The sequence below is a fragment of the Strongylocentrotus purpuratus genome, unplaced genomic scaffold (assembly GCF_000002235.5).
Source record: "Strongylocentrotus purpuratus isolate Spur 01 unplaced genomic scaffold, Spur_5.0 spur5_scaffold_20, whole genome shotgun sequence".
Taxonomy (NCBI): Eukaryota; Metazoa; Echinodermata; class Echinoidea; order Camarodonta; family Strongylocentrotidae; genus Strongylocentrotus; species Strongylocentrotus purpuratus.
In genome coordinates this window covers 15134622-15205005 of record NW_022145606.1, presented here as the reverse complement: position 1 = coordinate 15205005, position 70384 = coordinate 15134622, and the positions used below count along the sequence as shown (strand labels likewise).

The 70384-nt window shown below is 37.0% G+C and overlaps 5 protein-coding genes and 1 long non-coding RNA gene across 7 annotated transcripts in view; 3 read left to right on the top strand and 3 right to left on the bottom strand.

Moving 5' to 3' along the window:
- LOC590866 (zinc finger protein 696) overlaps window positions 1-573 on the bottom strand; it is a 5304-nt gene extending 4731 nt beyond the window's left edge. For both annotated transcript variants that reach the window (XM_030992834.1, XM_030992835.1), the window contains exon 1: window positions 498-573. The gene's annotated coding sequence lies outside the window, so the exon portion shown is untranslated. The remainder of the gene's footprint in view (window positions 1-497) is intronic.
- A 67-nt stretch (window positions 574-640) lies between these two features.
- On the top strand, window positions 641-5900 carry LOC115918868 (zinc finger protein 2-like). Its single transcript, XM_030992833.1, has 3 exons — window positions 641-701; window positions 1122-1246; window positions 1716-5900. The coding sequence occupies exon 3, from the start codon at window positions 1729-1731 to the stop codon at window positions 3502-3504; it is 1776 nt and encodes a 591-aa protein (XP_030848693.1). The 5' UTR covers window positions 641-701; window positions 1122-1246; window positions 1716-1728; the 3' UTR covers window positions 3505-5900.
- Window positions 5901-23528: 17628 nt separating this feature from the next.
- On the bottom strand, window positions 23529-27225 carry LOC753580. The gene is made up of 2 exons (XR_970432.2): window positions 26752-27225; window positions 23529-23881 (listed from the first exon to the last, which is right to left on the bottom strand). It is a non-coding gene; the product is annotated as an uncharacterized LOC753580 (long non-coding RNA).
- Window positions 27226-30888: 3663 nt separating this feature from the next.
- Window positions 30889-43944, bottom strand: LOC589091. Its single transcript, XM_030992831.1, has 14 exons — window positions 43854-43944; window positions 42544-42690; window positions 39518-39585; window positions 38727-38934; window positions 38034-38231; window positions 36723-37070; window positions 36246-36349; window positions 35566-35608; window positions 34938-35023; window positions 34437-34613; window positions 33421-33637; window positions 31982-32215; window positions 31392-31501; window positions 30889-31061 (listed from the first exon to the last, which is right to left on the bottom strand). Exons 1-14 carry the CDS (start codon window positions 43924-43926, stop codon window positions 30909-30911), a joined length of 2166 nt encoding a protein of 721 aa, XP_030848691.1. The 5' UTR covers window positions 43927-43944; the 3' UTR covers window positions 30889-30908.
- A 10277-nt stretch (window positions 43945-54221) lies between these two features.
- Window positions 54222-60738, top strand: LOC115927246 (monocarboxylate transporter 12-B-like). Its single transcript, XM_030992830.1, has 3 exons — window positions 54222-54353; window positions 58817-59770; window positions 60413-60738. Exons 1-3 carry the CDS (start codon window positions 54233-54235, stop codon window positions 60544-60546), a joined length of 1209 nt encoding a protein of 402 aa, XP_030848690.1. The 5' UTR covers window positions 54222-54232; the 3' UTR covers window positions 60547-60738.
- Window positions 60739-63926: 3188 nt separating this feature from the next.
- LOC105439692 overlaps window positions 63927-70384 on the top strand; it is a 15802-nt gene continuing 9344 nt past the window's right edge. Inside the window, exons 1-4 of the mRNA XM_030993696.1 lie at window positions 63927-64213; window positions 66574-66717; window positions 67783-67850; window positions 69258-69465. Of these exons, the coding sequence (XP_030849556.1) occupies window positions 64150-64213; window positions 66574-66717; window positions 67783-67850; window positions 69258-69465 (484 nt within the window). The 5' untranslated portion in view covers window positions 63927-64149. The remainder of the gene's footprint in view (window positions 64214-66573; window positions 66718-67782; window positions 67851-69257; window positions 69466-70384) is intronic.

Genomic DNA, 70384 nt, shown 5'->3' with positions numbered 1-70384 from the left:
GATAGAAACATCGGTGAGACTTGAAATTTGAAATGTATTATTCTGATAACATTTTTTATTCAAATTTCAAACAAAAATGGTGAAAAACGATCCCAAATTGAAAATTGAAAAATCGTTCAGACACCCTATTTAAATAATTCTTTTTCCATTGATTCTTTAATAATGAAAAACAAAGGAAATCACAAATTAAGATCCCTCAAGCCCCTAGCTAGCTCTTCTCATTTGAGAATCAGACTTCATTTAGACTGGGGTCTAGTTATTCTGCACACGCACAGCCCGCGAGCTCTCGATCTGGTCACTGATCTGCAGCTCTGTCCTACCCGACAGCTACGGGAGGACCGTTCTAAACTGTCCGTAGATCTCGATCTAACCAAACTTGCTGACAAGATACGACTCAAATTTTACTCTTTTATCTACGTTTCTATCTTTCTCTTTTACTGCACACTCTTGCACCTGAATTCAAGTATCGCTCTTTTTATTTCAAACCTTCTACTTACCCTATTTTGTGGTTATTTTAGACTTGGTTCATTTCTTCTTCGAAGATTTTTGGGCCAACCTACAAATTTAATAGTAGTCTTCTTCTCAGGCTATATAAATATGTAGACGTCTACGTAGCGTCTACATATTTATATAGTCTGAGAACAAGACTACTATTAAATATCTTCGAAGAAGAAATGAACCAAGTCTAACCCCGAAATAGGGTAAGTAGAAAGTTTGCAATAAAAAGAGCGATACTTGAATTCAATTGCAAGAGTGTGCAGTAAAAGAGATCGATATAAACGTAGGAAAAGAGTACAATTTAAGTCGTAACTTGTCGGCAAGTGGCATGCAGCGCAGTTTGGGTTGATCTACGGACAGGTTAGAATGGCCCTCCCGTAGCTGTCGGGTAGGACAGGGTGCGGTGACCAGATAGAACGCGGGCCGTGCAGTGGAGAATATTGTCTGAATGAAGTCTGACTCTGAAGTAAACAGCTAGAAGTGGAACCTAAAAGCCTCGAGGGATCTTAGTTAATTTGTGATTTCCTTTGTTTTTCATTATTAATCTATCTCCATAATATTTCACACCTGTAATTAGACTAGTTTAGTTACTCATTGTCCTGTTGTTTATGATTTTATTACAGGTCTCCAATCCAGTAGTGCTTCAAGTTCAAGTACGGGCTGGTGGATGTGAGTTAGACGATGGAGAGCTCGGCAGGTATCACTGTCACTGTCAAACAAGAACCAGTGGAACCTCACAACCAGCAGGGTAAGACAAGATCTTGATCTAAGTCGGTCAAAACTACGAGGAAAATTCTATGTCACTTATTCCAATGAGGTTTGCTAACTTAGTTGTGACCTCAACCCTACAACCTACAACCCTAAATATGCCATTGGGGACTCGTGTCAAAACATACACATGTACATGTACATGCAGATTTAAAGTTAACAAATGAATTATTGATTCTTCTTCTAAATTTGATGTTTTTTTCTTTGTAACTCAAGGATGAACGGTAGACTGGTTTAGTTAGATCCTTTGTTAAATAATTTTCGATGTTAGCTTACTACAATGTCGACATCGTCTACTACATGTATGTTACATTCTCCAGAAACATAAATCAGGCTAAATAAAATATTTCACATACTTGAACATTACTAAAGCCTTGTAAGGGTATGATTTAAAATTGAGTTGTTAACTGTTCATGTATGTTTATCTGTTTCCCTCTTAATTGCAGAAAAAAATGAGAGAGGATGTCCGGTATTACTGCCAATCAACCTGTGTCATGTTCACCACCAGGTCAATTAGACACCCAGACAGGAAGGACCAGTGTTGGAGATGGTCATGGCTTTGGTTCTTCAACAGAGGAACAGAACTCACAGGATTCCTGTGCAGGTGTCCAGCTTCATGCACCAGCTCTGAACTCTAGGAGGACTCCTCCAGATTGGATCCCTTGTGAGCCACCATATGGGGAACGGGAAGCACCAGGTGCAAGCACTACAATGATGCAAGAATCACAGGTTGCTCTTCAGGACCTTGATGGTCCTTCGACCCAAGAGACTGAAGAGAACATGGTTTCAAATACCTGTGAAAGGACGCCTGACCAAAAGCCATGGATAATTGAAAATAAAGGAAAACATATGTTAATGCCACAGCGGGAAAAGCATTCTGGTGGAATCAAGTCGATTTCCCACAAATCCAGGGTTTCCATTTTTCATCCAGAAGATCTTTTGAGCAGAGATGGGAAAAAGGCAAGTGCTCTGGAAAGAAGATATTTCTATGGATCACAGGCTTCTGATACTAATCACCTGATGAAAGATGGTCTGGGTGCAAGACAGTTTCAAAGCCAACATGTATCTGATGCAAATCCAAGATCTCCAGCCAATGACATGGTTCAAGTAAATGGCAGGGAGAGTTTGGATGTAAAACCCTCTACTAAGGGTGTGACTATGATTCGTGAATCAGGAATTGCTGTTCACTGTCAAGTAGATCTTGTATCCAAAGAGAACAAAGAGACAAATGCGTTGGAAGGAACATCTTGCCAACAGCCACAGAACCATTGCGCATCAGCAATGGCGTCACTGAATGAAGAAGAACAACTCTCGCAGTGCAAGATATGCCTCAAATCTTCCATACATTTAAAATCACACATGAAGGTTCACACGTCAGAGCGGCCATTCAAATGCAGTGTCTGCGACAAGGGCTTTATCGAAAGACGCCACCTTAAAAGCCACATGCGTAGCCGTACGGGTGAGAAGCCATTCGCATGCTCCGTCTGCCAGAAAGCGTTCAGCCAAGCGACCCACCTGACTTATCACCTCCGCACCCACACCGGGATCAAGCCTTTTTCTTGCGAGACCTGCGGGAGGAGCTTCGGTCGTAAAGGAGACCTGACAGTTCACATGCGAATCCATACAGGTGAACGTCCATTCGCCTGCAAGCTGTGCGACAAAACCTGCAGTACACAAAGAAGCCTCACCCTCCACATGCGTGGTCATACCGGGGAGAGACCCTACAGCTGCACTGTATGTCCCAAGACTTACACATCCAAGAGTAACCTCATCAAGCATGTACGCATGCATACAGGCGAGAAGCCGTACCAATGCTGGGTATGTCACAAGGAGTTCCGCGCAGGCTCGGATCTGACTTATCACCTCCGCACCCACACCGGGATCAGGCCTTTTTCTTGCGAGACCTGCGGGAGAAGCTTCAGTCGAAAAGGAGACCTGACAGTTCACATGCGAATCCATACAGGTGAACGTCCATTCGCCTGCAAGCTGTGCGACAAAACCTGCCGTACTCGAAGAAACCTCACTGTCCACATGCGTGTCCATACCAGGGAGCGACCTTACAGCTGCACGGTATGTTGCAAGACGTACAGATGGAAGAGCGACCTCACCAAGCATGTACGCATGCATACAGGCGAGAAGCCGTACAAGTGTGGGGTATGTCTGAAAGAATTCAGCTCAGACAGATATCTTCCTAAACATGTCTGTGCTCCAAAGACTACCAATATGACTACTGCTTAGCAAGGACACGATCATCAATGTTGAGAGCCGAAAGAGTGTACATAACTCTTTAATTTAAAACAGATTCCATGCACTCTCTGTTCTCAACAGGCAATATCCCTGATTAGGGGCGAAACAAAATACATCTACAATTCTACATGTACATGTATGTTTGTAGAAGTTCTTTCTTGGCGTGCTGTATTCAAATTAGTTTCTCTTTTGCCTATTTATTGTTTTCTTTTTTGTTTGTTTGATTGTTTGTAACTTTGTTCTTTATATCAGGGCTCCTTTTTGGAATTACCAGAGCTATTTCGGAGCTTCCCAAAGTTGAATTGGTCATTGATCGTATATATTTGTTTCGTTTCCTGAGCAGTTTTAATATGTTGCCTATTGTAGAGCCAGAAGGGCATTAACTAAAAACACAAACAGTGTCATATGCCCTTCCGTTGCTCAATATGTGATATTTATGTTTCCTATGAACTCATATTATCAGGTAAAGTGCAATATTGTGCTTTGAGTAATGTTTAATAGAAGGAAATTCACAACATTTGTATTGCTTTTTTTCAGTACTGGTGTATAGTTTTTCTTCTGAACATGCACACTGTACATGTGCCGGTTTATCAGACAGAAATTTTTGAATTCAAGAAACTTGTAGGAGTAATTTTATTTTTGTAGTAGATCATGGTACAGTGTCATTCTTAATTCATGTCCCTCTCTGGAAAATCTGTGATCATTAGACTAATTATAAAGATAAAGTTGAGTTGCGGTCATGAGATTGCATTGTAACCTACTTAATTACCGCTTGATGAACAATCTTTGAAGCCAATTACTCAGCCTCTATACATTTTCTACCAAAATCGTTTGGCACATATCATTTACTTGTAATCTTGAACATTCAGTGCGAGTTTTGTTGGATTCTGTGAGAATTTATTTTGTATCATTACCTTATGCAGAACTCAAGCTAATCTTTAAATTGCAGTGGCGATTTAATGATGATAATTATTAATCAATCATGATATTACAAGGTATATAATATGTGTAAAAACAGTTCTATTTTTGGGTCAATGAGACCTTCAAGGGTAGCCCCTTGGAGATATGGTCCCTATCATGAATATGCATGATGGCTCATGGTAATTCTATTCCAGGAACTACATGTATGTACACTGTATAACCTCTGTATGCCTCCAAATAGCCTTAGTCTTAGAGCACAGAAACTATTGGACGCTTCACAATTGGACACTTAGATTAACCTTGCGCCTTTCCTGAATTTGAATTTGACAGTCTCTACTCTGGCCAGGGTTAGTTTGCAGGCAGAGTAATGCATTACAGAGGTTCTAAGCTAGGAGACTATACAGAGACTGCAGTCCATATGCCCTTCACTGTGGCTGATCTTACTGGTATATGACACAGCCAGAGACCGACAGAGTTAGACTCTGCAAGAATCTTTAAAGATAAATTTGAGTTCTGGTAAAACAAAAGAAAATGAATTCTCACAGAATCAAATGAAATTTACACTGAAGGTTCAAGATTACAAATAAATGTCATTTTCCAAACAATTTTGGTAGAAAATGTATACTGGCTGAGTAATGAGCATAGAGAGATAAGGAAATCTAGGTTGGTAGCCCCTGACACCATTTGTGTAGTCCCATACATCTTTTCCAACATTCTACCAGGGATATGAGAAATTCTACATAGCAAGACTACCACTGCATGTAATTGACATAGAAATGTGCAATCTCAATGTAACAGTAAAAACTGTGGGGTCATGAGGGGTATTTATTAGGTGCTTAAAGTAGGCTGGAAATAATGTTTGGGCTGTTTAACAGAAGGGCGAGTTTTCAGCACTACAGGTGTGATTTTGTGCATGCTGTTTGTGTGTGTACTTTTGCACCGTTTAGGTGCAAAAGTGTTATACTAGTAGTGCCGTTTTGGGGGCTCTAAAAGGGGTTATTTAATGCACTAGAAGTGTAGTTTTTAGCACCAGAAGTGTAAACAGGCTTACACTTAAAGTGTTTAAAGTAGCACTTGGACTGGTGTTGAATTATAGCACGTGCACAAGTGCTACTTTAGCACAATTGGGCAGTCCCTTTGCGTGCCCTTACAGGTGCCTCCAAATCTTGAGGTGCTAAAATTATCTCTTGATTTTTTTAGAGTGTAATAAAGTAAATGTTAAACCACAAAGACCGGTAATAGTAAATTAACATTCAGAAATAAACATTATTACATCTACCTTTATCAATTTTACACATGTCTAAGTGTGGCGCAATTAACATTATATCATAAATGTAAAATTTAAAAAGGATACAAGACACATTTTGATATTTTGTATGTGGTTCCATGAAGTATACCACAACATTTTCTTCTTTGAGGAGAAATTCAAATATCATCTTAATTAAAGACATAGGCTATATACTGAGTATAATGCCGTTCTTCTTTGTTCTTTTTTCTGTGTGTGTTTTATTAAAGCAAACCATAAGAATCACATAATTACAAGATTTGATAAAGTGAAGAAATGTTTATTAAAAATACAAATACAAAAATAAATATAAAAATATTTTTAAAAGGCAGACAAATGGTATAAACAGAAATGCATGTACAAGGCAGTTTACATAAAAGTAACACTTTCTTTGCATGAGTACAGTATTCGAGAGGTTGCAAAAATAAACAAAATTAATACAAAAAGAGGGAGGGGTATTAACAAAGAAAGGAAAGAAAACCAAAAACCAAAACGCCATTTTTTAAAGTATTCTTGGCTTAGTGATATTCAATTTCCTTCTGTTTCTTCACAAAGGATTTAAAGGACACAAAATCAGGAACATTGTCATCAAATTTACAACAGTATATATGATATTTCAACATGCAGTAAAAATAAAAATGAGATGAATCTATCACCACAAACTCCAAATACTTTTTCCAAATTAGAAATATTGAAATTGGATTCACATTTTTGGCGAATCACTGTGAGGAGATTTTGCTAAATTGGGACAACTTTGTCACAATCACAAAATAAGTGAACCATTGTTTCCTCTTTTTGGTCACATAGAGCACAATTGGGTGATTCCTTAGAAAATCATTCAAAGCAATTGCTCTGTGGGAAAATTTTAAATAAAAGATCTAATTTTAGTATCAATAGAGCAGAAAACATTGTATTATGGACCTTTTCCCAGTTAGTGTTAGGAGGTACTGGTAAACTGTTATTCCAATAGGCATATCTCTTATCAGGGCTATAGGACCAAGTAATAAGCTATAAACATTCTTAGGAACTTGTTTAAAACTCAATAATTTAAAAACTATTGTATCATGAACCCCAACAATAAGAAGAGGTGGGTTGAATAAGTCAGAAATAAAAAAACATTTTTATCATACCAGGATGGGAAATAAAAATATTGCTTAGATTTTGAACGAATAGATCTGTTGAACCAAAGAAGCTGACATCCACTCAGTTCAGAGTATTTTGAATCATAACATTCTATAGTAGCCTTTTCTCTAAATAAATACCAAGAACGTAGTCATTCACTTAACTATAATACTATATGTTACCCAGCGATCTCAAAACTGAGCTTTCCATAGGAGTAAGACATCTTCATTTATATTTTTCAAAAAAGATAATTCATTAACCTTCCAAAGAGCATCAAGTAAATTTCTCACCCACACCATCTTGTGAGCTATAGAGAAGGTGAAAGGGTCAATCATACTAAGACCAGCCTGATTGTAATCATTGCACATGACCTTTCTCTGAACTATGTCTCTGCCTCCATTCCAAATGAACTTGAAAATATTTGATTCAACTCTTTGAAAAAGGGGGTAGGAGATTTTAATACAAAGAGCAGAGAAAAGGTATATCAATGGGGCAGTACAAGAGTCTTAATCACACAAACTTTACCTATTAAAGAAAGCTTTTTCGCATTCGCCAACAATAATGGTTTGTTTAATTCGTTTCAACTTATCTTTGTAGTTTATTTAAAAAATTGAGTCAACATTAATTTTAAAGATAGATTCACCCCTACAAATTTAAATAGATTTCTTTTCCAAGAAATACCAAGATTAATGGGAGGGAATTGTTGACATCCCTTTTTGGATCCAATCCAAACTGCTTCAGTTTTATTGATATTGATTTTACAACCAGAATACTGACCAAATTTAGACAAAGTATCCAAAAGCTGAGTAAAAGAGTTATTTGATCCATCTAAAAATCACACACCGAATCATCTGCAAATAAAGAAATCTTTGCCTCTTGATCTTCAATAGGAATACCTTTAATTTGATCATTTTGACGTATAGAAAGAGCCATTATCTCAATATCAAACAAAAACAATTACGGAGAAATAGGGCACCCTTGAAATATACCTCTCTTCATAATACCTTCTGTTAAAAAACCATTATCCATTACATAGCTTTGCCGTTCTTGTGATATAACGTCTCTACTCACTTCCAAAGGAGTTCTCCATTGGAGCTCTCCTTCCTCCTCTTTGCATCTATTTTCCAACCCTAAAATTCTACCCTTTATAATGGCACGCTTCGAGCGAGCCCCTCTAGCTATACTAAGAACCATGACAATATCTCAGAGTCGTAATAGAATTACCTCTGCTTATATTAAACGCTGTACACAGATTATAATAACTTTCTCCATATAGGAAGCTGTACTTGGTGAGTTTCCCTTAACATCAGGGCTGGGTATATAGCCCTGCATATAGAGTCTTCGCGTTATCTCTGATTTTCTAATCAGGTTTTAAAGGTATTATATTCTGTAGAACTTTACAGGAATTATAAATATGTCACGTATATCTCCTATATCTGTGAAATTTAAACGTTAGCAGTGGCCGACTCCTATAGTATTCAAATTATGCAAGGAAACCCGTTTACTTTCTGGACTTCATATTGTCATACACTATTAAGTGACTAGTTGACTTCTGTTTCTTTTGGTAATAACATACATAAAAAGCTGTAACAAGTACATGTACATGATCATTTGTCTACATCAATTACCCTCTAATTACTAAATGGATTGCAATCACTAAAGTTAATTCAACAACTAACTGTTGTTATTTTTCCTCAAAAAGACATTTTCAAGCCCTTTCGTTTTGAGGGAAGTTCTAAATTAGTTTCATCTGTTAAATGCCGGCGGAATTTCATTTTTCATTTTTTGGCTTGCAAATGGGACATGGTACCTTTAAGGCTTAATGACAAACCAGCTAAATTATGTAGCTGTTTTAGATTATTGTACACGTGAAGTTGGTTGAACTCTCATACTTTTCTATCGTCTCGACAGTGCGGGTTTCCACATTGTTTTTGCTGGATACTGTTATCACCACTCTTCGATCTTTCTTTACCCTTCTTTGCATGGTCACATTCGCCTCCAGTGCCAGTTCGCAGATGCCTCCAGGTGCTGTCAATTGTGTGGACTAGGATTGGAAAATAAATTATTGTAAATATGATACAAATAATGATAATAATAATGATAATAATAATAATGATAATAGTAATGATAATAATAATTATGATAATAGTAAAAATCATGATAATAATAATAGCAATAATAATAACAATACTAATAACAACAATACTAATACTACTAATAATACAAATGCTACTAATAATAATAACAATAATACTGAGAACAATAATAACTACACTATACTACTACTATACTACTTCTAATAATAATAATGATGATTACAATAATGATAATGAAAGATGAATATTATTTGCCAAGCTTCCAAAAAACAAGAATAGCAGATCAAAATTAGGTCAGCTTGAACAGGATAACCCACGAAAGCTCGAGAGCTTGCAGTGGGGTCCCTTACAGAGTAATATTTACAGACAGATAAGAAAGGGAAACAAAATTAATTAAAGATAATAATAATAACAACATTAAACTGATGATAGAAATGATAGTAAGTACAAGAAGAAGGAGAAAAAGAAAAAGAGGAGGAAGAAGAGGAAAATAATGATGAATTTGTAGAATTATACAAAATGAAAAAGTATATAAACCGGCAAAAGAATACAAATTTCAATCTTAATAACATGTCATTCGCTTCCTCTCTCTGACTCTCAAATATTAGGTATTACTTGAAATTGCTCTTAAAATGTTTACTTGATTATTGTGTGTCACTTTGAATTTATATGACTTTTTAGAAATACTTTCAGAACAAAACAAAATGCTTTCTGTTTTTCCCAAGTGTAAAGAAAGCTTAGTATCAATCATCCAATCGACACACAGCCGTTCACTGAGCTTTTCCTCAATATATTTAGGATTATAATTTGAATAGAGTAGTACGCTGTCATCTGCGTATAGTAATAGTTTAATGTCTTTTATACAAATACACATATCATTGATATAACTTGAAAATAGAATTGGGCCTAAAATGCTTCCCTGAGGAACACCGCATGTTATATGCATTAGTTTAGAACGAATATCATGAATGGCCACTACTTGTTGTCGATTACATAAGTAGGATCTGAACCAATCTAAACTTGCCTTATAAAACCCATTAGTTTTAACTTCTTCAATAAGACGCAATGATTCACTGTTTCATAATGATAATCATAATGATAATCATAATTATAACAATCTGTTCAAACAGGCCGGAGTTATTCTGGAAAATAGTAACCCAGCTTTAAATCTGGAAACCAATATCAGCGAAAAGTACATTCCAATAACCTACTATAGGTTAATTCTGTCCGAAGGTGTTAATTGCATTACACTGTCAGTGGCAGGGATGTAAACATTTACCTTGTGACTCACTGTCTATTCAATTCAATTTCATTTCAAGCCTGTCTGCACTGAGTCTGTTTAGAGTGATGGCCAGTATATGCAGTGCGCATCAATTCAAATATTAGAATCTTCTTGTAGAACCTGTCGATTTAGGAGGACCACCGTTCTATACTGTGTCCACTTTCACTGTATTGCTTGGAGTGGCTTCAATAGAAATGTTTGACTGTATAATAATAATTTTCTTTACCACAATTTCAACAACAACAACATATTGAATACATGTATAATGATTATAATCACTACTTGCACACAGTACTCTTGCATATAAAAATGTAATTTTTCAATATTTCAGAAGGCTCTATGGCAAAATATTAGTCGAATGATTTAACATCCCCCCCCCCCCCCCCAAGAAAAAGGTACCTACCAAACCGGCTCTATCTTCAGGAAGGTACACTTCTTTGCCTTGTAAGCAGTCACTCATGATGAGATGCTGTATTTGGAATCAGCAGCAATTGTCTAAATTCTGTATGGATATAATGAACAGGAAAGTGTCTGAAGATTTTCTTTACAACCGTAAGAACTAAGAAGCAACATAAAAGAATGATGAAAAATAGGGTGGATCCACAATTAACAGCATCCCCACCGGCAAGACGGTACAGGCCAACTTTTCGGCTCACGGGTCCACATCTTTCAACCAGCGCAGCACAGCATAACGCTAGCTACCGATGTAAATGACCAAAGTGGTCCGAACTGTGTAAAGTTATTCAATGAGATTGACTGTTCTAATTATGATATCAGCACGAATTTTTGCCCTGGATAACTTATTCCAACCTTCCCCGTCGAAACTGTTGATTAAATGCCCTAATCTTCAGGGTATATAAAATAATGCCACAATGGCAGCTGATATTAGTTGTTGATATTTTCCCATAATGCATCACATGAAATCGACTAAATATTAACACAGATGTTGCTGGATAACGCTGTGGACTTATGGCCACCCTATTATTAGTAATAATAACGATAATGAACCATTATTTTATAATGCATAACACATTATATAAGTAGGTCCCAAATGCGCTTGGAAAGAACAGGAAAGCAAAGAGAAAAACGGAAACAAATTACCTACTATCTGTTTAACATTCGGAATATGTGCGTTTTAAAGTGACTCGGTAACATTGTTGAAGGTTGATGAAAAAAATGCTTAATTTTTGTATTAAATGTTACTTATTATATTACTTCTACTGTACTAACCCTCTGGCATGCAAAAAATCCTGAAAAAATTCTCACACCACGAATATATCTATGGTTTTCTTTGAAGGCGTCACTGTGCACCCTCTAACAGTGATTAACAGTAATTCTCCCAACCATTTTTGAATTTTCCCAGCCGTTTTTCCATGAAAAAAAACATAAAACAGGCTATTAAAAATCTATCAACACTTAAAAGTCTGGAATGGTATGTAAAGGCAATTTATTGCTTTGTGACGGTTTACATTCACCTGAAATGTAATTAAATTGCAATAATATAGTTGGGAGAATTAAGGAATCGATCAGATCAGTTTTTCTCAATTTGTATCATTAATAATGGTCCGTTTTCATTCAAATGTTCAGATTATCTTTAATTGTACATCTAGCAATAAAGTCACTACCGTTAATAGCACCATCTCTAATCTGAACAATGTTACCAAGTCCCTTTAAGGGCACAACAGAATTAAACGTATCTTTAAAAATGTTCCTAAATGTGTTGGGGAAGCTATTCCATTACACTGGGACGGGACAGCATGGTCAAATGAACGTTCACCATATGTTTTTTTTTTTGGTCAGAATAGGAGGAACAATGAACGCGTAAATGTAGAAAGAAAGAAAGATTGGTCAAAGTCAAGAAAATAGAACAAGTAAAAAAAAATGAAGGAAAAGAAAAGGAGGCAAGGAGTGAGCGGAAATGGAAGGGAAAAAAGTTGGAATAATGAAGATACAATTAGATGTACAACAGATTTAATCAGTATTGTGGAGTTATATAAAGATTTTTTTTTAATTCATGCAGAAAACAAAAGGCAATAAAGAGTTTACAAAGTAGAAATGAAAGGGGAAAAAACAAAAAATAATTATCTACATACATTCAAGAAAACAAAGGGGAATAAAGAGTTTAGAAAAACAAAGTAAAAAGGAAACTGGGGAAGAAAAAAAAATCAAAAAATAATTATCTACATAATTACATTCAAGGTCATATCCATACAAAAGAGACAAAATAACCAAAAAAAAAGAAAAAAGATTAAGACAAATCTAAAGAAATTTTCAACAGTATGAATTATAACTAAAATTACAACTAGTATGAATGATAATTATGAAACTTCAATTAATCCTTCATACAGATTTTTTTTCTCCCTTTTTTTTAATCAATCTTCTTCCACTACTCCTCATTTTATATTTTTTTCTTTTTAATAATAATATTTATTTTCCTAATTTCGTTCTCATGCATACGTCAATTAGTTCCAATTCCTTCTTTTCCTACTCCTAGACACAAGCTAGCTCCCCCTTCTTTTCTTCTTTTTCATAAATTTCTGCTTTGTCTTCTTCCTTTTCTTTTTCTTATACTTTATCTTGCAGAAATATGGCAAATCATAAACAATCTAATCGGTAATAAAAGAAAGTCAGACTTTCATTGGTTTTGTTAATGAAAAACGGGATTACTGAAGAGAGGAAAAAGATGAATAAATCGTAAAAGGCCCACTGTACTCCTTGTAGCAACTTGCTCCATATATATAGAAACAATGCCTAATCGGTGACCATTGGTCCCCCAATTTTGGTCACATTGCAACTCAGTTTTGCAAATTGTGTTTTCTATTTTGTATTCTTGGTTTACCTTATTGTAAAGGCTATATTTGTTTCCACTCGACTATACCATACAGAGCTACGTGCACTTCCACTATTCGTTACAAACACACACAAACACGCACGCTCGCGTGCACACGCACACACACACACACACACACACGCTCACACAAATTCTAACAGAGATATACTTGTGTGTTTCTTTGCTTCTGTGACTTTGGCTTGTGTGCCTTTTGTGTAGTGTAGATCTTTTTGTGTCTTTTGTCGTGTACGAATTATTCTTGTGTGTCACAACACAACCTTTCTATTCGCAAACTGACTGCAGATGCCTTGTGTTTTTTCAAGTGCATGTTGTGTATTGCAGATCCTTATGTGTCTTTCGTGTACCAACCATGCATGTGTGTCACAATTACTCTTATACTCGTACACACACACGCACGCACACACACGCACACGCACACACACTATACACTTACACAACACTCACCAACTCATACTCAAAGATCGTTTAAACACTTTTTTCATTTTAAGTTTTAATTACCTTAAATTTTTTTTTTTTTTTGAGGCCGTCATCCTTGTCAAGCTTTGCTTATGATTGCGGTCTCCTGCGCTTTTCCAACAGAATAGTTCGGATAATACCTTTAAATTTATGATAATATGTTATTGAAATACTCAGTTTCGTTATTATATGTACATTTTATGTAAAAAAAAATTTTGACATGTAGAAATTATTGTTTGTTTATGTTGTATTATACCTTACATTTATATGTTCTTTGTTTATATTCAGTTATATTATGTTTGGAAAACAAATCAAATCCTCTTTTTCTTATGTTAATTGAGAGCTGAGTTAATGAGATCAGTACATCTTCATTTACATCGTACTTAAGGAATCATTGTGATAAATCGGTGTTTTTATATCCAACAAATGCAAATGAAATTATTAATATTGTTAAAAAAAAAGCTTAAAAGTACTAATATTACAGGTTTTGATAATATTAGCTAAAACTTAATGAAGAAGGTTATTCATGTAATAGCTAAAATGGAAATGGGTAAGATAACCCCTGTGTATAAACAAGGTGACAAACATTTATTTTCAAATTATAGGCCCATTACTTTATTACTTTGTTCTTCGAAAATATTGGAAAAAATTGTATAATAGAACATTTTCTCATTTAAATAAACATGAATTATTAAATGATGCTCAATATGGTTTTAGACCAGGTCAGTGGTCACTCCTATTATCAGGCCCTTATTGATTTACACAGTGTACTACTAAATTCCTTTTAAAGTAATTTTCATTCTTTTTGGCATTTTTCTTGATTTAACTAAAGCTTTCAATGTTATTGACCATAAAATTATCTTGCATAAATTATCATATTTTGGAATTCGGGGCATAGGATTGTTTTTTTTAATAGTTTTTCTTTAATGATCGATATCAATTTACTCTTTATAACAATTGTCAATCTCATATTCCAAGGTCCAGTGTGGAGTACCTCAAGGCTCAATATTGGGCCCTCTCTTATTCACTCCTATGTTAATGACTTAATGTAATGCGTCATCCTTTCTTCCATTTTGTACTTTTTGCAGACAACACCAATATTATTTTCTCACAGTCATAGTAACTTTGATGAACTATTGTATGAAACTAATAAAGAGTTATGTAAGATGGCAGCCTGGATTGAAGCTGGATTTTAAAACCAAACATTTCTCATAACATATCTAATGTTAAATTAGAAATTGGTAGGACAGTCTTGAATACAACTAAAACAGTGAAATTTCTTGGTGTAATTTTAGATGACAAACTAACTTTTGTTAATCATCCTTTACATATATTATGTAGCAAAATATCAATAGAACAGTTTTTAATAGACAGCCAGGATAGTAATGCAGCTATGTGTGGGCGACCATAATTAGCATTTGAAATTGCTATTACTTATTATTTGATCAACTTGTGTTGCCTATTGTGCTCTATGGAAGTGAGGTATGGGGATTTGAAGTACTATATGATCTTCAAATTTTCCCAAGAAATCGTGTAAGCAAGCCCTTTCTGTGAGCAAAACAACTGCAAATTGTATGGTACTTTGTGAATTGGGGAGGCTTAAACTTGAGAATTATATCGAAAGCAGAATGATAAACTTCTGTTATAGGACTAGACATAGTGGACAAGATAAATTTTCTGGTAAGGTGTATACTATCTTAAAATTACTCTCTGAGCAGATATCTACCAGACACGTTGGTTTAAAAAAATCGAGCTGACTCTGAACAATTATGGGGGTGTCTAATTTACGGGAAATGTGTGAAAATACTAGCTATGAGTGGGTCAAACAAACTGTGGAACGTCGATTGAAAGATTCTTATGCTCAGTATTGGTCTGCTTGTATGTATGATAATTCGCATTGTGTTAACTATCGAATCTTCAAACATTCTTTATGTTTAGAAAGATACTTAATCGATCTCATAAAAGAGATCGGACAATTTTAAGTCGTTTCGGCTGTGGCAATCATTATCTGCCGATTGTAGCTAGTAGATATTCAAATACTCCCAGGGAAATGAGGTTATGTTAGCTCTGCAATTTGCAATCGCTTGGGGATGAGTTTTATTACTTGTTTGTATGCTCTGTCTTTCATTCAGACAGAAAATTGTTCATCGATAAATATTTAAAGACCAAATACACTAAAAAATGGATCAGCTTTTTAACTCCAATAATGTACAAACACGTTTAAACTTAGTAAAATTCTATCTAAAAATAATGCTTCGTTTTCATTCATTTAAAGATAAAGTTGAGTTCTGGTCATGCGATTGCAATGTGAAAGAAAAGGTGTGGAATGGACCAGAAATGTTGATCATGTAGCATGTAAGTATTGGCGTGTACTGCAAGCTTCTGGAGTAATCAAAATCATAATAAATTTGGCCCAGTCTTGGTAAAGTAACAATTCCCAGGTCGAAAAACCAGTTGCAACCAGTAGGCAACTGGTCAACTGGTACCAGTTAAAACCAGTTGTCAGCTGGTACCAGCTGAAACCAGTACATTCAACTGGTTTTTAATATCGAAATTGAAACAACGCTAACTGGGACCAGATGAAAAACCAGTTGACATCTGAAACCAGTTGATATTTCCAATTGATTTACCAGTAGATTAACCCGTTGATTTACCAGTTGAAATTTCCAGTTGATTTTCCATTTGAGACCAGTAATCAACTAATATTGTGATAATCAATAATCAATATTGGCATGATCTGGTCACCAACGAGACCATTATTTACATGTTGCTTCCTGGTTAGTAATTACAAATATCAATATATCTATTTTTACGTCTTAAATTAGATGAAAACATGATCAGACATATAATATAATATAATTGTCAATGATTGACTAAGAAAATATAAATAACAAAATGTATGTGCATTGTCACATTTGCTTGACAGATCATGATATTTATATTTTTCTGTGAAAACATGAAAATTGATCAAAATTATATGCATAAGATACATTGAACTGATTTTCAATTGATAAATCAACTGTGATTCCACTGGTTTTCAACTGGTAATAAGCAACTGGTAATCATCTACTGGTTTTCAACTGGTAAAGCAACTGGTAATCATCTACTGGTTTTTAACTGGTATTCATCTACTGGTTTTCAACTGGTAAAGCAACTGGTAATCATCTACTGGTTTTTAACTGGTAATCATCTACTGGTTTTCAACTGGTAAATCAACTGGTAATATCAACGGGTCTCAGATGTCAACTGGTATTTCGACTGGTTTCCAAATTGTATCAACTGGTATCAACTGGTACCAGTTGAGACCAGTTCAAACCAGTAGATACCAGTTGAAAATCCTTACTGGTTTCAAATGGTATCAACTGAAATTTCGACCTGGGAAGCACGGTACACTATACACAAAATGTGTCGGCCTATATACCTCAATTTCCTTATCTATCTATGCTCATTACTCAGCCAGTATACATTTTTTACCAAAATTGTTTGGCAAATGACATTTATATGTAATCTTGAACATTCAGTGAGATTCTGTGAAAATTCATTTTCTTTTTCAGTTTTTAACAGAACTCAAGTTTATCTTTAAGTATGCATGTGCACAGAACATGTTAAGAGTTCCACATTAGCTTCATGTTTCTCTTTTTTTGCCTTAATATATCAAATTATTTAATTGATATCAAGAATATTTTCAGTAATTCATTAATTCAAATATCAATTTACTGGTGCCAGCAATTTTCTTTTTCAATTGCTCCCATTAATTTTGTCATTAATTATTGTTGTAATTATTATTATCGTTTTGTTTTTTGATTATTTTTTATCAATATTGTTATCATTATTATTATTATTAATATTGTTATCATTTTTTCCTCACTATTGTCGATAGTGTCATTTTGTATTGATTAACAACAATTCGATTTGAATTATATACAGTACGTGTTAAATTGACAAATTCAAACTGATTGTAAACTTCTACAATACCCTAAAGTGGGTGACATGAGAATAAATTGTCATTGTCATTGTCACTCGCATTAAATTATGGCGGCCTTAATCGTGAAAGGGTGCATTGATGCCTCTCAGGAGGTATATGCAGCGCTAGAGCTCAATACGCATTAGCATTGCATCTGTGCTTTGCTGGAGTGATTACCATGCTGGTATATAGTAATCTGATTCCAACCTATTCTAGCTCTCATTAAACTGAATAATATCCACGTGCTAGCTGTACCCTCATCTTTAATCACAATAAAGGTAAATAATAACCAAATATTGACGGACTCTTGCGAAAAATCAGAATTTTCTTACCGTCCAATTTTGTGGTGCCTGATGGGCGAGGCCGTGTCGCATATTTTGTATAAGTATTTATTTACACGGGTGCTATATAAGCCGCGCCGGTATATAGCTAGCACTCGCGAGGGGTATTTTTCGATTAATTATTGTATTGCAACAAATACTTTATTCCTTGCGTCATACACGTGCGTCGATAACATGTCATATAGCGTGCTTTCGGTTCGCAACCGAAGCCAAAGTGCTCGCTGACATGGGATGGGGGTCACATAGGCGACGGATGCGGGGGGGGGGAGCAGCCGAAAAACTGGGAGAATTTTCGCCTCCAAAACGCCCACCCCCCCCCCCCGCCCCCCGAGAAAAATCAGCAATAAAGTAATAAAATGGTTTGTATTTTTAACCAAAAAGAAAAAGTGAATCACATCAAAATTATATTCCATTAAAAGAAAAGGAGAGTAAATAGGAATTTAATTTCTTAAACATTCTGCATCCCCCTATATTTATCAAAGGAAGATTTTATAATAGCGAAACGTGGATATCGTGGAAATATTGTGAGATATTCCAATTCTAGTTCTGACCAGGCGCGTACGCAGGGGGGGGGGGGGGTAAACCCCTCTCCCCCTTTTTTTATGTGTGTATTTTTTTAGCAAAATCCCCCCCCCCCCTTTTGCGAATTATTATTATTTTTTTTTTTATTAAAAGAAACAAAATGATGAAAATGGATGACCTAAAAAAGTAACCTTACCCCCCCCCCCCCTACGGAGCAAAATTTCAAATTTTTCAAATATCGAGACCCCAAAAAAGTGGCCTCCTACCCCCCCCCCCCCACCCACCTAAAAAAGTGACCTAACCCCCCCCCCCCCCCCCTACGGAGCAAAATTTCAAATGTTCAAATATCGAGACCAAAAAAAAGGGAAAAAAGTGACCTCCTACCCCCCCCCCCCCCCCCCCCGGCTGAGTCGTTGCGAAATTTTCGGCCCAATTTCAAAATGTTAAACCCCCCCCCCCCCCCCTTGAAAAAATCCTGCGTACGCCACTGGTTCTGAACATATTAGGGCAGGAGCCCCTTGCATAAATATTTATAATGTGTGATTGGGGGCCACGTGGCGTTTGTACAACAACAACAAAATCAATGTAATATTACCTTATAAATTATGTGTGGGCTACGAGGCGACGTCCCCGCCCCACACCCTTTTGTGATAGTTTTGCCGGGGGCTCCTACCTAAGACCTACTGAACGATATTAGGGTAGGAGCCCCCGGCAAGAATATCATATTAGGGTGTGGGGCGGGGGCATCGCCTCGTAGCCCCAAATAATTTAAAGCATAATACAACATCGATTTGATGTTGTACAAATGCGATTTTGGTACAGGGCTTCCTTAGGACCTACTGAACGATATTAGCCCTTTGAGAGCGAGCCCGCGCACGGCGATTAAGCCCTAGGTTTTTAGGTATCCCTGTACCAAAAATGGCAACAACAAATCAATGTTATTAGATTGTTTGGGGGCTCCAAAAAGACGCCCCGCCCCCACAACCTAATATTGAAATTTTAGCCGGGGGCTTCTAGCCATATATCGCTTAGTAGATCCTAAGGAAGCCTTGTATCAAAAATGGTGCTCTTATCCGGCAAGACGGCAAGTAACGATAATCGATAAATTTGACGCTAAGCCACCCAACTACTAATAGTATCCCCTCCCTTTCTCTCCCCATTCCCTCTCTCTCTCTCTCTCTTTCTATCTATCTCTCTCTCTCTCTCTTTCTATCTCTCTCTCTCTTTCTCTCTTTTTCTATCTCTCTCTCTTGCTCTCTCTCTCTCTCTTCACCCTCTCCCCTTTCTTCCTATGACTATGCCTATCTCATTACACATCCCCCTTCTAACCTCGCTGATTCGCAATCTCTTCCAGCCAGTTATTCAATAAAATAATTGTGATATTTTTTCTTTAATAGATTCATTTTATTCTGTGTTAAGGCTACATCATATTCAAGAACAGTCTAAGAGAAAGAAAAGGAATACATTTAAAATGTATCTAATTAACATAAGCGTCTTAGCTAAATCTAAATGATGAAAACCTTTGGTACATCTAAATGAACTGAATCTGCAGAATCTCTAAAGGTACAAGAACTATTAAATCCTTTACTTATTGATCAATTATAACTTTACACTTAATACTATAGCATTTTAAACAAATTTGCCAAAGTGCTGTCACTGCCATTCCCAGAAACAATGGCCAAACTACAGAAGGAACCCCCTCCCCCCCCCCCCCCCCCCCCCGCCAGAATGGCAAAAAAAAAGCTATGCCACTGTCCTGAATCAGAGTGTAATAATCTAAATGAGCAATTTTAGCCATAGATTGACACACAATATAGGAGAAAATCCATGGCTCAATTTTCTTCCCAACCCCAACCAGTTACAGTATGTGTAGTTGTGACCATACATTGTATTTCTGTTTTTATATTGATTAACAAATTACAAAGATTAATTTTCATACTCCCTATATTAATCAGTTCTGAAATCAACTTCTACAAGTAGCCGGTATTATGTAAATCTAAGAAAACTGCATGATACTTAGTACACAATAAAAGTAACATTTAGACCACAAATCCTGGTAATAGTAAATTAACATTCAGAAGTAAACATTATTACATCTACCTTTACCAATATTACACACGTCTAGTGAGGCACAAATAACATTACATCATTAATGTCAAATTTAAAGAGGACCAATCAGTTAAAAATATATTTGGATTTATAGGTGGTTCCATAGAGTATACTGACAAATGTATGAAGAATAGCAGCTCCATTAATTATATTTAATTTCTACAAGGAGAAAATACAAGTTCCAATATAATCTCAAAGAAGGCGAGTATTGAGTATATCACTACTTTAAATGATATAATATGCCCTTCATGTTATGACGTCTTTAAGCACTTCCAAAGGAGTTTGGATAATATTTTCCAGGGACTACATATGGCAACCTTAGTGCTCAGTGTATTCAAGGGATACATCCTCCCAGGTACCCACTTACGACAGCTGGGGTCGAGTGAGGCATATGTAGAATAATGTCTTGCCAAATTTTAATTCAAGTGCTGAGGCAGAGATTTGAACCCTGGATCTTGCGGTTCCCACAGTCCAAAGACTTGTCCACTAGACCATGACACCTCTCTGTATTAAAGTTCATGCAATAACCCAAGTCTGACTTGAATTCCCTGCAAAAAATTCATTATTTCTTTTGTTTTTACTTCATAATAATTCCTAACCATACATCATTAGAATGCTGGGTAAAGTTCATTGTTTATTATTTTGTATACATTTTCTTTAATACATAATCAAATTATTTTTTCATATGATTGGTCCCCTGTTAACACATTGCAAGTATTCAAAATACAAAGATTAAATTGCTGCATTGGATGCAGTCATATTCTACACAGGTTTGTATTTCGTCATTTACAATTCTGTTCAAGACCAAATTTTAAAAAATATTTCTGAAATAATTCACTATCACATAGTATGTATATATTTCAAATGAAGATAGACTATAATTGCAGTTGAGCATTGATTCTCATAGTCATTTGTGACTTTGTGTTATGTTAAATTTTCATAAAATGTCTATTATTGAGAATTTTTATGAGACCTTCACTGCAATGATTAATGCAGAAACCTACTACAAATACATATTGCAAAAAATGGCATTAAAATACCATGTAAAGGAAATATTAGAAAACTTAAACGTTGTTCAACGACTATACTATTAATTTGTATCGGTTTCTTACAGTTTATTCTATGAAAAAATCAGTATTCTGACAAGAAATTGGGATGAGACTAAAATATGATGTTTTATTATGCAAGTGATGCAACCTATGAATACTGTACATATATAGGTAATGTATTTCACGCCAGCTTACATGTTTAATAGGTGTGCTACAGCATGATTTGCCCACATGCCTGATGGGGTAGCAAATTAGAATACCATTTTCCTGGTTTGGACTTTTCAATCCAATTTTGCAAAACTTGAAGCCATTTGAGATTTTGAATATATTTGTTTGTGTTTGTGGTGTGCCTTTGACACTTCAGACAAGTGAAATTTGAGGCTGGCATGTCATGTACATGTACATGTAAGTACTCTGACCCCAACATTATAATTATTTTTCTTGTGACACCCAGTAGGTTGCATGTACTATGTACATGTACATGTATTATACTTCATGGGGAAAAGTGTGATATTGCCTACATGTAAATACTATTCCATTGCAAAGGTTGACTTCATGAGCAAGAATGATGATGAAAAAAAGTTTTGAGTTGCTGTAAACAAGATTGATGATGCTGAAAATCGGTTTTGAGTTGCCGTAAATTAGAATGACGATGAATATCAGTTGTGAGTTGCCGTAAACACGAATGACGATGAAAATCAGTTTTGAGTTGCCGTAAATTAGAATGACGATGAATATTAGTTGTGAGTTGCCGTAAACAAGAATGACGCTGAAAACAAATTGAGGGATACTGTATACATACATGTATGGAAGTTATTGGGTCAATGAACATTGCACAAAGTAAAAACTGCTAGGCAGTTGAATAAGTACCGGGTAAGTAACCGGATTATGATGCCAAATCAAAAAAGCAAACACATATGGTGGCATAGCATAAGTGTGTTTGTTTTAAATGTCCTTTTCAAGGTAATCTTCTCAGTTCTTGATTAATACACCAACATAAATGTTTGAATCTCCTACATGAATAATTTGTCTACTCATGGACATGTCGATTATTTACTACATGGCTCTATGACGATACTATCATGTCAGGTTGTTATTTAGTGACTACTTAATTACAGGAAAATTTGATGAAGGCTATTAGATGTATATCAGGGATGCCAATAGATAGACAAATCAGTCTATTTCATGCGGGTATACTTGTATGTGTTGTCGAGTCTACATACAGTATGCATACATGCCAACATTTGAAAATCAGAAATCTGTACAAATTATGCTATTTTAAAAAAAAAAGAGGAACAATCCTAACTCTCCTATTCAATACTACAGACAAATTTGTACAGGAAGAGGAACACCTGCATTAAAATGATAATTATCTTCTCCCAAAAAGAGGAATGTTCCTCTTTAATCTGAACAGTTGGCATGTATGAGTATGTATGTCTGGCTTTATCAAAGTTAAAGGACGAAGTATCTTTAAGCAGACATGTTTTTCTGTCTGGGATACCAGGGCAGTGTTTCATGAAACCGTTGTAAGTACAAGTTCACCAACATCCCATTGAAACGCGTGTTTAACTTAATACACGCATTTCAATGGGATGTCGGTGAACTTGTACTTATGACAGTTTCGTGAGACCCTGCCCAATTGCTTTTACTCGATTAGCTTCAACTAAGACTATGACATGTGGGAGCCCCATACATTCTGTACAGTGTACACTATTAAGCCTACAACGAAGCCAGCCTACCGGTAGAGAGGTAAATAGGACGCGAATTCAAGAAAAACACTGAAAACTGGCATCCCCGATAAATGAATACTTAATATATTTAAATCAAGGCTTTTTTTCTTCAATTTGGAATGAGAATGAGTACCGGTAGACCTCTCTAAAATCTTTTAACCTTTTATTAATCTCTTGTCAAACTGCTCTCAGCTTCAACCCAAAATCAATCCTTTGCTTCAAACAGTTGAATTATAGAATGTTTCCAAACTTTCCACACAAGGGCATCAACAAATTATTTTTAAAACAAACATACAGGCTTGTATAAAAGTGAGTTGATTTTCAAAATTTCAGTGATTTCTGTAGGAACTCCATCTCGACTGCATTGAGTAATTGACCCATGATCAGAGACATCAACTAATTATTTTCAAAAAAACATGCAGACTTAATTGTATAAAAGTGAGTTGATTTTCACTATTTCTGTAGAAATTCCATCTCGACTGCATTGAGTAATTCACCCATGATCAGAGACAGACTATAGAGGCCGCTATCAAATTCTCTTTGATTCCTTCAATGTGATTCATGATTGGCATCCTCTTTGTCCATGTTCCGGTCCCCGACATAGCGACACTGTATCCGATCTTCTGTGGCAAATCCAAACCTAAGCGAGGAAGAAAGAAACAAAAGATTCGTTGATTTCACAAATGTCATCATGAAAAGTGCTGATATAAAAACTTAAAGGTAAAGACCAGTATTGGAAATGCCCCTATTTCAAAAAATGAAATGGAAGCTCTTATTACCAATCATGTGAAAGAGTATGTTTTGACTAATACATGATGATAACAATTTTGCCAGGAAACCGCCTACTAATTGATATATTTGGTAAATTAGTTTATCTATTGGTGTGTATTTCTGTGTACAGTGCTTGTAACTTTACGAAGACTGGGCCAAATTTCTTATCATTTTGATGATTCCAGAACCTTGCAGTACACACAGTGGCGTACCTGGGGTACTCCGTCAGGGGTGGCAAGCGACCGAAACAAACAAAAAAGGCGATGCTAATTTTCACTTCTGGCGAGCGAGCGAGCGAGCAAAAAAAAATCTTTAAGTAACGTTTGGTATATAAACTGGTATTGTTGCAAGTTGGGGTGGGAACATTCACTTGTTAGCGACGTTAATTTCATTTTTTTGCAAACTAGTGTAGCGAGCAAGAAAAAAAATCACTTCTTTTTTAATAATTGCCACTTAAACTTGGTTCAATTGTCCCATGCAGGGCGCGGGAACAATATTGTGTTTAGGGTGATTTTATACCCATTTTAGCTAGCGAGCGAAAATACATCTTTCTCTCAATGAATTGCTATATAAAATTTGTTTCATTGTTCCATGTCAGGGACGTGATTATTAAAAGCAGTGTTAATTCTATTTTGGCGAGCGAGCGTAGCGAGCGAGCAAAGAAAATTACTTCTCTTTATAGGGAAAATATGGTATATAAACTTGGTTTAATTGTTTCATGTCAGGGACGTGATTATTAAAAGCGGTGTTATTTCTATTTTGGCGAGCGAGCGTAGCGAGCGAGCAAAATTTTTGTAATGATAATTGGTTCATAAATTTCAGATTTTTTTGTTGCAGGGCAGGGCTTACACAATTATGTCTAAGGTGATGTTAATTCCGTTTTGGCGAGCACGAGCACACCAAAACTTCTATGAATAACGTTTCGTACATAATTATTAACTGGTTGTTGCAGGTTGGGGCGGGCACGTTAGCGGTGTCAATTCCATTTTGGCGAGCGAGCATAGCGAGCAAGCAAAAAAAAATAATTCTCTTTTAATAGAAATTAATAAATAAACTTGTTTTTATTGGTGCAGGTCAGGATGGACGCAATCGCGTTTAACGCGATTCAATTCCTTTTTGGCGAGAGGGCGAAAAAACTCTTCCATTTTTAATGATATTGTTGCAGGTCAAGGGTGGGCACAAAATTGTTTCCAAAGCAATGTCTATTCATTTTATTCGCGAGCGAGTGTAGCGAGCGAGAAAATTGAATTAGTCTCTTTTAGTAACATTTGGTACATATATTGTGTGTTATTGTTGCCATGGTTGCAGGTCGGGGCCCGTCGGGGCAGGCACAATTGTATTCTAGGTAATACTAATCCTTTTCTTTTTTCAGGGGGACGAGGAAGTGAAAACATTTAATACAAAATAGGCTAGCAAGCAGTTCGCGCCAGCGAAGAGTTTCAAATTTGTTATATCACTTATATTTTCCTATTTTCATTTGTTTTAATTTTTCAGGGCCGTATGCGGAATATTTTTCTGATGGGGGAAGGGGGAAAATGCGTTAAAAGTTTTCGAAGAATCTCAAAAGCAAAAGGAGTGAAGGGAGTTCGAGCGACCGAACTGGTCATGAGGGTACTTTTGCATTTTCAAAAGTAGAATTGAAGGATTTGGTATAGGCCTGCACTACATTTTCAGGAAAAAAACTGTATGATTTCAAAATATCTGGGGTCAACTGCCCCCCCCCCTGGTGCTTACGGCCATGTTCTTTATTTTTTTTCCCCATTTTTATTCCTTTCCTTTTCTTTTCCCTTTTTCTTCCTTTTCTCTTCTTCTTCGTTTTTTTCTTTCCTTTTTTTCCTTTTTTCTCTTTCTTTCCTTTTTTCTTTCCTTTCCCTTTCTTTTCTTTTCTTTCCCCTTTTTCTTTTTTTCCCCTGGAGCCCGTCAGGGGGGGCACTCTGCCCCCCCTGCCCCCCCCCCCCCATAGGTACGCCAGTGAGTACACACCAATACTTATATGCTAGATGATCAACCTTTTCTGATCGATTCCACAACCTTTCTTTCACAATGCAATCGCATGACCATAACTGGTCTTTATTTTTAAGAATAGCATAATCATGCTTCATTACTTATCATTAGTCATATAATGTATGTAGCAGGACTACATCTTGTTCAGAAGATTTTTTTCTATTTACAGTGTTGAGTTGAAAATAAAATAATCTTCCAAACAGACTTGCTGCATTTATGAATATGATGTTAACTAAAAGAAAAAGTTGAGTGCTGGTCATGCGATTGCATTGTGAAAGAAACAGTGCGGAATCGATCAGAAAAGGTTGATCGTCTGGCATATTGGTGTGTACTGCAAGGTTCTGGAAAGACTGGAATCATCAAAATGATAAGAAATTTGGCCCAGTCTATGTTAAGTTACAAGCACTGTACACAGAAAGATGTATATGGGACTACACGAACATGTGGCGTAAAAATACGTCCCGATTTGTATGCCATTACATGGCGTAGGGTCTATAGACTAGAGGTCTAGATCTATATCAAGGCATTTGAAGAGCCATGCTTTTCAGTGAACATTTTTTATCTGTTGTTCTTCCGCACTTGCATATTATTATTAACAATGATATCACTCGCGTCACAAATTATGTTTCACCTCTTCCCAGAAGTCAGAATTGAATCTTCTCTTTAACTAAAAGTAAAATTAAGATTAAATAAATAAGAATTAGGTTAAGAATGCAGACTGCAACTGAGTCTCACCTTAAAAGTTACAATTCATGTCGTTATTCAACAAACACCCAATGTTTCTGTCCTCAAATCTATTCTTTGCTGCTCTGTTTCTTGATCTTATCCTTCTTCTTCTGTTCTGAATTCGTAATCTGATCTTCGACAAGGCGGGCCTCTTTCGTTGTGTGTGGATTATTGTGTTCTTTCGTCGCCTTCTCCTTCTTCGACAGCCCCTTGCCGCTCGCCCCGCTGTGAATGGGATCGTAGTTGTAATGCTCCAGATCGTCAAAATGGTCTTCCGACATTGTTATTTGTTGGACGTCTCGAGACGTAAAAATGGTTCAGAAATGATGCAAAATGTGAGTTGCAAATGTCAGAATAGTAACAACAGCTGTTACAAATTACAGTCGCAGTATAAACAAGCTTTGATACGCTGGCTGGCCCGGGTAAAGGAGTTTGGACCAACATACAATGTACTGTGCATGCAGTGAATAAACGCAATGTAGATCATAACAATACAGCCTTGCACACGTAGTCTAAATTCAGAACATTTTTGTTATATAAGCTCTGTTAACATTTATATTTAGCATAATAAACATGTCACATTGTTTAATAGATACTAGTTTTTCAGTTGGTCAATTTTTTGATTATTTCCTGAGGGAGGTGCATGTATTTTAATCATGCAACTATTGCACTCACAACAAAATATGTTGATAAATTTCATAATAAATTATGATAAACTTATAAAATTAGACTAGTTAATATGACCTCTGACAAGGTCTTTCCGATCCAGTTTTCTCGACTCGCGTGCCACGTATTATTAATGGCTAGTTGAACTATAATCCGGGGGGGGGGGGGGGGGCTGCTGAGAAGAGCTCGAACTTGAGAGAGAGATGCCCGGATGGGAGATAACATGTAATGTTCTGCATTTTCCACCAATCGCCTCTTATGGAAAAGTCACTATCTTACTACACTCTGAAGAGTCTCCGAGAGGGAAAGACTGAGACGGGGCCGCTGGGAGGGGGGGGGGGGGGTACGTCTCTCTCCCCTTCTCTCTCCCCCCCCCCTCCCACACCCTTCTACATAAGCCACATATTAGTTGGCCAAACAACATAACTCGTATGGTTCGTGGACTGAGTGATTGTTTTTCTAAAATCAATTATCAACCTAAATATCCCAACTATTAATTATTGGACTAATCGAAATTAAACATCAAGCCACTGTAGAACTACATATATCTATGTATATAGCGCAGAAATGTAAAATTATTAAGGCCATATATTAATATTCGAAACATAGTAATACATCCTTGTTTTAGAGAAAACAAATTGCCGAACTATAACTTTATTGCCGTGAGCCTATATATGCCTAGTCTAAAAATGATCACGGCGGAGGGCGATAAAAGCTATGCCCCCCACCCCCTTCCGAAAAAGACACCCACTTAATTTTTGTTTTAATTGTTTAAAGAGCTTTCTAATTGATGTTCCCATTCGTTGGTCATTCCCCGCCCCCTCTCTCTCTTCCTCCCCCCCCCCTCTCTCTCTCTCTCTCTCTCTCTCTCTCTCTCTATCCTCCCTCTCTCACTCTCTAGCTCACTCTCTCCGAACCTCTCTCTCTCTCTCTCTAGACTATATATCTATCAATTCTACACCCCCTTTTCCTCCATCTTCACTTTCTCTCTCTCTCTCTCTCTCTCTCTCTTAATAAATCAGTTACACAGTCTTCTTTTCATCAACTATAAAGACTAAAGACAACTATGTAGACTTGTGTGCTATGGTATTTGATTTCAAGACATAGTCATGTATTACTACATGTTACGATATCTTCACAGAATACAGTTATGTAGATACAAACAAATTTGATTGTAATAAAAAGCAACAATGTCTTCGAAAGACGATGCATTATTTTATTGGAGTATAGGAGCCTATACAATGATAATCGATGACTCAATAACAAATGACTCCAACATCAAATTAAGTTACGTTTAAGTATGTATGCACTATGCAATTCGCATCTGACTATTGTAATAGAATTATTCATAAATATATGAATGAAGAAATTTGTAACATGACATAAAGAAATATGCATTACATGTGATTGCATTACGTAAATGGTATATTACAATACAATGTAGTTCTATTCGTAAATCGCTGAAGAGGCTCATCTGTTTAATGGTGAAAATGGATTCTTCTGCACAATAAGTAAGACAACTTTTTTTTCAACGTATTTACAAACTTCAAAAGAAAGACATTTGTATTTTGGTTCAGAAATGACCGCGATCAGCAGTAACGTCGCAGGAGCATGCGTTGTATATAACCATCTTAGAACAATAACCAACCTATTATAATACACCACTGGTAACATAATCTAACTTTTAAATTAATATGCTACGACCAGTCGACCCTTGCATTTATCACTACCTATAAGAATTAAGAACTTGAGTTCTGGTAAATATAGAAAATAAATTCTCACAGAATCCAACGAAACTTGCACCGAATATTCAATATTACTAATAAATGACATGTATATTGGTAGACAATTTATAGTGGCTGAGTAATGAGCATAAAAGGATAAGAAAATCACGAGGCCGCTATGTGCAAATTGGAGTTGTGGTCTTTATCGAAGATGGTGCCCTGTACAGTTTTGTGCGTATATTTTTATTTCACTGGTTCAAAAAACCAATCTACTGCAGGATAAACACGCCAAAATATACCGTAGCAATTTTTTCTCAAAATAGGATTCCCATACCAGCAGCGTCTTCAAGTTCAAAGTGGGGGGGGGGGACCAACAAAACAGGGGCGCTTTCTGGAGAAAAAATGGGGCACCTACAAAAGAAAACCTCAAAGCGATAATATACAAATTTTAGACATTGGTAGGCCCTTATACCCCTATATTGTGATTAGATTATCAGCGATGATTTCATTTTTTGCTGCTCTCTTTACATGGTCCAAGATAATGCTTAAGCATCATACTTTGCCGTTGGGAGTGATTGTCTATATATTAAATTGCGAGCGAGAGAAGCGAGTACGCAAAATTTAAAGATTTGTGAGGCTGCTAAAAATTACATCTTTTAAAAAGGAAAAAACAAACCTAATCATGAGAGATAGAAAAAAAATCATTAATACGAAATAAAATCATATTAATTTAAAATGCGAATGTGCGTAGCAAGCAAGATTTGGGTGAAATTGAAGAAAAAAGTTGCTCTTAGTCGCTTTAAATTACTGAGGAGCACATTTTATGGTTAAAACGGAAAAGGAGACACATATCCAAAGTTAAAAAGACAATTAGGCCTACTGTAAAAGAAAAGGAGCTCGTGTCAAACTTGTAAAAATCTGAATTATCAGATGTGAAAATGGGACACTAATTGCACCTGATAAGGTGAGAGATGAAAAAGGAGAGGGGGCGATTATCAAAAGGAAAATGGCACTAATAAGAAAGGATAGAGGCATATGTCAAAATAAAAAGGGGCCCTTATCAGAGATGAAAAGGGGCACTTATTACAAATTTAAAGGGGGCACCTCTCACTTTTCAATAAGTGCACTCACTGGAGATGAACAGAGGCACTTTAAGCTGTCAAAATAAAAGGGACATCTCTCAGATTTGAAAAGAGGCAATTAAAAGATGTGAAGGGACACTTGTGAAAATGGAAAGGTATACCCATTGCACAGGGTAATGGGCACCTATGAGATTTTTAATATAAGCATTTATCACACGTGTGAGAAGGGGCATTGAGAAAGGGAAGTGGCTCTTATTAAACAAATAAAAGGGGCATATAATTAATTATAAAGACAAGGGGCACGTTTCAAAATAAAAAGGCACTTATGAGAGGTGAGAAGGGGCAATCATTAAAGATGGAAAGGGACACTTATCAGAAGGGGAAGAGGCACTTATTACAAAAGAAAAGGGTACTTGTAAAATTAAAATGGGCACCTTAATAAGATCTTGATAGAGGCCGCTTATCATCGGTGAAAGGGGCACTTATCAGAAGTGGTAAGAGGCACTTATAAGAATGTGGAACGGGCCCTTATAAAAAGGGGCACTTATCTGGAGAAAAGGGGGACAACTTTCATATGTTGAAAACACATTTTAGGGGTACTTGAAAAAAAAGGGGGCACTGTGCACCCCCCCCCCCCGACTCCACCGCCTCTGCATTCCAGAGATCAAGATTAGATTTATAGATGCCTCTTAATTTATTGACTTCCCGCTGGCGGAGGGTATTTTGGTAAGAAGAAGATCTTCTTTCCTATCCCTTGTTTGATAATCTGCGGGGTCTGCATGGTTAGCTGTCGTTCGTCGTCGCTGATGCGTATCCTTGTCTCCTGTCGCTTCACTCTGTCTGTAACCTAATTGCATGAAAACATTATGAGAAAAAAAATATATACATCAATTAGCTCTTACAGATACAAAGGTGTGATTGGCTGTCGTATCACAAGTCAAAGCGAAATTTGGAACGAAGGCCGCATCGGGGATATTCGGAAAATGAGATGTGAATTATTTATTTATTGATTGATTGATTGATTCATTCATTTGTTTTTTCATTTTTTTCTCCCTCTTTGTTTTCCTTTTTTTTTAATACTCGATGGGGAATGTACCCCCTGTGCCCCCTGTAGCTATGCCACGTACTGTTCGTCTAAAATCTCTAGAAGAAAATGATATACTAAAAGAAGTGTAACCTTTGTCATGATGTCATCGAGATGGTGGTCGTGGGCACTGGCGATCAGCTCTTCACAGAGAGCCTGGATGAACCAAGATCCTTTTTGTGTATTACGTAGTGAGAAATAGCCTGTCAATCAACAACGGAAATGTGAAATTTATACTAGGACAACAATAATATTTCTTCATTTTGCTGCTCTCTCCCACTTCCCCTGCACCCCCCCCTCTCTCTCTCTCTCTTTTTGTCTTCCTCTCTCTCTCTCCCCGATTCTCTCTCGTTCTCTCTCTTCTCCATTCTCTTTCTCTCTCTCTTTCTCTCTCTCTCTCTCTCTCTCTCTCTCTTCCTCGCTTCCCTCGCCCCTATCTCTATCTCTCTCTCTCTCTCTCTCTCTGTCACTTCCTCCTCTCTGTCTCTCTGTGTCTGTCTCTCTCTGTATATATATATATATATATATATATATATATATATATATATATATATATATATCCCTATCGCGCTCTCTCTGTCTCTCTCTCTCTCTCTCTCTCTATAATGTATATATATATCCCTATCGCGCTCTCTCTCTCTCTTTCTCTCCCTCCCCCCCCCCCTCATTATTCTTCCTCATACCTTCCGACGTGGATTGAGCAATGTACATATCAGCATTGTCCGGTACACCGCAGTCAATTTCCACTTCTCCTCCTCCTCCTCCAGCTCTACCACGTGATGTGGAACATGCTTCATCTTCTGTTACCATGGTAACCCCTCCATCCCTTGCTACCCCGTCAGTCCCGACGAAGTCTGTACATATTCCATTATCCACTACGGAGGTGGCGAGAGATGGAGCACTCGGCGTTACTTTCCCTGAAAACAATAAGAAGAAAAGAATTCCGAACTCTTTTTCAAATAACTCTCTGCATTTTTCATTAGAGAACTTTGTATTCGAGTGGTGCAGTCATGCGCTCATAAAAGTTATGTAACATTATTCATTTATGCACCAACGGTACATTCTATGATACGCAGGTGGAAGTATTCTTTCCAAGAGGACAAACAAAAGGTATTCATGAAGCACATCTAGGACTTTGGCACTTATTATTCTAAGATGCTCAAAGTGGAACTTCTCCATGTGATTTGTGGATATTTGGGGTCATTTGTACCATGTGCTATCTGTAAACTCCCTTATTACCCGTTACCAGTCTTGAATTGCCATATGACAAGCCATTTAACACCGGTGAAACAGTTAAATAATCTTGAAGTCTGTGGTAAATCTATCCCATGATAAAAACAATGTGGCACGAGGTGGTTCTTATTTTTTGTGGCATACAATTATTATAAAGAGTTAAATAATGAAGAAATCACAATCAAGAGATGTGTCCGACATAGCACTGATGTTTGCAAAGTGAATTCCATCTATAGAGCTGGTATTTTTTGCATAACAGGTGATTCAAATAGATGGTAAACAAGAGTTTGTATAGAAACGTTCATAAATCGAGATATGTTAGTCATATTCGTAAACATTCATTTGAATGGCAATCCACCCTTGTGATGAGTTAAGTTCATTTGAATAAAAGCAGACATATTTGTCAAAACAGAATGGTGAAAGTTTGAAATAAATTCGACAATAATAAGAAAGTTATGAATGTTTGAAATGCAGTGATATATCACAAGGTCTTGCCAATCTCAAATTGGCAGTATGGTGAATGGATTGTGACGTACTTGCGAATTACTCTCCCGTTTGTTTCTCCCTTGGGGCACTACTCTATAGATAGCATATTGTTATATGTCCTCTAAAACGAAAAAAAATCTCATGTGTCATACATTCATCATTTTAGTCATTTGCTTATTAGAACAAGACAGCTGTCCGCCATTACATCACAGAGACATTACCGATTCAGCCAATTCGAAGAGCCCATACATTCATTACGTTTCCATTTATGTCCGATTTTATTTATTCTTTTACCAGTCTACTTCTCTGATTTTCATTCTTTTTCTCTAGAGTTGGATGTCCCTTTAATAGGTTGTTTTTTGTGTGTGTTTTTTTCTCGAGAGTATTTCCAGTCGTGTTTTACCTCCACGGCAAGCCTGGAAGATCATGATCTTTGGTTTTCCAATCAGGGCTGGGCAGTTGTTCCCAGAGAACATATCCTTGATTTCCTTAACGGTCACAATCTCCTCGTCGGTACCTTGAATACCTGCCTCCTTTCCGTGACTCATTAAGACTAGGACCACCGAAGTATGAGAGGGCAAGATCTTCCGGGTTAAGTTCTTCAGCTCCAGTCTAATATCCTATAGAGTGTTAGAAGTGGATAAGGGTGAACAATATAAGTGCTTTGAGAATGCCGCGGAGATGGATCTGTGTGTGTGTGTGCGTGAAGTGTGCGCGCGTGTCGGTGTGTGTATTTGCACGGGGATATCAGGTACAGCCTCCGAGACTGAGAGTCCGGGAGGCCGACAACTTTCTAGCTATACCGACAATGTCGGTTTCTTAATTGTGCCTTCAGACAATTTTAACAGCACGTGAGACCTCCAACCCACTAGTAAGACTCGGACAACCGACATTATCCGTTTAACCACTTTTCAGATAGTTCACGAAACCAGCCCACGAGACCGACATTTTTCTTCCCTTATTTCCCCTTATGTATTTTGTTTTGTTTCGTTAGTTCTTCAAGCCCCAAAACACATGGTGTAGATATGTTGAGGTCTAGCTAGTGCGTAAGTCATCCGACTGTAGATCACAAGGAACGGGGTTCAAATCCCAATCCGGCACTAACGTGCTTTGGCAGGACGTTAATCTACATTTGCAACTTTCCACCCAGGTGTGAGATGGGTACTTCTTAGGATGCGAATGTTAATGGCTCGATCTAGCTGCATTGTGAGCGTTTGTAAAATGGAGCTGGCGAGATCACTCCCCAGAGAGTGGAGAATGTGCATAAGTTGTGTGCGGGCAAGCCTGGATCTGATGAATGTGGTAAAAATTATGTCTGTAAAGCGCTCGAAAACATCGTCGGTGTATCAAGCTCTATAATAAGCACGGATTGTTATTATATATTATTATTATTCTGTATACGTATACAAAATATCCTACCTCAGCACTGAGATCTTGAGCTTCGTCTGCCGTATAGCCAATCTCGGTGAAGACTTGTTTTACGTTGGCTACGTCAATATCAGAGCCTGTTCTTTCGCTCGCACGATCAGGACCGTGGAAGTGGTAGTTGTTCAAAATGAAGACCAGACCCTTATTGCGTTGATCCATCGTGTAACACTGAAATAAATAATAGTTATAATATTCGTTACAATATATTATATCTCTTTGTCGGAAATCTATCAGGAGGGGTAAACGTTTCCCCATTATTTATTTATTTTTAAATAAATTTATTAATATATTATACATTTTGTTTTCTTTTTCGGGGGGGGGGGGGGGTGATCCTTCGGCCAACTCAACATATTCGTGGGACTAGTTTATAAAATGAATGCATAAACACCCAACCCTCCCCTCCAAGGGATCGGACTCCTCCTCCTCCTCCTCCCCCCCCCCCCCCCCCGCCAAGGAAAGAAATATCTAGAACTAATTCTGTAATGGACTAACCTCTTCTCGGTTGAGTTCTTGATCGGTTGGAAGGGCTGGAGAGATGTGCATGTCTTTATACAACCCATCAACATCAGGAGGAATATCTGTATGAAGAGAGAGAGAGAGAGAGAGAGAGAAAGAGAGAGAGAAAAAAAAAGGGAAAGAGAGAGAGAGAGAGAGACAGAGATTGTATATTTTTTAATGTCAGTAAAAGAGGAAATTTTTTTAATAGGTGGACACTATAATGTTGGACCTGTGGTTTCAGACCGATGACATAATTATGGCAAATAAATAGATCAAATACGAATGGTGTGTAAGAAATTAAAGAACATTACTCAAATCTGGAAAACAAGATGCAAGTTTCACAGTACGAATTCGACTTAATTTATCTCATACCATTAGGCATTTGTTTTTAAATACGTAAATACCACATAATATCATTATGATGTCATATTAATACCATTAAGAAAGCAATGCAAATAAGGGCCCCGTCTTATAAAGAGTAGCGATTGATCCGAATCGATTGCAAGTCCTTCAATCAATCGCAAGTTTGCAGTCTCCTATCTGTTATGTACTTAGTTAATAATAAGGTGCGATTAATCGCAACTGTTTATAAGACGGGGCCCCGGAAGAAACAGCTACATACCAACAATATCGTCTTCCACTGTGTTTTCATCAAGAACACGGTACTGTAAGAAATTGAAAAGTGTATTAATTGAGAAACTTTTACGTATACCTCTTAGAAATGCAAATTTAACATTGACAAAATCGTAAGTCGAACAAGAATGATTGAAATGAATTAATACTCATTTTTTTTAGAAAGTCAATCAAACCAGAAGTCCCAAACGTAAAGTTATGAGAAAATACTTCAATTCATTGAGTATTTCTTGGCAATTTCTAAAGGGAAAAAATGAGACTGATTCCCATTTTTTATGTCAGTATTTTTGATCTTTACAGAAAAGAAATCCAACTAATGGTATTGGATGAACAGAAGCACCCGGCTAAATTGCTTCAAAGTATATTGGTTAGGGTTGGGATTACAATTGGGTCTGTGGTGAGGTTTGGGGTTAGAGTTAGGTATACATGTAGTTAGGTATAGTGTATATGGTCCAGGGCTGAAGTTAAGAATTCGATTAGTGTATGGTTATTTTTGACGCTATGCAAGTTTTGTAGAATAAAACAAAACAAAACAAATGCAAACATGAACAGAAATTCTCTCTGTCTCTATCTCTCTCTGTCTGTCTGTGTGTCTCTCTCTCTCTCTCTCTCTCTCTCTTTATATATATATATATATATATATATATATAAAGGCCTTTATACTAATACCTGTTGTTTGTCATGTCTGTGACGTAATTTATAGATGATGTAAATTACTGGCAGAAGGAGTAGGGGAACGCCTAAAAAGCCAATAAATCCAAACTTCCTGAATGCTGTAACATAACAAAATAACAATTATTATCTAATAACTGATATTGTACTATTGATACTGATGTTAAAGACAGTATATTCTCCTGACCCTAGTTCAGATTTATGTATACAGCATCGAAGCGGTATATATTACATAAAATCAAGTAATTAAATAAGGAATTTGGCCTTAATACGAAAAACCTTTAAAGAGCTCCTGTTTGGAGTTGTGACACGCTCACGCAGTTAATCATGAAGCTAACAAAATCCCTCTCGTGTGCCATCTCTATGGGAGGGAGTCATTTGGAGCTCAGCGAAATGAATGACCAATCAGGAGCGACTTCCGCTGTCTCGACTCCTTCCATGCGCAAACTATGATTTAGCTGTGTGATGACTTACTACGTGATGTCTGAGGAAGAGCGGAAGTAGAAGGCACTGTCTTCGAAGTGGAATGACTCGGTGGTGTAGGTCTCCTTGGTGTGGTAGGACCTATCTCTGTGGTAGGACCTATCTCTGTGGTAGGATTCTCCTTGGTGGCAGGACCCTTCTTTGTCGATGAACCCTCCGGTGTCAAAGGATTCTTTGTCTTTGGTGGATCTTGCGCTGTCGTCGGATTTCCCGTTGTGAGAGCATTCTCCGTTGTGGAAGAATTCATCCTCTTTGTGGACGGACTTTTCTTTGTTGTCGAGGGTGGTGGAGTAGTCGTAGTATGAGGCACATGGTTGTGTGTGATTGGTTGTTCATTTGCTGTGTAATAAGATGATCGAAGACAATAATCAGTTAAAACCCATCAAAATGGAACGAATCAATTTGACCTTCGGCGGATCGCGTCGTTTATTTTTATACAAACAAAGTCTAGAAATTAAAAAAAAATTATTAGCCGTGAACTAGCAAGTAATCCATCACTGACAATGTAAAATATCAGAATTTCATTCCCAGCGATGGTTTAACTAAAAAAATATAATTTGCAGAAAACAATAATGATAAAGATAATAACTTCAGATTTGTAAGGCGCTAAATTCAATTGAAATCAAAATAATTATTATGTCGAAAGGCACAATGCTGCGTAAGAAGATATCACATAAAAGCACTTTTCCACAAGAGTACAACATGACTAGGATAATTATGAAATTCTCTTGTGGTGAAGTTCATTGGTCAGCTTTGTAAATCAACAACATCAAGAAACCAAATATTTTCGTATTTCATCAGAAGACATTGGTTGAAACATAGACTGCGTGAATTAAAGTATGCTGTTTGGTTTGATGGTATATTCCACCTGGCTGCTATAGATCTTGTGCATGCTTGTAACAATTCCAGGAGACCAACGGTTTCAGGTCCTCTAAAAGGGACTTGGCAATAGATCATTCTCTTGGTTTCGAATCTGGATCCTCCAAGCTACTAGACCATTGCTCTACCACAGAGCCATCTTGTCTCATTCAAGACAGGCATATATACTAGGCCCTGTATCTTTCGGCTTACTTCGAATCATCAGGTCATCGCGTAGGGTCGGGTGGTTGCGTTACCCTCCCTTTTGTTAATAAATGCCCCTTTGTATTCATGAAATGGCGAACGGGGGGGGGGGGGAGGGTGTGGCTAATGTGTGTGAAATTAACCCCTCTCATCTCATCGGGTAGCCCGACCACCCGACCGAACGCGATGATCCGACGTTACGGAGTAAGCCGTATCATCATGGCGAGCTTGTAAACTTACCTTGGCAACGAGGAAAAACATCGGAGAGAGTCGTATTTGGCTCGCATCTAATGGTAGGATTTCCAACCAGGGTATAGGTAGCACCACTGCAGGCAAACTCACATACGGTATCACACTTGATGCCCTTTCCTGGTGGACAACTACCTTGGATGAGCACGAGTGGTGATGAATAAGCTGGCACATAACATGAAGTGGAATCTGAAGAGGATGATCAGGAAAAAAAGAACTAGAGCTTATTAAATTATACGTTCTTTGTCGTTAATATAATGGGGGTTTGATATCCGGACACTTAAAGGCATTGTATAACAATGTTTCCAGTTGAGATGTATGGCCCTACGTGTTATCAGTTTCTGTGATCTGGTGTAATTTAGAAGCCCTAAAAAAAAAGTTGAAAATGATCATGAAGTGCCTCAAAAAAGTATACATCTTTGAGTGACCGGTTTTACCATACTCATTTTTCCCAATAGACTGTAGAAATTTCGAATTCCAATCATAAATATCTTGATAATCATGCAGACAGGCGATCGGCTTGTAAAAGTCATGGGATTCTTGACCGACCTAAAGGTTAATACTTATGATTGCAACATAAAGCCAGGATTGCTCGGATAGGGCGCTGTAAGCCACCGATAATAAATTGAACTTGATAAAAACATCTGCGATTTTTTTTTAAATCAAGAAAGAAGGGATTTTTACCTTTCATCTGCCCTGTAGATATGAGTCTTTCAAGCAATGCTTTGGTGGCTTCCCGTACAGCATCTTCCCTGGTATAACTATCTTCAACTAGGATTATCGTCCCACTCTCTACATCAGTCACAAGAGCATCATAACAATAGGGCTGCAAAAACACTTTAAAGATCCGCTTGTGTGTTCTATTCGTGAGACTGCGACACGATACTCGGGCCTGAAGATTGAGAAAAACAAACGCCTCTATAATTCAAGCATTGATATCATATAGGACTGACCTACAGATAGCATCAAACTTTTGTTACAAATAATCGCAACTGCACTCAGCAATAACAACGAGACACTCTTTTTTTGTTCAGAATTTTCATATTGAAACCGTTAATGGAATATAATAGAATATGTATCAAATTAAAGGAAAAGTTAAACTACCCCCACGACAACTAATCTATACGACAACTACCCCCGGTCAACTACCCTAGGAGGAATAGTTGTGTGGGGAAGTTGTCCAGGGGTATTTGTCCTAGGGGCTAGTTGACCTAGGGGTAGTTGTCAGGGGGTAGTCGTCCGGGGAGGGTTGTCCTAGGGGGTAGTCGTTCTGGAGAGTGGTTGCCCTATGAGGTAGTTGTTCTAGGGGGTAGTTGTTCTAGGGGTAGTTATCCGGGGGTGGATGTCCAGGGGGTACGTGTCTTGATACGCCTCCCTTCATATAGCAACCAAAATGACACATGGTGGCAGCGGTGAACCATTAAATAGGATTTTGTCATTAGATATAAGAATATAGTGATTAAATATAACATTACCGAACCCGTCTCTTCATCAAGAGCAACGAATGGAAGCTTCTGAAGGGTATAATATCTGCTCACTGCCTCTGTGTATGACGTAGAAGTGATAAAGATAAAATAGAAAGGGCATTGCTTTGATGTCATTACTTTGCGATCACTTAGATCTCCATCCATCTCCTTGTACAATTTATGTGGTCCATACTATAGTAAAAACATAAAACGACGGTTTATTGCCGTTTGTTCTACAACCAGGGAGTGTTTCACAAAGATCCTAAGTCGAATTTAACTCTAAGTTGGACTCAAATATTATGGACAGCCATTTGTAGCCTTAAAATGAAATATATTCAAAGGCAAAAATTCAAGTATTTTAGTCTTTTCATACATTCCACATCAAGAACATGAAATCTCCCATGATAATAGAAAATATGAATGATTTGAATCAACATTTTATGCCTTCTAAACAAAAATTACAAAATATTTTCAAGGATGCTAATGGCTTCCCATAATTTTTAAGTCCAACTTAGAGATAAGTTCAACTTAGGATCTTTGTGAAACACCCCTCAGTTCATCTACTACCCCATTCTATATGGTCAAATAATGATTTCATCAATCACTTGAGCTAATAGTCATTAGGTCTAATTTCCATCTGGTCTAATCTCCAAAGAATCTACTACCCGTTTGGTTTATTTCTCATTTAGTCTTATTGTCAGTCGATCTAAATCTCAATTTGTCTAATTCCTATTTTGTCTATTATCCATGAAGTCTAATAATCATTTAATCATAAAGAATAATAATTGTCAAACCGTGAATTGGACTAACTAATTATTAGTCAAAATAAACAATAGACAAAATGAGTATTGTAATAATTAATCTCTACATTGTAAAGGAAATAGCAGATCAAATGACCTTTATTTTGCAAATTGTTTAACATTTTTTACGGTCCACTTGCTTGCATTCCAACATGTCGTACCCTGATACGAATCCAATTGTTCAACTTACGTCTCTTTTTTTTCTTCTCTTTATCTTATTACATGCTGTGCGTGTTTCATTGTAATTTACATTTGCTGACTCTATCAAGAAATATGTATGTTAGTTGCTTTTCACTTAGAGTAAACTATGTATCACTAATTGTTTTATCTTTTTGCTATTATGGCGAGTAATGAGTTGATTAATGTTTCACCTACGCGTGGCAATTTCGAAAGTCCTGAAAAGAATATGCTGAATCCTGATTTACATATTATAAATACTTATAATGCACGGATGCCTGATCTAAATCTTATTCATGAGATTAATGATTTATCTTAACAGAACATGTCTTCTTGTTATGTATTACCTCAGGATCTACCTAAATTTAAAAGTTTCGAGTCAAATAATTTCTCAGACTTACACTCTAATATATAATATAATGTTTCTGAATTCGCTAAATGTAGACATTTCTGTTATAGGATTATGTGAAACTTCGTTATCAGATTCACTCACTTCTCTTGTTTATTTGCTTGATTACTCTCTCCGTAGTAAACGGCAGAGTTGTTAAAAATTATGGTGGTGTGGCTCTTATGTAAAAAATGACATCCAATTTTAAGTGGTTAAAAACCTAACATATACGACGGGAGCTTGTGAAAATATTTGTATCGAAATTGAAATCACAAGTGGAAAAAAATACTTATACAGTAGGCTTGCGGGTCCACCATGTGAGGGAGAGAGAGGATTGAGGAGTCCTGAAAAGGACTCTCGGTAATCTGTCTTGAGGGTGTGTAGTCCTGAAAAGCATACTGTATATCTACATCACCATGCAAGCCGACACTTACAAGCAGCATCTTAAAACATACTTGTAGGTGAAACTTATAAATCACCAAACTGCAACTTAACATTTTTGACGGACACCTTATATTCTATTTTAGATTCATCTTGTCCTAAAAACAAATACTATTTTACAATGGGCGATTTTGATATAGATTTGCTTCATTAACATGATAAGCCACATTGTCAGGATTTTCTAGATACAATGATCTCTAAATCTCTTAGAGATTGTATTACAAAGTCCACTCGAAATGTTAATGTTACGACTACACTTATTGATAATATTTTTACAAATATTCGCAGCCATTTAGATCTGAGTCTTCACTTATGTTAATAAATAAGAAAAACAAACTTTAGAATTGCCGAGTGGCTCGAATAATATGTTTTTAAATAATAGTGACATTCATTCTTATCCCACCAGGCAATCATATAATTTTCATCTATCCCACGTACGCACCTATACAGGACATTCATTTTTGAACAGTTTGGACGCTGAGATTTTCAATCACTCTCGCTGAATTCATTCAAGCGTAAACTCAAAGACTTCCTCTTGAAATCATAACCATAAGGCACATTATCGTTATTTTGTATTTGTTTATAATCTTGTTTTTCTTTCTTCCGCCTCGATCGAGTGACTATTATGACTATTAAGTAACCACTTAACCGTATTAATTGTGTATCATTTATATGTCCCGGATTTGTCTCTCTTCATTACTTTGGAAGTTTGTTATAATATCGTTGGTAAATTGTTTGGGAACCTATATTATACAAGCACTGCTTTCTATTAGGTTCCTTGTATGTTTCATGTTACTTACTGCTTATTTACTGCCATCGTTGTTTTGGTCATTAGGCTTTATCTTGCTGACCTTTTTTAATATTATATTTGTAAACTGTTATTTTGTGGAATGTGAAACAATAAAATCATAACTATACATCAACTTATGCTCTACCTGTAATAGTCAATACTTAATATGGTTTGTTTGTATTGTTTAAATATTATTTGTATTTGGCATTTTATATTTATTGTGCTTGTTTCACAACCTTTTTGTAAACAAGCCTAGTTGCTGAACATTTTGACATTGTTCTCTTTATAAATCGTGTTCAAAATAAATGAATCTATGAAACAATCAACTAAATCTGTAACCTATATACACGAGAAAACTGAAACATTGACTGCAACCCCCCCCCCCCCCTCGTTATGCATGGAAACTTGTTTTCAAAAGAGCAAATAGAACCTAGCCTACCTTCGTTAAAAACGTGGTAGTTGATCGGGAAGTCCATTGGGAGGCCATTATCCAGGGACTTCTTTGTTGTAGCCCGGGTTGTAGCGACTTGTGGCACAAGATCACTCTCTATGCCGTCCTCGTGATACGGCCTAGCGTGTACACAACCTTGTGTAAAGTTACAACAATAATTTGTGTTACATGTAACAATAACGGAATAGAATATGCCAAGGGGGCCACAACCAACGAAACCCGCTCTTAGTCCCAATTTACATACATGAATGACGGGAGGGGGCTAGGGGCTGCAACCACCATAGCATCGTGGCACCTCTAATTCTTCTTCTTCCTCCTCTTCCTCTTCCTCCTCCTCCTCCTCTTCTTCTTCTTCTTCTTCTATCCTCCTCACCTCTTCTTCCCTTCTTCTCTTCTTCTTCTCTTTCTTTCTTTCTCTCTTTATTTTGTTCTTCACTCTAAGAAAAAAGGGTGCAAAAAAGGGTGCAAAGTAAGAGTTTGCACCCTTTACATAAAAATGAACCCTATTGAAGGAAAGGGGGTTCAAAAAGGGGTGCAATATAAGATTTTGCACCCTTCCCACAAAAATGAACCCTAACAACCCCAAAAGGTGCAAAATAAATGTTTGCATATCGCATGCACATTCATGATTACTTTCCACGTGTTCACATAAAAATACATTTATCATATGATTTGTTAAGCAAATTATGACAATGCACATCAATTATGTGATTTTTATTTTCCTTCGACAATCATTAACCAATAGATTATTTTGTCTGATCATGTTACAATTACATTCACGTTTTAGCAATATATATATTGATTATATTTTTACTAACCAAGAAACATCATGCATGTTTAATATGTATACGTGTACGAGCAAATGTCACGAGTATTCCTCGATAATGGGTGCAGGATTGCACCTTTTAAAGGGTGCAGGATTGAACCCCTTAAGGTGCTGCTATTGCATCGGTTTGCACCCCTAAAGGAGCAGGATTGAACCATTAAGGGTACATCATGTCTCCTAAAAGGTGCATTCTGGCACCCTCCTAAAGGGTGCAGGATTTAACCCCTAAAGGTGCTGCTATTGTTGCATCGGTTTGCACCCCTAAAGGTGCAGGATTGAACCATAAAGGGTACTAACATTTCCCCCAAAAGGTTCAATCTGGCACCCTTTTGAAGGGTGCAGGATTGCACCTTTAAAAAGGGTGCAGGATTTAACCCCTAAAGGTGCTGCTATTGTTGCATCGGTTTGAACCCCTAAAGGTGCATAGTTGCACCATTTTTTCTTAGTGTGTTGGTATGTTTGTTGTACTTACCAAACATTACATTGAGCATCGTTAAGATGAAGGCCAGCCGATTATAGTTCACAGTTGTCATGATCATCTTCATGGCAGAGAGAAAATAAATCAAGTAATGATTATAATAATAGCGACATTTTATATCATGCATAATATTGCACACCCAACGAGGAAGCTCAAGGCGCATAATAGTATAAAGCAAAAGTATTATACCTGGCTTTAGCCCAGCTGCCATAAGGCCCTTAAAAGCATTCAATGATAAATTTAAGTAAATTTAGATGCAGAACACATAGATTACCAGTTAGTAAAGGTAGATTTGATGCAAATGTAGTAGATGATTTGCAATGCCCACTCTGTATTATACACCAACATATATTGGTGATGAATTTCATTATATTTTTATATGTCCATTCTTTCAAAATGAGAGAAAAATATATATACCAAATAACTTGTGCGGTAGTAGCATAAGACCAAGTGCGTTGCACATGGATAAGGTTTTTAATACAGCTCACGCTTGCCAGCTAAAGAAATTAGCCAAATTTGTTAGATTCACTATGTCACATTTTTCAAAAGAGTCCAGGGTAGATACTGTAAATGATAGCTCACAAATAAGCAATGTTGTTAGGCACACTCGTAGCGGTAGGAGGGTGAATTGGCCAGTTCGCCTTGATTTGTAAATATGTTTATTTGTTCATATTATCACATGTTTATCATTGTTCATATTATCACATGTTTATTATCGTTTATATTATCATACGTTTATTATTGTTCATATTATCACATGTGTGTCTTTGTTCATATTATCATATTATTTTTAGCATTGTTCATGTTATCACATGTTTATCACTGCTATACTACTGTTATATTGACACTATGTTGTAAATATGTTTGTACTTTCATACCCTGAGAGGGGATCGATAGAGTCAATACAATCTTACAATCTTACAATCTTACAATAAGGCGCTAAAAGCAGTCAGGGAAAAGGATTCCTCCCAGTTACCCATTTACTACACCTGGGTGGAGAAAGGCAAATGTCCAATCATATCTTGCTCAAGAATATCAGTGCCTTGGTGGGACTAGAACCGTGAACCATGTATGTGATCCAAAGTCCTATCATCTCTACAAATATAGATAGGGGCCTATACATTGAAGCACAAAACCGTTCTAGGGTTTAAAAAAAAATCTTTCAACGAAAGAGATGTAACAAACTGGCCTACTGGGTGTGTATTTTCGGATGGGCAAATTGTCCACAATACACAATATTGATTCAGGATATTCATTTATCATTCATTAATTACTCTCGATGGTTGATTTATTGTCACAAAATGATGCATTGAAAAGGCCCATACAATAACATTTTGTTGTTGTTGTTGTTGGGGGGGGGGGTAATAAATGAAACGAAATCTCATTTCATTAATTTATTATGGCCATAGAGGATAATTGTTCATATTTACATTTACAATCTTGCTTCACAGTAATTTCACAGGAACAACTGAATTGAATACATGTGAATTGTAAACACATACTTCATGTTTGTCTGAATTTTGTTCAACCTCGTTTCAGTTTCAGATTCAGATTTCAAGGCCCTGTTTTTAGTATACATTTAATATACATGATCATGATGAATATACTTTGTAATACTCTTTCTTCTTCTTATCTTCTTCTTCTTCTTCTTCTTCTTCTTCTTCTTCTTCTTCTTCTTCTTTTTCTTCTTCTTCTTCTCTCTCTCTTCTTTCATAATATACACACACACTACCTTTTATTTTATTCTTATATTCTCTAATCTGAAGTAGGTATTTTAACTTTTTCTAATTATTCCATGATATGGTATAACAGTAGGAGTACGGGAACAACAGTGTATACTGAAGAAAATAATATTTTCGTGAAACATGTCAATAAGGTATTTTGCATAGTTTTCACATTCTCTATCGTTCTTGATTTCGTTCAGAACTCTTCTCTTTACTGTATTTCATTAACAACTCTTATGGAAAGTGGAATAAATGGATTAATGCGGCGACTCGTTCTTGCTTCTTTAAAAAAAAATCTTAATAATGAGTTCTTGCTTTTAGATATCTCAATCTTCGTCCGCTTCTCAGGTGTATGTACTAGTCATAAAGGGGGTGGATTAGATCAGAAATGAGATGAAATGTAATTCAATGAAATGAAATTATAACACTCACCACCCATTGCTAATCTATTTGTTTATATATTAACAAATGTATTCATTTATTCATGATTTCGTTATATATTTGTTTATAATGTGTTCGTTATACAAGGTAGTATCTTCAGTATATAAAAACTGTTTTGCAAGGCAGCCCTGTATTACATATTACAAACAAATGACAATGGAAAGCAATAAACAAATTAATAAATAGTAAAATATTACAATACATGAAACAAAGCAAATGCAAAAACATAGACCGATAAGGGGAAAAAAGTATTAGACTTTTGATCACTACATAGTTCAGCTAAAACATACTTGTATTAATACAGATACAACACCACAACGGGTGAGTAGTTCGTGATCAGTTTACATTCCCCACTCCCTTCCCCATTTGTATATAATTATGTATGACTATAAGTCGGTCCCCCCCCCCCTCCCCCACCCTATGCGGCTATGCGCAATCCATTCGGAGTAATTAAGAAACTACTAATTTCGATACTTAAGTTTGTGATAAGGTTCGTAGTATGTCCATGGTGATAATTATATATAGGTACTAAAGACATTAATTATGATTTATAGCTAGCAACGTTGTTTATCATTTTAGTATTTTCTTCCTATAAAATCGGTACTTGATACTTTTAGCGCCTTTAAATATCCGATATAATATTTGTTCATTTTTACTTTTGGTTTCGGTTTAGGAAATATTTGTCTTTTTTTCGAATGCAAGACATTTCCCGAAAAGGGTCATTATCATTACGATGTTCGTAAACATGTAAATTCGTATATGCAGAAAGTTAGGTACTACTGTGGTGCTTCTTGTGTATGCGTATATAGATACGGAAATGGGGGTTATACTTAAAGCTTACTTTTCACCTGTTTCACGCACAAAGGGGTAATATTTTGTGGACAATATTCATGAAAGTGTGCAAATAGGGTATCGGTTTCGACTCTGCCAAGTGCCAACGATCATGCCACATGATCGAAGTGACTTGACCGGGAAATTATCATTGTTTTTTGTCAAATAAACATAGCAAAATTTAAAAAATGTTACATCAGTTTTGTTTTAACTACTATAGACATGGTATTACTTATTATAAATTCTAATGACTTAAATCTTTGATATTACTACAAATCCAGGTTTTGGTGATTTTTTTTTAGACAACCACCTCATGTATTGTTTCTGTTCTTGATATTTCTATTTGTAGAGAAGCAAATTCATTTCATTTACTTCCGGAATAAATTGCAACGTTCTTTTTTCATTTTTTTTTAACAACATTTCTGAATTGATCAATTTCATGTTTAATTTACTCTGAATCACAAGTACCAGTTTTACAATTCATTTCATAGAGTAGTTGGTCTTCTTAATTAATTGTTCTATAGGTTTCAATCTTATTATTTTCCAGAATGTTAACAATGCATTAAAAATCTGTATGTATATATCAAGAATCGTAGTAAGACCGCATTTTTACCAACTTGTATTAATGCCAAGTAATTTTAAAGGGACTTGGTAAAATCGTTCAGATGAGAGAAAGTGGTGCTAATAAGGTAGTGACTTCAATGCTAGATGTATTACAGATGTTCTGAAAGTTTGAGTGAAAACGGATCATTATTATTGATAACAATTGGGGAACACTGATCTGATCCTTTTTCTTAATTCTCCCAACTATAATATTACTATTTAATTACATTATAGGTGAATTTAAATCGTCACAAAGCAATGAATTGGCTTTATATACCATTCCAGACATTTAGGTGTTGACAGATTTAAAAAAAGCAGAGTCTTATTTTCAAGGAAAAACAGTTGGGAAAATTTTTAAATGGTTGGGAGAATTTATTGTTAATCACTGTTAGAGGGTGTTGCCCAGTGCAAAGAAAACCATCAATATCGTCCGCTTCTCAGGTGTATGTACTAGTCATAAAGGGGGTGGATTAGATCAGAAATGAGATGAAATGTAATTCAATGAAATGAAATTATAACACTCACCACCCATTGCTAATCTATTTGTTTATATATTAACAAATGTATTCATTTATTCATGATTTCGTTATATATTTGTTTATAATGTGTTCGTTATACAAGGTAGTATCTTCAGTATATAAAAACTGTTTTGCAAGGCAGCCCTGTATTACATATTACAAACAAATGACAATGGAAAGCAATAAACAAATTAATAAATAGTAAAATATTACAATACATGAAACAAAGCAAATGCAAAAACATAGACCGATAAGGGGAAAAAAGTATTAGACTTTTGATCACTACATAGTTCAGCTAAAACATACTTGTATTAATACAGATACAACACCACAACGGGTGAGTAGTTCGTGATCAGTTTACATTCCCCACTCCCTTCCCCATTTGTATATAATTATGTATGACTATAAGTCGGTCCCCCCCCCCCCCTCCCCCACCCTATGCGGCTATGCGCAATCCATTCGGAGTAATTAAGAAACTACTAATTTCGATACTTAAGTTTGTGATAAGGTTCGTAGTATGTCCATGGTGATAATTATATATAGGTACTAAAGACATTAATTATGATTTATAGCTAGCAACGTTGTTTATCATTTTAGTATTTTCTTCCTATAAAATCGGTACTTGATACTTTTAGCGCCTTTAAATATCCGATATAATATTTGTTCATTTTTACTTTTGGTTTCGGTTTAGGAAATATTTGTCTTTTTTTCGAATGCAAGACATTTCCCGAAAAGGGTCATTATCATTACGATGTTCGTAAACATGTAAATTCGTATATGCAGAAAGTTAGGTACTACTGTGGTGCTTCTTGTGTATGCGTATATAGATACGGAAATGGGGGTTATACTTAAAGCTTACTTTTCACCTGTTTCACGCACAAAGGGGTAATATTTTGTGGACAATATTCATGAAAGTGTGCAAATAGGGTATCGGTTTCGACTCTGCCAAGTGCCAACGATCATGCCACATGATCGAAGTGACTTGACCGGGAAATTATCATTGTTTTTTGTCAAATAAACATAGCAAAATTTAAAAAATGTTACATCAGTTTTGTTTTAACTACTATAGACATGGTATTACTTATTATAAATTCTAATGACTTAAATCTTTGATATTACTACAAATCCAGGTTTTGGTGATTTTTTTTTAGACAACCACCTCATGTATTGTTTCTGTTCTTGATATTTCTATTTGTAGAGAAGCAAATTCATTTCATTTACTTCCGGAATAAATTGCAACGTTCTTTTTTCATTTTTTTTTAACAACATTTCTGAATTGATCAATTTCATGTTTAATTTACTCTGAATCACAAGTACCAGTTTTACAATTCATTTCATAGAGTAGTTGGTCTTCTTAATTAATTGTTCTATAGGTTTCAATCTTATTATTTTCCAGAATGTTAACAATGCATTAAAAATCTGTATGTATATATCAAGAATCGTAGTAAGACCGCATTTTTACCAACTTGTATTAATGCCAAGTAATTTTAAAGGGACTTGGTAAAATCGTTCAGATGAGAGAAAGTGGTGCTAATAAGGTAGTGACTTCAATGCTAGATGTATTACAGATGTTCTGAAAGTTTGAGTGAAAACGGATCATTATTATTGATAACAATTGGGGAACACTGATCTGATCCTTTTTCTTAATTCTCCCAACTATAATATTACTATTTAATTACATTATAGGTGAATTTAAATCGTCACAAAGCAATGAATTGGCTTTATATACCATTCCAGACATTTAGGTGTTGACAGATTTAAAAAAAGCAGAGTCTTATTTTCAAGGAAAAACAGTTGGGAAAATTTTTAAATGGTTGGGAGAATTTATTGTTAATCACTGTTAGAGGGTGTTGCCCAGTGCAAAGAAAACCATCAATATCGTTGTGGTTTGAGAATCTTCTCAGGAATTTTGGCCTGTTAGAGGTAAGTACAGTAAAAGGAATACTAACATTTCTTACAAAAATTACACAGTTTTTTCTTCAACCTTCAACAATGTTACTGAGTCACTTTAAGTTTTACCTTTTTATATAGATGTGCAATTCCGATTTTTATATTCAGATGTTGTTTAATTAATTTTTTTTTATTGAAATAAATCCCCCCAAATCGTTATATCATTACCAGGAAGTAATCATCCGGTTACTGCATAATATGACTAAAATAAATTGAATTTAGAGATCTAGCAGATATCGATGAAATACTGAAAATTCACAAAACTTACCTTATTAATTGGTCTCCAAACGTTTGAAGTGTTTCTCAAATATATAGCCTATATAATATGCATAAGAATATGATAACAAGCTCCTGGAAAAAAAGCAAGCGGATTGCCGTGTAATGGAAACTGCTACAATATTACGATGAGATTATCATATGCATAAACAGGCATGCAATATGTACATTCGAGCTCTATTCTCTCTTTCTATCTCTCTCTCTCTCTCTCTCCCTCTCCGTCTCTTTCAGGTTAGGTCTTTTGATCATGAATAATACTCATATTTGCATTGCTGATCTATTATTGTCACAGAACTTAGGCCTACAGGAGGGAAATCCCTACGCCTTCTTGCGAAACAGCTCATTTTCATTTTCTTTTGTGCTTCTTTTGGTCCTTTTAGTTCAGAGTAAAAATATTTTTGGCAAAACAAAGATCAACATTCATCCTTGTTGATGTCGCGTGGTGTGGGTATAAGCCCCGTATAAGGCCTAACAAAAAACGATGTTGTATTGTCCATTGCGACCAACCCAAAAATCTTGAAATCTACGGTCGGCTTTTAAATTATTATTTATTTTTTTAAACGTTTTTTAGGAAAAAATGTTAAAAAAACTGAGAAATGTCAGCTCAAAGAGGGAGTTTAAAAAAATAAAAAATAAAAAAATGAAAATCCGACCGACCGACCCATGTTTTTGGCACCTAAAGGGCAATACAGCATCTTTTTGTTAGGCCTTATTGTATTAAAATATACGCGGGGTGGACCGTGTTAGTGAGCAGAGTGCACTCAATGAAAGCTCGGGGACATCAGATCTGGCTTCAAGTCTTTATTGAAGTTTGCATGTATGAAGAAAAGAAACAAGTCAAAAACCTACCGGCGGTCACCAACCACCGACATGTCCAGAGCCCGCTGGAAACCATTGACCGTAGTAGGTCCATTAGGAAACACACATGTCAAGATGGACTTTTATCTTGGCCGGTTGTGATTTTTATACTGATGCCCGACTTGCACTATAATTAGAGCATGTACTTACCTTGAAACCATGTACCCATATTCCGCAGCAGCAGAGCTACTACAACAAATTCAATTTCAAGTAACTTATTTTACATGTCTACTACTACTACTGCTACTACTACTATTACTACTTACAGACTATGCGACTTCTGCTACTATACTAATTCTATGCTACTACGCCAATTAGTGTCCTGCCAGTGTCACATATAAGGTATAAAAATATGCTCGTCTAACCGTAATTAAATGCCTAAAACCCTGAGCTTCCGGGGGTTCCGCCCCTTAGACCCCCATACCAGGGGCCCTAAGGCGGGACCCTGAATGCTTATCTGACCGTTATAAAATGCCTAAAATCCTGAATTTCATGGGGCTCAGCCCCCTGGACCCCACGCCAATTAGTGACCTGCCAGTGTCATGAATAAGGTAACAACATGCTCATCTGACCGTTATTAAATGCCCATACCACCTGATCTTCCATCTGTACTATTCAAATTCAAGTTCAAGTTCAAGTTTTATTTCCACATCTGATTAAAAAAAAACACAAGTACAATTTATATGCATATAATATACATTAACACACGTTAAAATGAAACATCTTCAATTTAAATCATAATGTGGTGGGGAAAAAACAAAGGCCAATGGCCTATCAAGATTATTCCCAAAGATCATAAAATTTACATAAAAAGTTTCTTTAATTTGTTAAAAACGAGATAAAAATACAGAGACTAAAATAACACAAAGCATCAATAAGCAAAACTAAACCGGACACATCCATTACAAAAAGACAAAAAACAGAAGAGGCATTTATGTAAAAAAATGATCGTAATGATCGTATATTCGTATATTTAAAGTCTTTGAAAGACGTGCTAGTATGCATGTGGCAAAAGGCTAGAATAAATCTTCTCCTCTTTCACACCCTCGCATGCATCTTCACAATCATATTCAAATTAACAGTCTGTGTTGGTACACTCTGATTCACATCGTAGTCAAGTTAAAGCGCTCATTGTCATGTTAAATGTATTTGCAAGAGCGTTACAAAGTATAGTTAACAAAGACTGTTTATACGGCAATACCTGGCTTTTAATTTAAATATGAAAGGGAGAGAGCAATATGTCCCCAGTTAGGCGCTACCAGTTTGTTACGTTTAGGAAAACAGCATCAGGAAAAGTGTTAACGCATTCTAGGAAGGATCGGCTCAGCCTTAAACCTTGAGAAAGAAAAAAAAAACATTATGAGCAAGTGGGCCATTGTTTTCACGCTCTTCGCCGTCAATTGCATCGACCTTGGGATCGTGAAAAGCTTCAGCGTTCTCATGGATGATCTCGTCGTTGATTTGGACAGCGATGTCGGGACGATAGGGACTGTTCTCGGGATGTACCATGGATTGGGCTCCATGCTCGGTAAATACAATGCTTTGTTGAAACTTTGGTAGGATGTCTTTGGAAAGAAGCGATGGGATTTCAAATGAAAAGAGGGTGTGGTGAAATATCCTATTTTATATCATTTTGTAATCATGGAGATAATCACTTTAATTATACTTGACATTACAATAATTATGCGTATTTATTAAATACAACAATCTGTGAAAGATAAGGTCTCTAGAATTGCTTCGAAATATATTTCAGGAGCAGATCCACGATTCTGTTTAAAAAAGGGACATTTTTTTACAAACTGAAAGAGGCACAGAAAATTAAACAGCAGATAAGGATCAAATTCTTCTAGGTATATTTAAGATGTTTATAAACATATCACACTTATGATTGTACACTCAGAAACGATAATTTGTATCAGAACGAAGTTTTCATATTGAAAAGTGGAATGCTGTCAATGAATTTGGAGTTTTATGACATTTATTTGGATGCTGTTCTTGAAATAATACTCTGTACATTTAATCGGATTTTCATTCTACGCAATCGGTTTGTAGCAGTAATTAATACGGAACACGGCCATGCTTTTAAGAAACTCAACCGTCATAGCTCAACACGTGAAAAAATGGTTTTGAAATTGAAGATACAGTTCCCCAAGTATTTTCTTTACAACGTGTAATACCTGACTTACGTTACATTTTAGACTTGTTGGGAAAGGTTTTTGAAGGCTCGTAAAATTACGAGTCAACCTATGGTCAAACCTACTTTAGTAAAACAAGTAGTACAGACTGTCAAGTCGACCACAGGTGACAAAAGTGAGTGTAAGCTTAAGAATAAACAATTAAAGCCAGAAACAAAAGACAATTTTTGCTGGAACAGTTCAGGTTTACTGAGGAGTACTGTTTCTTTCCTTCAGACCCTAAAATCCTAGGGACTATATTGACTTTGACCTTGTAGCCGCCATATTATCAAAACGTGTAAATGGGTAGTTTTTAATGAGTAAGATAAATGTAAAATGCGACTTACACGTACATGAAATTTGAGACTTTATGAACAAACACTATGAACATAACGGACAAAGAAAGAGGACAAAATATACAGTTCCTCAGGTAGACAAATGAACATCCCTTCACTATTATTATGTAAAAATTGGTAAAACAGGTGAATATGCATGTGACACCTGTTCTACATATTTTTTACATAATATCAGTGAAGGGATGTTCCTTTATCTACCTGAGGAACTGTATATTTTGTCCTCTTTCTTTGTCCGTCATGTTCATAGTGAAAAATACAAACGATCGAAAAACCCAGGACACCCAGCATAAATTTCAGGGACTATAATGCGACTTGAGGACCTTGCAAGGTCGATACGTGCGCTATATAAGAATCCAATATTATTATTATTACTACTACTACTATGCTCCTCACCCCCTTCCTTTTCCTTCTCCTTTTCCTTCTCCTCCTCCTCCTCCTTCTCCTCCTCCTCTTTCGATTAGTCGTACTAGGCTACTAACAACAAGCAATCGAAAACCATTAGAAAAGTGTGCATCTATGCACGTAGATGCTTTTTTTTTTGTATTAAGCTTTATTCATATTTGGCAACTTCTTTAATTCATGTTATAATTAAATAATACATTCTTCTCCATTTTCCCTGATCTAGCGCCAATTATTACACCTATGCTTCAATACATGCGAGTGAAATACTTGTTTTTAATCAGCGTAGTGGGCTCTTTTTCTCTCGTTTGCCTATCCCTGTCTTCCAATGCAACAGCCTTTGGCGTGCTGGCTCTACTTGCCGGTAAGTTTTTGTTTATGTTTGTTTGTTTGTTTTCCTAACTTAGTTGTTTAATTCTTTGTCTATCATACGATATGTAGTAAAAATCAACTTCAAGCAATGGGTCATGTTCGTAGTGTAATCAAATATAATGCATAAAAGTCAAAGACACATAGAAGGGGGCTCTCAGGGGGAATTCGACACCATTCGGGCGTCTACCCAATAACAGGTGTCTTATTTAATGCTTCGCATATATGGTTAAGACACTACCTTACATTTCTCTCACCCGAAGACTCTCCGAGGTACTAGGGGGTATTTCTTGATGGGACTACGGGTTCGCTGTGTTCGAGACTTGTACATCCATTAATGGTATTTCTACCAAGTCTGGTGTCAGCGAATTCTTCTTCTTCAAAATAATCTGCCTCCTTCACTGCTGAAGATTCTTATGGCCTTCTGTCATGGAAATCGACGACCTTCTCCCTTTAAGTGCCTCGACGCAAATTGTTTCATTCACCTATTACGAATGATTGTTTTTCAATGCAAATTGCATACAACCCTTTCCATTTTGAAATTAGACTTTCCAAAAGAGTTGTTCAATATTCCAATGGTTTTGTACTCCTAATTCTGCTATTGTATGGAGGGCAATGAACAGCATTCCACGTAGGAAACAGAAAAAAGTTCTTAGATTTGATGCATGTCAAACATGTTTTCTAAAAAACAAAGCACCTCGGCGTCAAAACTTTAGACACTGCTCCCAAGGTGTGTTTGTTTAACTCATTGGCCAGAATTCACAAAAGGAGGTTTGTCGACAAACCTCCTTTGTGAATTCGGGCCATAAGGGTAGCTACAAAGAGCAGTTTTTGTTCCTGTTGTGTTTCTGTCCTGTGTGCAAATGGACACTCAACCCCTATCTCTTTTGACATAATCATGTATTCCAATAGAGGATGTAGAGCAAAGATCTACCTCATTTGAAATCCAGGGGCTCACCAAACTGTTAGCATGTAGTCCGTTTTCACTCTTAATATTCCTTAAATCAATGCTGCCCTAATTCTCTAACATCTCTGTGTTCAGGGTTCGGCTGATAGCTTATACTGTACACATGCGTGACACTCCACGTAGCTTATACTGTACACATGCGTGACACTCCACGTAGATTATACTGTACACATGCGTGACACTCCACGTAGCTTATACTGTACACATGCGTGACACTTCACGTCGTTTTATACAGCAATAAACAAGAAAGTAAGATGAGGGATTGAGAAATTAAAAATAAATGAATCAATTTTTGAAGGAAAGAAACAGTACTCCTCAGTAAACCTGAACTGTTCCAGCAAAAATTGCCTTTTGTTTCTGGCTTTAATTGTTTATTCTTAAGCTTACACTCAGTTTTGTCACCTGTGGTCGACTTGACAGTCTGTACTACTTGCTTTACTAAAGTAGGTTTGACCATAGGCTGACATGTTTTTGAGCTTTTAAAAAAGAGGATGCAAAATAGCATGTTTCAGACAATCTAGGCAAATGTGGTAGGGCCCGTGATTATGGCAGAGGCGAATATATCTTGCAAACAAATGTTGGAGAAAGGAGAAACTTAGCAGCAGTAAACAATGAAACATTAGAGAACAAATGTTTGGCAACCTATTAAATGAACCATGTATCGACTCTAAAAATGAAATATTTAGATAATTACAGTCATTTTGCCCTATACTATTTTGTGAATTTCTTGTACATGTGTATGTACTTGCTCAATGCGCCTAGAAACGGAAATAGAAAAGCCATGGATTAAATAAATAAATTTATTAGCGAACCGTGGAAGTATGCAGTGAGGTTTGCTTAAAGGTAATACAAAGTTTTGGGAAATTTTGAAAATTGGGTGGATAGTGATTCTTTACAATTTCGATATATTTGGATGCCCCTGTGGATGTATTATAAGCACAAGAAATTTTAGACTCTAAAACCCTTCTGCTTTCGAGAAAAATTGAATATAAAAATTTACCGGTGCTCCCGGTAAATTTTGATAAATTTCAAATAGCGCCTACAGCCGTACAATAGTAGCTGCGACCATGAAAATCAGAGAATATTTAGTTGAGACATATAATTTCCAAACGGGAAGAGCTAATCGGTCGATCTTAGTCAAGAAACATTGTTTTATAGCTTAATTAATATCTTGACCTTGAGAGGGAGCTATTCATCATAAAGAGTTAATTATTTACAATTTCATAACTTTAGACTCGATTTCAACCACAACAACAATCACTGAATATTGTAGGATCGCATATTCCAATTATGTTCATTTGAACCAAATTCATGACCCCATACCAAAACTTTGTAATACCTTTAACCATGGACCTTTTACGGATGGAAATTCGTCGTTTTCTTAACGAATTCATTGTGATTGTCTCCGTCAATGTCGTCTCAATAACATTCCGTACATTTTTCGTCTCTTCGATCTCATGAGGATGAGGGTCACCACCAATAAGCCGGAACAGAATCAAGATAGTGATTTTACACATGTTAATCTACATGCGCAGAAGATAATAAATCGCTTATGGGAAATCGATGTACAGTTCTGGTTTATAATCGGAAATTGTTGTTCAGTGTACTGTATTTTATTTTAAAAAACATGTTGATATTACCAGATAGAGGTTATATTTGAATTGGTTGTGATTTAAAATCCCGTTTCTCCCAGTTTCCTCATAAAATTCCAAAGTTACAACGCGCAGGGCTTATAAAGATCAAGGTCTTCTAATTGTTGCATAAGGTCATGGGTGTGTGCGAAAGTGTGCGAATCAGTAATACATTTCATATCACAAAAATCGTCCACTTTTCAACTTTGCTGCTTCCCATTGGGGATGTAGATACACTCTTAGAGCACACCATCCAAACAGGACCCAAAGATAGGAAAACTGCTCCTTTGTCAATGGCCGAAAATGCTTACGCATTGTTAAAACAGCTGAATGTTCTCATTTATGCTATGGTCACATTACCCAAAAGTAGCCTGCTCGGCGGCCGAGGGGCGAGTTTTTAGCCAATTTTGCTCGGCCACCGAGCGGCGGCCGCCCAGGCATCGCTCGGTCTCTGCTGAAGTTTTAGCGCGAAGTTAAAATTCGGGCGGTGCCTGCTCACTTTCACTCGCCGCCCACAATACACTCGGTGACCGGGCAGTCGCCGCCCGGGCGCCGACCTAATCGAGCGTTCACCGTCGAGCGATTTAGGTCAAAAATCGAAGCCGCTAGGTCAAAGGCTGTCAAGCAGTCGCCGCCAGGTCGCCGCTCGTTCGCCGCTGGGAGATCAGTCGGTCACTGGGCGGCGAGTCCAAAATCGGACGGCAGCCTTTGACCTAGCGACTTCGAGACTGCTCGCGGAATCGGTAGGTCACCGGTCGGTCACTGCCGGGTCACCGCGCGCGGAAAAGCTCCGCGATTTCGCCCAGTTTTGACCTAAATTCGACCGGCGCGACCGACGGGAAATCGACAGGGCACCGCCCATGCATCGCTGGGGCTCTACAGCCTGCTCGACTATTCCGAAAAATCGCTGGGCGATGCCTAAATTCCAACGGCGACCGAGCAGGCTACTAACCGGTCGGTCGCCGCTCTGATTTGTGATCATAGCTTAAGGTGCCCATAATCAGGAGGCGGTGACTCCATCCGTAATAGGTCCGGCATAGTAATAGCGCTAGGTCCATGGCTAAATAAACGTGTCTTGGAAGTAAAGAGGTTCGCTAAAAAGTGAAACTTGGAAGTAGTAGTACACCAGCCAAGACGCGTTAATTTAAACGGTATTATAGCTGAAAAAATAACATAACATAGATGCCACGCGCATTCTTTTACTACAAATGTCTTTTAGGGCTCAAAATTTAAAAAGTGTAAGCAAATCATGACTTTTTGATTTTTTGACCAAATATGTCCAAACCTCTAGATCTCATTCCACTTGGATTATGTCTGTCATCAATGAGCTAATTTGAAGGCCGTGGCCGAGCCTGCCACGTAAACGCACAAAATTGCGGGGCCCTTTTCTCACTGTAAACGGGGTCTATGTGTCTTTCCCGTGGGCCTACTGGGCGTGCAACATACGCGAAATCGAAGCGCGAGGAGAACTTCGGTCTGTTTCGCGAACGCTAGCGCGCGCTGACCTAGTTTAATAATCAAGTCCATTCGTTTAATACGTGCAGTTGTCCAAAATAAAACGTAGATGGCGTTAACCAGTATTTCACATGATACACTCCCTTTAATGTCCAATTCATACAACACTTCATTGAGCCAAAACGAGGTTTGGTTATTTTTCTGTGCAAAACATATTCATGTACGTCCAATTTTTATTGTGTCTGAGTAGTAATTTTTTGTTTTAAATGTGTCGCCTCAAGACCCTTCTGCCTCTATAGAACTATGCAATAACATGTCAGAAGACTTCTTTCAAAACAGAGATTTTTAAGTGTTACTTGCACGTTTTTCACTTGGGAAATATTCTTTATCATCTCTTACTGGCAGGTGTGTGCTACGCATTCGTGTTTGTATACATGGTCTTACGCATGTGTGAGAAAGTAGTCGACGGCTTTGCTCTGGCATACGGAATCGTGAATGCAGGTACTGCTGTGGGAATGATGGTTCTACCCATCTTTACCGAGTTCCTTCATAGAACGTATGGATGGAGAGGAACCGTAGCCATCCTTGGAGCAATCAGTCTGCATACTTCCATTCTTGTGTTATGGATGGGAGAACCAGCTGCAAAGGATGGTGTAGATAGTCAAGACGTGAGACGCCAACCAGAGGAACATATCTCTGCCGTCATTCTAAACGAGGAACACAACGTAAGTTCCGGAAGTGACGTAGAACAATCTCCATTAGAACATCTACTGGACAGAGGGACTGTAAGTTCTTTGGACAGGACTCAAGTACGTCTGGAATCTCTGCAATACGTATGTTCTAAGCTGTGCTCCAACATTACAGGGTGTCTTCACGAAACCTGGAAGCACTTCGGTCTGTCAATCCTGACCGAGCTACCTTATACTTTGGTTCTTAACGCTGGGTTCTTGGTGATAAGTCTTGTGAACACGGCGTGGGTGATCTACCTGATTCCTCACGGTGTCTCCAAAGGATTCCCACTCTCCCAAGCCGTCTTCTTGGCTCTCTACGGCAGCATCGGCCAATGTATAGGTCGTGTAGGACAGGGGCTTTTAGTAGACCGCAACTGGGTCACATCTGTTGAACTGACTATCATTTGTTCAATCGTCGGCGCCTTCACCCTATGCCTGGATCCACTGTTCCATAACTTTGAGATTATCTGCACCCTGGCTTTCATCGGCGGACTCGTGAATGGTGCAAGAGTTTCCCTTACCGTGGTCATCGTGAAACAGTTCATCCCACGTGAACGATTCAAGCATGGCTACTCTTTAAACTGCTTGTTTTTCGGCGTCGGAGAACCACTTGGAGGAATCGTAGCAGGTATTCTTCATTTAATTGGTAGTCAATGTTAATTTCATTGCCATCATGATTAAAGGCACCACAGCGTTATCACAAATAAACAATGCGTTTTGTTATCCATAATGATTGTAATTATTTTGAGTAATAGGTTTAACAAATCGTTTAGAGGGTTTGGTAGGTAACGCCCGTAGCACACTTTAATGTCGTCATTCTGCTGGCCGACGTGATCTGTGACTCCTCATGCAAGAGTGATATCTTCCGTAGACACCTGAGCGATGGAAAAATCGCTTCCATGGCTTCATTAGCACATGTAATGGCTCGATGAGGGGTACGTAGAAGTGGCGGGGTCGAGTGGATACGTCACCGGACTGTCGATCACAAGGTCTGCAGTTCGAGTCCGGCCGCGGCATCAATGTCCTTTTGCAAAACATTGAACTACACTTGCCACACTCAACCCAGGTGATGTAAATGGGAACCGGACAGGAATAAATTCTTTGAAATGTTAGAGCGCCGTAATGGCCACCTTTCTAAAGCAAGGGTAATAATCAGGGCAGCGCCAGGAGCGTCACGAAGTAACAGACATGTGTGCTATTGTAAGAAACCATTATTATTATTATAAAAGTTTTTATTCTATAAAAAATATATCTTCTTATTTGTCACCAGGTTACGTCGCTAATGCGTTCAGCTTTGACATCGCTTATGAGGTCCTCGGGAGCTTTGAAATCCTTTTATCTTTTGCATTGATAACAACAAACTACTTCATAACCAGAACGGATACGACAACGGATGATATATGATGGTAACAAAATCCAAGGCACGTGGAGATTCCACATCTCCAGTACGAGGTCAACGAAGAATAATGGTACGCCCGAATCTTTCGTCCGTCATCGTGGTCGTATACATGCAGATGGCAGACACAGACGCAGCCTCTTTAATGCAGAGGTACAGAGAACAAGCGCAAGGTTTATTATTTCTCAGGGAAATCGGCATTAACGGAGGGGGGGGGGGCGTGCAAGTGAATTATGATACCGCCATCCTAGTCAAGGCCGCCATCCTAGTCAAGCTTCGCTTATGATTGCGGTCTCCTGCACTTTTTTCAACTGATAGTTTGGATAATACTTTAAATTTATAATAATGTTAAGTTTCGTTATTAAATGTACATATGTAAAAAAAAAAAAAAAAAAAAATGACATGAAGTTATCATTGTATGTATATTTTGTATTATACCTTACGTTTATAATTATGTTCTTTGTTATTTCGTTGTTATATAAATTGAATTTGTTTCTTCCTTCTATCACCTGATCTCAAAAATTGGTCACGTGACCGACGACAGCACAGTCGTGAAAAAACCGAAAGCACTGCCGCAAAGGGAACGGACGTGAGCTGCACAACGTCTCCACGCTCCAGTACCTCGTAGTAGCCGACGTCGGGTGCCTAAATCGACAGCTCGCTTATGTAGCGAGCTTTCGATTTAGGCACCCGACAACAATACAATTATACCCACCCCGAGATATCAACACGGATGAATGTTTGTCTTTGTATTGCAAGGAATCTTTTTACTTTGAACTATAATTATTCTAAAAATAAACACAACTAAATGTACTACGTCAAGGTCGCGTGAGCAAAAGATGTACAAAAGAATAAGAGCGGTTTCGCAAGAAGGTTTTAATTAGGGATTCCCCTTCTGTTTTTGTGACAAATCGTAGTACTATTCATGATCAAAAGACTTAACCTGAGAGAGAAGGAAAGAGAAGGAGAGAGAAGGAGAGAGAGAGAGAGAGAGACATAGACATCCAGAGACAGATACACAGACAGACAGAGACAGATAGAAAAGAATATAGCTAGAATGTGCATGCATGTATGTTTATGCACACTAAGCTCATCGTAATATCGTCGCAGTTTCCATTACACGACAGTGCGCTTGGTTTCTCTGCAGGAGCTTCTTATCATTCTTATGCATATCATATATGGGCTATATACTTGAGAAACACGTCAAGCGCTTTGAGAGAAATTAATGAGGTAAGTTTTGTGAATTTACCGTACTTCATCGATATCCATGCTCTAGATCTCTAAATTCAATTTATTTTGATAACATTGGGCAGTCACTGGATGACTACTTCCTGGTATTGATAAGACGATTTTTTAAAAAAATTTTTTTTTTTTTTTTTTGGGGGGGGGGAGGGGATTTATTCAAACAATTACAAAATTAAACGACAACTTTTGCCTTACACTAAAAAGGCCGGGCTATTTGAGGTCTTAGTACGGCCGGGGTGCATTATATAGGCCTATGGTCCTCCTTAAGATCTCGGCCGTGAAACAAGCTACGATTATTGATATATCTACAGATTCAATTTTCTGGAAAATAATAAGATTGAAACCTATAACAATTAATTAATAAGACCATCTACTCCATGAAATGAATTGTTAAACTGGTACTTGTGATTTACAGTAAATAAAACATGAAATTGATGAAGTCTGTCAGAAAGAAAAGGAAAAAGACAGTTGCAATTTATTCCGGAAGTAAATGAAATGAAATTGCTTCTCTACAAATCGAAATGCCTCAAGAACAGAAACAATAAAGGAGGTGGTTGTCGTATTTGTGTTAATATCAAAGATTTAAGTCATTGGAAATTTCTGATAAGTATTGCCATGTCTAGTAGTTAAGACAAAACTGATGTAACATGTATGAAATTTGTTTATTTGAAGAAAAAAACAGTGATAATCTCCTGGGGGTGTTTCACAAAGATCCTATTAAAGTCAAACTTAACTCTAAGTTGGACTTAAAAATTATGGAGAGCCAGTTGTAGCCTTAAAATAAATATATTCAAAAGCGAAAATTAAAGTATTTTAGACTCTTCATAAATTCCACATCAAGAACATGAAGTCTCCTTGATAATAGAAAATAAGAATGATTTGAATCAACATTTTTTTTTAAATTAATTACTTTTATTAGTGCCTATGTGATTATCACCATGGACCTATTACGAACCATGATATCACAAATATAAGTATCGAAAGTAGTAGTCTCTTAATTACTCTGTGCATAGAGTGGGGGAGGGGCATGGGTGTCGATCTGTAATTGATACCTATTGTTCAGGGGGATGATCTATTCATTCATCCCCCTGAACAATAGGTATTACGTAAGGATCGACACCCATGGGGAGGGGGACGACTTCTAGTCATACATTGTAAAATACTAATGTGGAAGGGAGTGGGTAATGTAAACGGATCACGAACTACTCGTCCATTTTTGTGTTTTACCTGTATTAATACAAGTATATTTTAGCTGAACTATGTATGGTAATCAAAAGTCTAATACTGTTCTTGCATTCGCTTTGTTTCATGTATTGTAACATTTTACTATTCATTAATTTGTTTATTGCTGTGACATTATCATTTGTTTGCAATATGTAATACAGAGCTCTGTTGCAAAACATTTTTTTTTTATGTACTGAAAATACTACCTTGTATAAAGAAAACAGAATAAACGAATATGTAACAAAATCATAAACAAGTGAATAAATGGATACAGATTATGAATGGGTGGTGTATGTTATTGTTTTATTTCATTTGATTACATTTAATGTTATCAATATTACCCCCCCCCCCAAAAAAAAAAAAAAAAAAAAAAAAAAAAATGTATTTCAGTATAACAAACTTGGATGATTGGAGTTAATAAATTTTAGTAACATCAATTCAAGGTTGGGCCCTTTCAATACCCCATTTGTGACAAATCAAAACCAACCATTGAGAGTAATCAATGAATGATAAATAACCTGCATCAATATTGATGTGCATTGTGGACATTTTGTGAACTATTTTTTTCAACCCTACAACGGTTTTGTGCTTCAAAGTATAGGCCCCTGTCTATATTTTGTAGAGGTGTCTAGTGGCTACGTCACCGGACTGTGGATCACATGCATGGTTAGCGGTTCCAGTCCCACTAAGGCATTAATGTTCTTGAGCAAGATATGATTGTACATTTGCCTCCCTCCACCCAGGTGTAGTGAATGAGTACCTGGGAGGAATCCATTCCTTGACTGCTTTTAGCGCCTTGTCCTTGAATTCTTTTAAGGGCCTTAGAGCAGCTGGGCTTAAGCCAGGTGTGTGTTTGTATTAGGTTTTTACAGACGTGTATCAATCAGATATGATTATTTACGTCTGTGGACTGACCTTTAAACGTCACTATCCGAGAGACGTGACTCAGCTTCGAACAACCGTCTTCGGCCGAATCCGTTTGTAACTTATGACAGCTGGATTACAGGCGCACGCCACAACGCCAGGTATATTACTTCTGCTTTATAGGCGCCTTGACCATACCCATTGGATGGGTAATATGCAGGATATAAAATGTCGCTATTATTATATATTTACTTGATTTATTTTCTCTCTGCATTAAGATGATGACAACTGTGAACTATAATCTGGTGGTCTTCATCTTAACGATGCTCAATTCTATGCTTGGTAAGTACAACAAACATAGGCCAATAATAATAGAAAGAGAGAAAGAAAGAAAGAAGGAGAAGAAGAAGAGAAGAAAAAGAAGAAAAAGAAGAAGAAGAAGAAGGAAGAAGAAGAAGAAGAAGAAGAAGAAGAAGAGGAAGAAGAAGAGGAAGAAGAAGAGGAGACGGAGAAGAAAAAGAAGAAGAAGAAGAGGAAAAGAATATGAAGAAGAACTAGATTTTAATTCGTCACGAGGACGAATAAGGTGGTCTGCCTTCAAGTTATATAGACATGTAAACAATGATGATCATGATGATGATCATGATGATGATGATCTTGATAGTAATGGTGATGACGATGATGATGATCATCACGATCATGATGATGTTGATGATCATCATCAACAGACCATGATGACATCAGACTGAACAAAATGAGAGAACTTTGAGCTAGTATATAGTCTCAGCTACAACATACTCAAAAATCAACAAAAATCAAGCCGAAATAACGGCGATATTGCTCGCAAAAGACAAGAATGTAGAATCCAGATTTGAGAAAAAGTCATCTCCCATAAGGATTACACGCAAAAAGTAATGGATCAAGTGATAATAGGGTAATAATAAAGTAAATATGGTTGTTTATTACATTATTTGCGATTCTACGTGTTTTAATATTCAAAGGAGATGGTACAGTGAAAGGTCAAAAAGAAAAAAAAGTGAAGAAGACAAATTGTTGGAGACGCCCGGACTCGAACCAGGGACCTCGAGGTCGGAAGTCAAGTGCGTTACCGATATACCAAAACATTTCACATAGAGATTACACGTAAACGGAAAATGAAATTCTCTAATGCCACTTTGTAAGTGAAATATGAGCATGATCCCGGCATCTGATCGAAAAATAAAGGGCACACTTGTGATAGCTTATTGTCTCAGCTACAACATACTCAAAGCTCAGCCTTAACAAAAAAAAAAACGACGGAGATATTGCTCGCGAAAGACGAGAATGTAGAATCCAGTTTTGAGAAAAAGTCATGTCCCATAGAGAATCCACGCAAAATGTGAAAAATTGACATGCCTCCTTTAATCGCAAAAATACGCCATGATGCCTTTGTCAAAATGAAATATCGTGGTGACTGCATTTGTAGAGAATATTCTAAGGTAGAACATATTAAAATTTGAAAGAAAATTGATCAATATTTACAAAGATACAATCAATTTTCCAAAAATATTCTGACGGCATAATATGCAAATTGAAATTATGAGTTTGGAGGCCATTATGATGACGTCATGAGTTAATTGAGGGTCAAATGACACATGAAATCATATCTCCAACTCATGCTTTTTCCAACCATGATATAAAAGTTGGAGTCAATTGACTTTCTGAAGAGCTATTTTGATTTTTAAAATGGGATGTTTTTGATCAAATTTGCATTATATTGCCCATAGCAGCCCGCGCGGATTTTGAACTTTGACGCGCGCTCACGGCCTTATAAAAGGTCAAGAGTGACTGAAATTAATGTAAATTGTCATTTACGGTAAGAGGAATCTAAATCATGTAAAAAAAAATGAATTTGACCTTTTCCGCGCGTTGTGAGCGCGCGCAACGCGCGCGTGGACACATACGGACGGAAAATTTTGAAATGCTTAAAATGACCTAATTCGTACTCTCCTTTAATAGTAAAGTGATTTTGAGCATTTTTAAATTTTGACGCGCACGTACGCGCGCGTCATGACCTTTATGTGACCTATGATGACATGACCTTTTGACCCTTGACCTGAAATATATGTGATATGGATATGAATGACCTTTGCTTATGCATCATGAAGATATGATGGATAACGTGATTTCACAAAATGGCGCCTGGATGACGTCACGATGACGTGATGACCTTGAAAAGGTTCCTGCCACGTCTCATGACAATGACCTATGACTGTGCCAAAATTGAATGAAATTGACGAAACCGAACTTGAGTTATCCTAGGCACAAAAAAGTGTAGGAAATAAATAAAAATAAAGAATAATAATAATAATAAAGAAAATTCTGACGAAAACAATAGGTGATCTGTTTTCAACAGACCACCTAAAAAAAAAGACAAGAAAGAAGAATAGGAAAAAGAAGAAGAAGAAGTAGGCTACAACAGCAATTTTTTTTTACACGAAATGAAAAGCACTTGAGCTTACATATTCGGGCACCGTGCTGCCCGAATCAGCGGTGCCACGATGCTTGGTGGTTACAAATCCTCGGGGGTGCATCAGGCCCTAGCCCCCCCCCCCCCCCCCTCGAGTCGTACGTCTAGATTTAGATTGGTTGTGTCCCCCATAGCATATTCTACCCCAATATTTATATATTTTTAAAAAATTATTTTCATAACTTTGCACAAGGTTGTGTGCACGCTAGGCCTAATCACGCGGATGGTATAGAGAGTGATCTTGTGCCACAAGTCGCTACAACCCGGGCTACAACAAAGATGTCACTGGATGATGGCCTCCCAATGGACTTCGAACCCACCCCTATTTTTAACGAAGGTAGGCTATGTTCGATTTGCTCTTGTTATAAACGCTTTTGTAAACAAGTTTACATGCATAACGAGGGGGGGGGGGGGGGGAGGGAAAAATGCAGTACAATTTTCAGTTTTCTCGTGTAAATTGGTTACAAATTTAGTAAATTGATTGATAGATTCATTTATTTAGAACACGATTTATAAAAAAAGAACAAACAAAATTAATGTTCAGCAACTAGGCTGGTTTACAAAAGGGCCGTGAAACGAACAAAATAAATATCAAATGCAAATACAAATAAAATCAAAACAATACAAACAAACCATATAAATTATTGAATATTACAACAGCTGGAGCATAAATTGATGTATAGTTATGATGATAGATGTTAGAGTTTTAAAAGAAATTGCTAAGTTTAAATTGCGCATCCTCATTGGTGGAACCTGGTACCGATCGGGGTGCAAAGTTTATCATGTTCATGAGGTGTCCATTGGCCGTTCGGTAGTACAGAGAGGAATAAATGCAGCAGTTTAACCATAAACACAAATGTTCGTACTAATACTTTATATAGCTAGGGCCTGTTTTCATTGAATCAAATTCATTTAGAGCCGACCCTGGACTTTACAAATCGAGAACTTAGACCTCAGACAGTATACTCAATAATTGTTAAACCCCGAATTTGAACAAACGCCTAAAGGACAATCCAAACTTTGTATCAAATTCATTTTCATGAAAGCAAAAAAGTAATAGAAACAGAAAGTAGAAAGGAAAGTAAAAAGACAACCCCCCCCCAAAAAAAAAAGTGAAAGAAGCTAGCTTAGCTCATAAATGATTTACATTGGTAATGTCTTTAGGGGAATAAGATCTGGAGCATTTTTGTTAGGGTGGAGTTTAGCAGATCTGAAAAAATCATTTACAAAAATATTTAAAAAATCTATGAAATATATTTAGATGTTTCAACCGACCTTTAACTATAATATGGGCCGCAGAGACCAGCACAAGGAGATTGATGGAGATCTAAGGGATTGCAAAGTAATGACATAAAAAGCAACGCCCTTCTATTTATTTCTATCACTTCTAAATCATACACAGATGCTGAAAATTTTTGGGAAAGCTGCAAGTTTCCTCGGTGCGTTTTTATGGATGAGGAGACGGGTTCGGTAATATTACATTTAGTCACTTTATTTTTATATCTAATTACAAAATACTATTCAATGGTTCATCGCTGCCACCATGTGTCATTTGATTGCTATATGAAATGAGGAAGTCATAAATAATAACATCTCTAACGGTGATATACTGTGCCAAACTTTAAATTTGCCTTACTGCATGCATATTCAGTCATATTGGAGGCAAGCACTGATTGGAGGTAGTATAGCATTGATTAGGGGAGTTTGGCCAACCCGGTTCGAGTTAGCCACAAAATGGCGACTACTGCTTTGTTGGACAATCACAAAACAAAAGTATAAACGCCATGTTGTGACCGAGTGAAACCAAGTTGGCCAAACTCTGTGTATGGATGGCTCTGATTGGAGGTAGTGTCCCTTCATAGATTGGAGGGGTTCTCTAGCGCCCTCTCTCAGTATAAACATTATAGTCTCAACTTGTAGATCACATAAACAGAATGTTGGCACACATATTAATTATGATACCCTTATCAAGGGCAATTGGGACAAATATAAAACCTGTTTTTAAACCGTGGGTGTAACAAAGTCTAAAATGATTAATACATTTCGTAATAAAGAATGGCAGTCAACTATACTCAACAGTCATCATTATTCAATGGGCTTACCTCGGACCTGAATTTTGACTTCATTGATTTTAATAGAGTATAACTTTTCCTTCAATTTGATCATCATCAAAAGTGATCTGTCAGTACTGTTTATGACAGTTTCAGTGACCCAATCAGAATTCTATATCAAGTGTCTCTCCAAGTACCTCCGTCTTGAGCCATCCGCTTCAGCGTTTCATACCCTGTTGCTCCACATTCTGTGATTAAATCATCTAGAAAGCCTTTGCGAGGTCTTCTCCTCTTCTTCCTTCCATGTAGACGACCTTCTGTGACTCAGATCATCAAGCCATCGATCATCATGCCACAATAAGTGTCCAAGCCATTTCTTCTGTCTCTCTCTGATCGTTTGAATGAACACCCGCTTTTCTTGAGCTCGATGCAACACCTCTTCATTCGAAGACAATTTGATACAATATTCTACCATATTTCATTGACGCTTTAAAGCCCCACTGTCCTACTTGTAGCTACTTGCTCCCTCTATATGGAAAACTTCCCCAATCGTTGCCTGTTGGTCCCCCATGATCCTCTTTTTCTTATGTTACTTGAGAGCTGAGTTAATGAGATAGCCACCTGTCAGTGACCTCGCTGTGTGGTCTAATCCCTTCTGGCCCAGTAGTATTGACGGTCTTGAAATGAAAATTCTGAACAATAACAAATCTTTTCTATTGCTTAGTGCAGTTGCGATTGTTCTTAACAAAAGTTTGATGCTATCTGTAGGTCAGTCCAATACCAATGCTTGACTCATATAGAGGCTTTTGTTTTTCTCAATCTTCAGGCCCGAGTATCGTGTCGCAGTTTCAGGAACACGACACGAAAGCGGATATATAAAGTTTTCGTTGAGCCCTATTGTTATGATGCTCTTGTGACTGATGTAGAGACTGGGACGAAAGTGATGATACAAGATGGTCTTACCAGGGAATATGCTTTACAGGAAGCCATCAAAGCATTGATTAAATGGCTGATATCTTCAGGGCACATGACAGGTGAAAATCCCATTTCTTTCTTGTACTAGAAAAAAAAACGCAGTTATTAACTAGCCTGAGTTACAGTGGAGCTGTGAAACAAATTTAGTTAAATATGAAATACAAACACTAATGATTTAAAACAATACAAACAATTAAATATAAGCATGATGTAAGTATGATGAATGGGGTTAGAAGCGCTCAAAATACACGGGGGCGGTGGGTGATTCGCCCCCGTGAGCTCCATAATCGCCCCCCGTCAGGTTGCTCACGGGGGCGATTGCAAAATTAAAAATCGCCCCCGTGGAATTATAAAATTAAGATTATCTTTTCTGATATAACTTTAACACAATATTGAGTATTAATTGTCAAACCTTAAACCAATGAAATGGAACTTAGATGGCGCTTTCTCTACCATCTCTACGAGTATTCCCGATACAAACAACGGAAGCTCGCGGTGCGGCCGTCAGCACAGTGGCTATACTGCGCAGGTGGTACCGGTGTGCACGCTGACGCCCAATATCTGCTGGAGCTGGAGATCGACAATGATCGCGCAAGGACTGAAACATGGAGAAGTTTTTCGTTGTGAAAGTTTGAATCCTCTGAAATCTGGTGATTCTTAAAGACCAGCAAATAAATGTAACCCGACCAGTAAATCAATATTGAGAAGAAGAAGAAGGCATAAGATGTTGCAGGGGCGGATCTAGGCGGTTAAGGTAGTTTAACCCCCCCCCCCCCTCCCCCTTGGGCTGCCAAGGAAAAATGTGATGTGCACAGAAAAATGCTATCATGTGTCCAGATCTACACAGTATTAGTAGATGTTAGTAGATGCCAGGAAAACACCACTTACGGGGGTTCAAAATAGCAACAACAAAAATCGCCTCGCCGCTACGCGGCTCGTGGACGATGCTCCACATCGTATTTGGGGTATCCCCCCCAC

Excerpts from the sequence above, each read along its gene's own strand:
- LOC115918868 (XM_030992833.1), top strand. The coding sequence starts at position 1,729 with ATGTCCGGTATTACTGCCAATCAACCTGTGTCATGTTCACCACCAGGT.
- LOC589091 (XM_030992831.1), bottom strand. The coding sequence starts at position 43,926 with ATGAAGATGATCATGACAACTGTGAACTATAATCGGCTGGCCTTCATC. Across the intron at positions 31,502-31,981 it reads TGCTCAATCCACGTCGGAAG|GCTATTTCTCACTACGTAAT; the intron begins GTATGAGGAAGA and ends GTTGATTGACAG. Across the intron at positions 31,062-31,391 it reads TCGATGACATCATGACAAAG|GTTACAGACAGAGTGAAGCG; the intron begins GTTACACTTCTT and ends TCATGCAATTAG.
- LOC115927246 (XM_030992830.1), top strand. The coding sequence starts at position 54,233 with ATGCTTCAATACATGCGAGTGAAATACTTGTTTTTAATCAGCGTAGTG. Across the intron at positions 54,354-58,816 it reads CGTGCTGGCTCTACTTGCCG|GTGTGTGCTACGCATTCGTG; the intron begins GTAAGTTTTTGT and ends TCTTACTGGCAG. Across the intron at positions 59,771-60,412 it reads ACTTGGAGGAATCGTAGCAG|GTTACGTCGCTAATGCGTTC; the intron begins GTATTCTTCATT and ends ATTTGTCACCAG.